Source organism: Lactuca virosa, chromosome 9 (genome assembly GCF_052849685.1).
Source record: "Lactuca virosa cultivar CGN04683 chromosome 9, Lactuca_virosa_CGN04683_v6, whole genome shotgun sequence".
NCBI lineage: Eukaryota > Viridiplantae > Streptophyta > Magnoliopsida > Asterales > Asteraceae > Lactuca > Lactuca virosa.
Window position 1 is genome coordinate 59,435,624 of NC_136434.1, and position 72,089 is coordinate 59,507,712.

The 72,089-nt window shown below is 36.9% G+C and overlaps 3 protein-coding genes across 3 annotated transcripts; 2 read left to right on the top strand and 1 right to left on the bottom strand.

The window, feature by feature from the left end:
• Positions 1-1,559: 1,559 nt before the first annotated feature.
• On the top strand, positions 1,560-7,216 carry LOC145136794 (putative disease resistance protein At4g27220). Its single transcript, XM_079070914.1, has 5 exons — positions 1,560-5,261; positions 5,381-6,064; positions 6,161-6,560; positions 6,648-6,712; positions 6,927-7,216. Exons 1-3 carry the CDS (start codon positions 1,701-1,703, stop codon positions 6,218-6,220), a joined length of 4,305 nt encoding a protein of 1,434 aa, XP_078927040.1. The 5' UTR covers positions 1,560-1,700; the 3' UTR covers positions 6,221-6,560; positions 6,648-6,712; positions 6,927-7,216.
• A 33,960-nt stretch (positions 7,217-41,176) lies between these two features.
• On the top strand, positions 41,177-43,165 carry LOC145139493 (thioredoxin F-type, chloroplastic-like). Its single transcript, XM_079073297.1, has 3 exons — positions 41,177-41,544; positions 42,605-42,704; positions 42,954-43,165. Exons 1-3 carry the CDS (start codon positions 41,237-41,239, stop codon positions 43,086-43,088), a joined length of 543 nt encoding a protein of 180 aa, XP_078929423.1. The 5' UTR covers positions 41,177-41,236; the 3' UTR covers positions 43,089-43,165.
• A 178-nt stretch (positions 43,166-43,343) lies between these two features.
• On the bottom strand, positions 43,344-44,320 carry LOC145139266 (protein MOTHER of FT and TFL1 homolog 1-like). Its single transcript, XM_079073153.1, has 3 exons — positions 44,064-44,320; positions 43,915-43,955; positions 43,344-43,570 (listed from the first exon to the last, which is right to left on the bottom strand). The coding sequence occupies exons 1-3, from the start codon at positions 44,318-44,320 to the stop codon at positions 43,344-43,346; spliced, it is 525 nt and encodes a 174-aa protein (XP_078929279.1).
• Positions 44,321-72,089: the final 27,769 nt, after the last annotated feature.

Below are 72,089 nucleotides of genomic sequence, written 5' to 3' on the forward strand. Positions count from 1 at the left end.
CCTAACACCCTATTTACAAGCTTTAGTTTCTTAGTCCCAAAGTAACTCCAAAACCCTGGATAAGCCTTATCCAATTTCTTCCCTTACCATATCTTTCAGGGATTCTAGAAATTTCAATTAATTAACTATTAATTAATTAACATTCAACTCCTTTGAATTAATTAATTCCAACTAATCCCAAAATAGTTTCTAATTAATTTATCAAGCCATGAAAAATTAACAAACTACTTTCTCCTAAATTATTTTTGCTTAAATGGGTCATGAGGGAAACCCAAAAGGAACATGCTATTATTAGAAATATTACCAATAATTAATGACCTTGGACACTCTTTCCAACAATGTAGCCTTCGACGATCTTCAATCGATCTTCTCTGGTGTGTGATTCCTCTTAATCAACACCAAGGGTTGGTTGCATGTGCTTTACCCCCACCTCCTCGATTCATAAGAATTTTAGTCTAAATTTTCTGAATCTGGTGTGTTCTTCCTCTTAATCTTCTTATCTTGTGTGTGCTTCCTATGAATTGATGTGCATGCATATGTGGGTTATGATGATAAATAAAGGACAAAAAGGGTGCAAGGAGTTCGTCAGTGGTCGGAGACTCATGACCTTAACTCCCGTCCACCCCTTTTCTGATGAGTTATGGCTCTTTTTTGTTGTTGAATCCAAAAGTGGCACACAAGCTGAGCTTCATATTCGATCTTGTAGATTTTTGTTGTAATCTTGATTTTTAGTATAAGATACATCCTTTTTATTCACCCTGTTAAACCTTATAACCAACTTCACCACCAAATTGTATTAGGTATGTTACTATAGTCGTATTTGGTTTCCTTTACCACCATATGATGAAGAAGTCATTTTTTTCATAGGATGATGATGAAATCAGACCCACGTGTGACGTTTTCTCATATAATGATATATGCTGTAAAATGGCTACATTTCGGGGCCCAAGAAGCCATTGGAGACTGGATAAAGGCATTTAAGGGATCTTATTTTATAACTCTTATAATCAAAGTTCATCAAATCAGATGAATGACTTGACATAATAACATCATTAACATGGAAAACCACAAACCTTGTGAATCCAAATACAAACCTTGTGAATCTAAATACAAATAAACGTGGTGGTATGGATCCTGGTAATTATGTATACATTAAATTTATAGCATCTAGTGGTAGTATGGATCTTGGTAATTATGTATACATTAAATGTATAGCATCTAGTGGTGGCGATAGGGGGAAGAGAACAAGGGGAAGAAATGACAAAGGTGAAGTGAGTAATAGGTATAAGTGTATATGGTAAAGGTATGACGAGCCATATTGCTCTAAGCCTTTAATATTTATATAAATCAAATATAAATAAAAGAAAAATATAAAAGATATTTAAAAGGGTATAAAGTTTTTCATATGGCTAAACCAATCATACTTGAAACTAAAACCATACCAAAACCATACCATTGTAACAAAAAAAAGTTAGGGACAAAAGCCAAAAGTCTAAAAAAAATAAGGACCATTTATGAAATTTTGTCTTAATTTACTTATCAAAAGTTAATAAACGGCAATTTCTTAGAAGAACCAAGAAGTCAATGTGTAGATTACTCTTCATCTTTGAATGGGGAACTGATTTTGCTGCTCCAAATATCTTGCTGATTTTTGCTTTTCATGTTCCGTTACCCTTCTGAAAGAACAACCAGTTTAAGAAATGACGGCTGTAGATATTGTTGTTTCTGTGCTCGCAAAGCTGCTTGAATATACGGCTCGTCCGATCGTACATCCATTTGATTACATTTTCCACCATAATACCAACATCAATGGTTTAAGAAACCAGATTTTGTTTCTGGAAAATACTCGATTTGGGGTTCAACAGCAGGTGAACATAGCTGAAAGGAATGGAGATATAATTCTCCCAATTGTTCAAGATTGGCTTGCCAAAGCAAACGGTTTAGCAACAGAATCTCAGAATTTTTTGAGTGGCGAGGTTGATAGAAATCACAGATGCTTCAGTGGGTCTTGCCCCGACTTGAAGTTGATTTACCGAAGTAGTAGAGAAGCCAAGAAGAAAAGAGCGGCTGTTGATGAGCTTGTTGAGAGGGGAAAGTTCGATTATGTTTCACAGCCTGCTCGTCGACCTCCCATATGGCCTAGTACTGGTGCTACTGCTACCGCATCCTTAGGAGATTTAGATGGTTTTGAATCAAGAAAAGCACAGCTAAGATTGATAATGGAGGCACTGGAAGATGATAATATCAACATCATTGGTGTATATGGTATGGGTGGTATAGGGAAGACTACTTTTGTGGAAGAAGTTGCCAGACAGGCTGATGCACTCCAGCTGTTCGATGAAATGGTCATGGTGGTGGTTTCCCACAAGCCTAACCTGAGAAAACTTCAAGGTGATCTTGCAGAGATGTTGGAACTGAATCTGAAGGAGGAAGGTGAGCTTCTGAGGACTGCACGTTTACGCGAAAGGCTGAATCAAGTAAAGAGGATCCTGATCATCATGGATGATGTATGGACACCACTTGATTTGAGGACTATTGGCATCCCACAGGGAAATCTTCATAAAGGGTGCAAGATTATCTTGACATCAAGAAGTCTAGACGTATGTAATGCTATGAATGCTCAAAGAAATTTCCATATGGATGTTTTATCTCAAGTGGAATCTTGGAATTTGTTTAGGAAAATGGCAGGCGATGCAGTTGATTCTACAGATCTTAATCCTATAGCCACTAAGATTGCTAAAAGATGCTCAGGTTTGCCTCTTGCAATTGTAACAGTTGCCCGAGCTTTAAGACACAGGAGTAAACATGCTTGGCGTGATGCACTTCGTCAGTTAAGGAGTAGTTCTACAACTAATGATGTTAAAGGATTGTATTCAAATATCTTTGCATCACTGGAGCTGAGCTTTAACTTTCTAAAAGATGAAGAATCAAAGTCTTGCTTCTTGATTTGCAGCTTGTTCAAAGAAGACCTTGACATTCCAATCGAATATTTGGTGAGATATGGAACAGGTTTAAGGGTGTTCCAAGATGTTCATACATTAGAAGAAGCAAGAGACAGGGTGCATACAATCATTGAGAATCTTAAAGCTTGTTGTTTGTTATTGGATAGTGATGTGGAAGACTGTTTCCGGATGCATGATGTTACTCGGGACTTTCTCCTCTCAGTAGCTTCCAAGGGTCTTTACGTCTTTTTGGAGAAGTTGATGCCTGGATATCTAGATTCACCTAATGAAAACAAGTTCAGTAATTCTTATGCGATATCAATGGTATTAAATGAACTTGAAGAATTTCCCATTGGCATAGACTTTCCAAAGCTTCAATTATGGCGAGTGGAAGGTTCTATGGGGTCAATGCAGTTTTCAGGTAATTTCTTTGATGGAATGAAAGAGCTCAAGGTTGTACTCATGCATCATGTGTCTATCCCATCTATACCATCATCATTTCTAGCTTTAAAAAAACTCCTAGCATTGTGCCTTGAGCATTGCAAGTTAGGAGATGTGTCACAAGTTAAAGAGCTGAAGAACCTAGAAATCCTTAGCTTTGTGCACTCAGATGTCGAAAAATTACCAAAGGAAATTGGAGAACTCTCGCGCTTGAGGCTTTTAGATTTGACAGATTGTAAGAATCTGACATCAATTCCATTTGGTGTGTTCTCAAATTTGTCCAACTTGGAATGCTTGTACATGATGAATAGCTTTGTCCAATGGGGGTTTGACTCTGAAGGTCAAAGTCAAGCAACCCTTGGTGAGCTGAAGCACTTGTTTCACTTGACCACTTTAGAAATGCATGTCCCAGATGTCAATCTTTTCCCTAAAGATCTACTGTTTGGAAACTTGGTAAGATTCAAAATCTTTGTAGGTATGGTTAGCCAGGTGATCAGTTACTCATACCCCAAAACCTTGACACTTGCACTCTATCATGGTCTTAGTTTACATAGTGGGATCTATAAGTTGCTGAAAGGAGCTCAACATCTAATCTTGGATTATTCAATTGTGAACTATCTAGAAGACTTGAATAGCATTGTCTATGACTTGAGAAAAGGTTTCAGACATTTGAAATGTTTGGAGGTGTATGGTTACACTGGGGTTGAGTCTTTGATTGACACAAACATCTTTCCAGTTTTGGAAAAGTTGAAGGTTGTTTCTGCAGCTGATCTTAAAACAATATGTTATGATCATCTCCCTGATCAATCCTTCTGTGAGTTACGTGAATTAATGTTGAGCATCTTACCAGAATTAACTTGTTTGTGGATGGATCCTCTGGGAAATGTATGCTTACGAAATCTAAGGACTCTATATGTATCTGATTGTCACAAACTCAAACACCTTCTTTCACAATCCACAGCTGGAGATCTTTCAGAGCTTCAAAAACTATATGTTTCCTCCTGTGAAGATTTGAAAGTAATACTATCAAAAGATCAAGCTGTTTCAGTTTCATCCAGTCGAATTGCCCTATCAAAGTTAAAGTCAATAAAGCTCGAGTTTTTGCCAAGTCTTGAGAGTTTCTGCCCTGAAGGAGATGCTAATTTAGCTTCACTACAAGAACCCCTTTTCAATTCAAAGGTTGACTTTCCTTCCCTTGAAGAGTTGACTCTTCGTGAATTGCATTCTGTCAATGAGATTTGGTCTTTCCAACTTTCTGCTGCAAACTTTTGCAGCATGAGGATCCTAATTGTATTCGGATGTGACAACCTACAGCTTGTTTTCCCTTCATATATGCAACACATGTTACCAAATCTTGAAATCCTCTCCATAGAGTGGTGTGATTTGGTACAAGAGGTCTGTGAACTTAACAATAACCTCCAAAATGATGATGCAAAATTAGCAACTTTGCCATCTGTTAGAGACCTAAACTTGGGAAAGTTACCATTACTGAAGCATCTATGGTGGAACATCGACCCTTATGCATATACAAGCTTAAGGAACTTGAATTCTCTACACATCTATGAATGTGATGGTTTGATCCATCTTTTCTCTGTTCATGCAATGAAGAATCTTGTTCAACTTCAACAACTGAAGGTACGTTCATGTAAGACAATGAAAACAATATTTGCCAATGAAGGAGAAGATGATGTTATTGTGCTGTCTGAATTATGTTCTGTTGACCTTGAAGATCTACCAGAACTCTCAAGTTTTTCCCAAGGGAGTAGTAGTTTATTGTTCCCATTGTTGGAGATGATTGAAATCAAGAGTTGCCCCAAAATGAAAGCATTTGTTGCTTCTCATGTGCATCAGGAGGAGAAATCCCTCTTCAGTGAAAAGGTATGTGTTATTGTGTTGTATTATACTCCTTAAATCCAAGACACATGAAACTATTTCAATTTTTGGGTTTCCTTGTTGAAAAAAGATTTAAATCCATATTTTGTAATCGGATTGTGTAGGTTTCATTGCCTAATTTGCAAACATTAAACTTGGATGGATTAAACAGCTTAAATGGCATATGGGAAACCCACCTTCAAGAAAAGAGCTTTACCAAACTTCAAATCCTGGAAGTCATCAACTGTGATCAACTACAAAACCTTTTTCCAATCAATCTGCTTCCAAGATTACAGATGTTGGAAGAAATTCATGTAACAAACTGCATTTCACTTGAAGAAATCTTTACCCTTAAAAACCCAAAACCCCACCAAAATCTTTCTTCCGTTTCACTAACCAGATTGGTTAGCTTAGTTTTAGAAAATCTACCAAATTTGAGACAACTATGGTGTCCAAACATGCCTCATAGGTTTCAAAGACTTACTTCCATTGAAGTTTCTAGATGTGATCACGTAGATTGCATCTTCACATCATCAGTAGCTAGAGGTGTACCCAGGCTCCAGAAACTGAAAGTAGATTCATGTATCTCAGTGGAAGTGATTATTGGAAATAATGAACGTGAATCAGAACCAGATGATTTAATTCTCCCTCAGATATGTCACATCGAGCTTGAAAATCTACCAAATTTGGTTAGTTTTTGTGCCAAGGCTTCTGCTTTAAAGTGGCTCTCTTTGAAAGAACTACGGATACTCAACTGTTCTAAAATGGTTGCAACTTCAAACTCCATTGAAGCGTACTTTGGTGAAAAGGTAACGTGCGCTGTTTTTTTTTTTTTTTTTTTTTTTTTTTTTTTTTTTTGGTACATAGTCTATGGAACTATGAAGTAAACGAATTGTGCAAAACAGGTTGTTTTTCCAAGCTTGGAGAACGTGCGGATTGATAGTGTTGGAAATTATATATACTGACAATAACCAAAGGATTAATAGTGCCCTGGTTTCTTTTATCCCGATCCGAGGAAGTTAAGTTTGTGAAGCTAACAGGAGATACCAGTTATTGGAACAATTTTGAATGCGATGGCAAGTTTGATTAAATGTTGAAAAGTTTGCCCACCAGCTGTTTGTTAAAAGTCCTCAATGAACTTTTTAAAGCTTATATGTTCTATCATCTATTGGTTTCTGACTGAAAGTGAAACTGGAATTGGGACTTGGTTTCTCTTCCGGATGATGGCAGATAGGAAGATGAAAGCTTGCAAGTATTGATAGTGGTATAACTTGGTTTGATACAGTTTAGGTTTATGGATCAAGGGTGAGTATAAATAAATTGCATATTATGATCGTACTTCTCTTGAAAAACTCTTTATCTAATTAAAGCCTCAATTTTATCTGTTTTCAGTTCTCATTTGGTGCCAAAACTTCTGAAACACTGCTGGGAAGGTAGTCTACAACATTTAAAGTGATGTAAGTGTTGCATACACAAAGTCTGATTCTTTTTTGGTCTAATGAACTGTCTAACTTGAGTAAAGTACCACTTTACCCTTCTTTATGGTGTAGAAGTGAATGGCCATTTTACCCCCACCCTTCTTTCTGATGTAGAAGTAAATGGCCATATTTTACTCCAAGTCTATTTATTATTGAAGTGAATATAATCTCATATTCGCTTTGGTTTTTATAGATTTATGAAGGAAAGGAAGCAAAAGCATCCGGAAGATGAGATAGGTGTTGCCACTAAATTTGCTGCATTGTGATAAGAAAAATGATATGTGTCCTTCTCAAATTGAGTTTGGAGAGGAAGCACATAGAAGACCACGTGAATGAAATTGCTCCTTATCTATTAAATTTATCCTTTTTCCCTGAATTTGTTTTTCTGCTTTGAGCTTGGGCAGGAAGAATATCCCTGTGATGGAATCCTTTTCTGAAAATCATTAGATTTACTAATGTGGTTAGGTCGCTTGGTCCGATTTACTAACCTTATGATCATAAGCGCTAACACAATGATCATGTAATTAACTAACCTTATTATCAGTCTTTAAGCTCATATCATACAATATTTAATCTATTGATCTCAATGGTCATTAGGCTGGAGGGTGTGGCTGCGGTCTAGGACCGCGGTTTGTGCCAGCTGGACCACGCACACCGTCCCAGACTGCCGGCTGGTGCGGTTTTGGCCGCACTACGGCTGGGGAGTACCGCGTCACGTGATTGGCTGGTGGAATAATTAACCGTTGAATGCTTTTGGGCGTTGCTTTTTTTTTTTTTTTTTCTTTTTTCCTTTCTTTCCTATATATACATATACAATTCATTTGTTTTTAACCATAATACAACCTCCTCTCTCTCAAAATTTAAAAAAAAAAATCACCACTCTCTCTCAAAAATGTCATGTTTTTTTTTTTTTTTTTTTTTTTTTTTTTTTTTTTTTTTTTTTTTGTGTGTGTAATGCGATGTAATGTTTTTTTTTTAATTTTCAAGTAATGAAAAATTATGTTTTTTATTAAAAAAGAAGTTTTAATTAAAATAGCTAAAAAAAACAAAAAAAAAGAAAATAAAAGTGTGGCACCACTCCCTTGGTGTGGCAAGAAACCACACTTGTGTGGTAAAAAGTGACGTGACGCTTATATGGCGGGGGAGGGAGTGCGGTTTCGGTGGCACCACTCCCTCCGGCCTTATAATCAGTCAACTACACTGGATGGTTATCACATGCAGTTGTTTATACACATTAAACTTAACTACTTTTATAACCTAACCTAGGATTTAGTTGGTTACTAGTCATATATGTCTAATGGTAAAAAAACAATTATGATTCAAGCAAATGTAATTGGAATGGTCATCTAAACTATATTAACTCAACAATAGGTCATAAAGAATCAAAGATAGAAACTTTAACACATGTATTTTTGATCTAACAAACAATGATAAAATAAATAACTACAAAAATATCCAAAGTATAGAAATCAAATCATAACATTAGGGTCTAAGTGAAAACAACTTTGTAGCTCATAATCATAAGTAAAAAACAAAATGAAATCATAGTATGAATGCTAATCATATCAAATAAGCAAATCGAATGAAGACCTAATGATTTTACTCTCGATCCTTCAAATCCTTGCTCCAAATCTTCTCTCCAGCATTGAAATCGCCATTCGAGTGCTTCTGGTCCTCAAAAGAGCCTAGGAACGGCTGCTCTCATTAAGTAAAAAATACGGCTTTATTTATAGTTTTCATAACCGACATAAAAACGTGTCGTGTTCTTCAACACTCTGCGATTTCTTATCCCTTAGTATCTTATCTTGGCACGTCACGTTCTCCATTCCTCATCATTATATTTCTACTTCTTTTGTTCCAGCAAAGTCTTTTAACTACAAAATTGAATTCAAACTTAATTAGTACCATTTATCTTATTTTTAACCAAAACAAAGCTCAAAACACCCGAATATCACGTGCAATACATATATAACAATAGTAAAAGCAGTACTCGTTACGGTAATGCTCACGAAGCACTCAAATCACTTTTCCAAGAAGATTGTGTCGAGGATTACATCTCCGAGTTTGAAGCACTTTCATCCCTCATATCCCGAATCAAATTGAAGAACATTAAATCAAATGGTTCTTAAGAGGATTGAAAACTGAGATCCATAATTAGGTTCACACCCTTAATCTATCAACCTCTGCTAAAGCAATTGAGTTTTCACATAACGTCGAAGCTGCCATAAGGCTCTACAACCCACAAAATTTTCACGTACCGTCAAAGCCGTTATAAGGCTCTACAACAGGAAGTAGGCCGCCAAACCTCGCTTTGGTCACACAATATTGTAACCCAAAACCAGGATTAATACCTGATTATCTTTCATCACATACTTTGTCACTAGTCAATTACAAATCTTAAAGCCTATCAATCTTTTCGGGCCTCCGACCTAAACCTAACCCCAGAAAAACTTAGGGTGCGTTTAGTTGCAGAAAAATGAGCCGTTTTCCGAAAAAAATTTCCAAAAAAAATGAGAATTTTGAAAACGCGTTAGCTCGTCTATTTTTCTAATTTTTTTTCACGGAAAATGAAAATTTTCTGTTTTCTAAAATTACAAAGAAGTTGAAATTTTTTGGAAAACTGATAATCATTGTTTTCCATATTTTTCTAAGGGAAATTGTCAGAAAAGTCCCAAAATTTTCAAGAAAGTTACACTTTAGTCCCAAGATTTTTTTTGAACATTTAAGTCCCGATTATTTGTAAAAACATGATAATATGTCATTTCTTATTAAAAGAAAAAAAAAAGGATTTTTTTTGTAAACTTGAGCCAAAATGAAATAATCGGGACTTTTATATTCAAATTTTTTTTTTTGGGACTAAAGTGTAATTTTCTTGAAAATATTAGGACTTTTCTAACAATTTCCCTTTTTCTAATTCCAAAATTTTTCTAAAATATAAACACCCACTCCCACCCCATTCCACCTCTACCTACCCTCACCTTAATACCCCCAACCCACCACACCCCTACCTACTTACACTTACTTCCATACCCACCCCCACCCCCACCCCCACAAACAAACACACACACACACACACACACCAACCCCCACAAACTAACACACACACATACACACACACACAAACACATACACACACACATGAACCCCCACAAACACACACACACACACCCACAAAGAAACACACACACCCACACCCACACCCACAAACACACACACACACATACACCCACAAACATACACACACCCCACAAACATACACACCCACAAACACACACACACACCCACACCCACCCCCACAAACACACACCTACACCCACCCCCACGCCCACAAACATACACCCACGCCCACCCCCACCCCCACCCCCACAAACACACACACACACACACAAACTCACACCCACACCCCCCACCCCATACCCCCCCCCACACACACACACACACACCCAACACCATTACTACAATTACCGTCCTACCATCACCATCACCACCACCACTACCCCATCACCACCACCACCACCGCCGCCATCACCACCACTGCCATAATTGCCGCCGCCACCACCACCGCCTGTCATCACCACCACTGTCGCCACCCCGCTGCCACCGCCACCACCACCACCACCATCGCCATCATCGACACCACCACTGCCCTCAGCCGCTGCTCTCACCACCGCCCCAGTCCCGACGCCCACCCTACCACTGCTAGCGTTTTCTAAAAATGAAAACCAATAGAAAAATACACATCTAAACACGTTTTCTAATTTTCTAAAACTGAAAATGAAAAATGAATAAGTTTTAACTAAACGCGTTTTCCAAATTTTCCAATGAAAACTGAAAATGGAAAATGAAAATTGAAAAGGGAAAACGAAAAACAAAAAACAAAAAATGAAAATTGTTTTTCCGTAACTAAACGCAACCTTAGGGTGTGTTTAGTTGCGAAAAAATGGGCCGTTTTCCAGAAAATTTTTCCAAGAAAAATGAGAATTTTGAAAGCGCGTTTAGTTCGTCTATTTTTTAAAATTTTTCACGGAAAATTAAAATTTTCCGTTTTCTAAAATTACAAAGAAGTTGGAAATTTTTTGGAAAACCAATAATTATTGTTTTCCACATTTTTCTAATTTTTTTCTAAAATATAAACACACACTCACTCCCACCTCTACCTAGCCTAGCCCCACCTTAACACCCTCAACACACCACACCCCTACCTACCCACACCCACCCACTCCCAAGCCCACCCCCAAAAAAAAACACACACACACACAAACACACACCTACCCCACCCCCCAAACACACACATAACCACAAACACACACACACACAAACACACATCCACACCCACACCCACCCCCACAAACACACACATACCCATAAACAAACACCCACCCCAACCCCACCCACCCCCACAAATACATTCCCACCCCAACCCCCACTCACACCTACTCCCCCACAAACACACACACACACACCCCCCACACACAAACACACACCCACCCCCCCCCCCCCCCCACACACACACACAAACATACACCCACACCCACCCCCATAAACACACACACACACAACACCACTACCACAATCATCGACCTACCATCACCATTGCCATCACCACCACCCCATCACCAGCATCACCACCATCGCCGCAATCACCACCATCGCTGCCGCCACCACCACTTCCTGTCATCACCATCACCATCGCCACCACCATCACCACCGTCACCATTATCGACACCACCAATGCCCCCTACCGCTACCCCCACCCCCACCCTACCACCGCTACCGTTTTCTAAAAATGAAAACCGGTAGAAATATACACAATACTAAACGCTTTTTCTAATTTTCTAAAACTGAAAATGAAAAATGAATAAGTTTTAACTAAACACATTTTTTTAAAATTTCCAATGAAAACTAAAACGGAAAACGAAAACTGAAAAGGAAAAACGTAAAACGAAAAATGAAAACTGTTTTTCCGTAACTAAACGCAACCTTAATTCTCCAATTCAGATGGCCTTGTAGTATTGATTGGTAAATTGGATGCATTGTGGAGAGATATGAAGAAGGTGAATCAAACGATCAATGCAATTCAGATTGGGTGTTATAGTTTTAATGGTCCTCATTTTGCAAAATATTGCATTTTAGATGAAAATAGGAACAAAAAGGCTCAAGTGTGTTACACATATAGAGATATGTATGATGATTGGAAGCCTCAGCAACAACAATTGGAAGCCTTACAACAAATATAAAAAAGAGACGTTGGTAAAGTACAAGCAAGGTAGACAAGGGTTATACCAAAACGAGCCAATGTTGGAGCAAGTTGTGTCGGTTCCATTGTTAAGGCTTCTTCGATTTTCGGGTAAGAACCGGACCTATTCGATATCCAAAGGTCAAAAGCATTATTTTAAAATTAAATATGGAATACTTACATTAGGCCACATGCATGATCTACCTGTTCCTTCCATACATAACAAAGAAAAAAAGATATTCTTTTCTCTTGCTTGGTGATCGACGACATGATCAAAAGCAATAGCGAAAAAAACTTCTTTGGTGATCGAGAGTAGCCACAAGAAAAAACCCTAGGTTCCTTTTTCTTCCGTTATCCTTTTCTCTTCTCCTTTATATAGCCACTCACAGTGATATCTACCGACTAGGTATGAGTGTGGGATGGAACCGGTACTGACCGTTCTTGATTTCTTGAAAACCGAATTTGATCGAAAGTCAATCCCGAGTATCGAACCAGATTAACATTACCGGTATCGGTACCGGGAATGCTACTGGTATTCAGTAGTAGTAGCGGTACAGATGGTACCGAATCCCGAATTTTGTGATTTTGGAGTATCGAGTACCGTCCTATATTTTTAAATTCTATAAGGTTCCATACCGGTTCCGGTATAATACCGGTACGGGATACGGATTTGGTACAAACTGCTCATCCCTAATAAACCCTCTAAATTCTCAACTCTCAAGTCCGATTTTTGTAGTGCTTCATCAACGACGAACGAAAATTGGGTTGACTCATCGATGGAAGATACTCAAGCTCAAGTAAGGTCAATTATTTTATGTTTTTGATGTTGTAAATGTTGATTATTCAATGTTAATCATGATTCTTGAACCATTCATGTTGTAAGTTTTATTGTTAGATGTCTATTGTTGAATGACATTCATTTTGTAAGTTTGATTGTTGAATGCCTTATGTTGAAAAGAGAATTATATGGTTATAACGAGACAATTAATAGATGATAATTAGGTAATGCATAAAAAGATTCTATACTTTAGACCCATAAATAGTCACGTTGGGGAAAAACATGGGTCGTTTAATATTGAATTGCATAAATAGGTGTGGGATAAAGAAATGTGATGACCATGACCGTCGACAATGCCTCTTGAAATGATAAATCATTAGAATTTTTGAGCAAAATCATGCCCAACATGTATAAAGGTGGAAAACATTTCCATGTTAGGTGCATGCGTAACACCCCATTTCTACCTTTGTTGTAGATTGTAATATAAGATGTTTATTATAAAATTTGAAGTAGATATATATTAATTTTAGCCTAAATAAACAACATAAACATGTAGTAGATGTCAATACTATTTCCGTAGATATACAGAACGCTTGAATCTGACTTCGTATGAAGAAGTTATAATTCTTCGAAGTTTTGCGTTCAGCCCTATACAACAAAGTGTGTCGTAAAAAGTAAACCGGATATATGTTGCTTATTAGCCTTAGTTTGAGTCTAGATTCACACGAATGTTCATCTAATTCTCTCAAACCAGGGCTCTGATACCAACTTATAACATCCCAAAAATCAGAGTAAAATTTTTATTTTTCAAGACCAATCCAATGACCATAATTGTGTACAAAACATTGTTCCAAAAGTAATAATCATAAATCAGAGTATCCTAATCTAATATCATAAAATCAGAAGGATGTACACGATTACGCATTTGCTTTCCCCCAAACATCTGAAGTACCTGAAACAATAAACTGAAACTTATAAGCCAAAGCTTAGTGAGTTCCCCCAAAGAACCATACACAACCATACTGATAACAACATGCATACATGAGCCTTCAGCCTGACTGGACCGCCTCTCAAGGCATGCAACCTATTTGGACCGCTCTCGGAGCCTTCGGCATGACTGGACCTCCTCATCGGGCCTACAGTCTATCTGGACCGCTCTTCGAGCCTTCAGCCTGACTGGACCACCTTGCAGGCCTTTAGTCTATCCGAACCGCCCTGGGTGTCTTGGCCTTCAACACAAGCTGGACCTCCTCAACCCAACAAACCAGAACACGTTGACATATACAATAACAATCAATAATCATCAAATACAGGTAGTCCTACATGTTAAATTGCATTATTAATTTTTATACATTGTATAGTGTAGGGTCCTCTTTGTAACTTTTGTACCTACATATAGAGATGAAATATACATAAACCCTAACGGGTATTTTCAGTAATTATCATGGTAGCACAACTGTTAATATCTCTATCATTTTCTTGGTCGTCGACTTCATCAAAGCCTCCTACCTTCTCTGATTTATTCAAGTTTTATTTTATTTTATTTTATATTTTTTTGCCGGCAATCATATCGTCGGTGTTTTCTAAAAGATAACCATCATCTTTATTGGTGGTCAACTTTGGTGGCTTTAAGGCTTTAGTGATACACGATCCTGCTTATTTTTAAGCATCTTCGCTGCTCTCTACAAGTCCTAGAATTACACTAGTTTTGATGCTACAATCCCTCTACCAAAGGTTAGTATCTTGACTTTTGTTTTGATCTTTTTTTCAAGTATTTTTTTTTCTCTGGGTTCATGTCGTCCCCCGCTCAAACCTACAACTCCATGCTGGCTGCCCATCAATTGGTTTATGCCGTCACTAACGTCTACCAACAGTTTAGCTTCAAACTTACCGTTGATGGCTTGAAGTACAAATTATGGCGTCACATTTTTTTGGATATTTTCAAAGGTGCTAACGTTAGTGGCCACATTACAGACAAATCTAAACCAAGCGGTGATAACGATGAAGATTGGGAGGCCATTGACTCACGGGTGAAATCTTGGTTCTACTCCACATGTGAACCGAACCTCCTTCAAATTGTCTCGCGTGATAATTGTACGACAAAGGATTTATGGGACAAATTAGATGAGTTTTTCTTGAATAACAAGATGCCTCGTATGTTGCAACTTCAATATCAATTTCGCAATACCAAAAAAGGTGCTTCTTCAATCACTAAATATTGACATGCTCTCAAAAATATTGTCGATGCTCTTGCCGATGTCGACTCCACAATTAATGAAATTGAACTTGTTATGCAAATCCTCCGTCAATTTCCACCATCATATCATAGCATCGTTGATGTAATTACTAACACAAAATCATTCCCTTCTTTTTTGGAAGATAAGAATATGCTCCTCTAACATGAATCCCGTGAAAAAAACACCGACTCTACACTTGACTCGGGAAATTCTACTACATCGGCTTTATATTCCGTCTCAACTCAACCCGGAAAACAGAAAAATAAGTGGAATAAAGGTCGAAATAATGGTCGAGGTACTTCCAAGGGGGGGGGGTAATTCTAGTTTTTCTACTAGTGCTAATTCTTTTACAGGTACAAACTCTCAACAACAAACACAGTTTGCAGGAATTTTGGGGTCCAATCCCACTGCCTACAATAATTTCCCACCTCAACAAATTCCCATTGGAGCATCACACGTGAACTATTCTTCCCAACAACAAGGATTGTCGCCGGCCCAACAACAACTTGGCTCAATTACTACTTTCAGCCCAACAGGCCCAATGCTCCCTTCATTTGGCACTACTTCATTTGGATTTCACCCATGAGCGAACCAACTTCCCCATATTGCACATCCTACTCAACAGCCCCAAGTGGGTTCTTTTTTAAATTTTTCGCAGATCAGGCCCCACGGCCAAAGTGGTCCACAACAGCAACACAATAATTTTGTTGGTGGATCTCTTCCGGCTAATCAACAAACACCTCAATTTACCTATCTTAACTCCGTTTTTCAAGCAATGTCTGTTTAAGCGCCACCGGATAACAACTATTACATGGACACTGGTGCAAGCTCTCATATGTCGTTTAACCAAGGTAATATGTGTTAGATTAGATGTCTAAGTCCATAACTATAATTGAGATGTACTTGATCTGATAGTAGCATGGTCCTTTTGGGCTGCTTTCACCATAGCAACTAGACAGAATGAGTTTTGGAGAAAGAGGTTGATAAATGATTTATTAATATATTATAAGAATAATATATTAATTGAGAAATCATATTATTTAATTAGTATTGATCAGAAAATTAATGGTGTGGCTGAGAGGCGCAATCGAACCTTGTTGGACATGGTTCGTTCCATGATGAGTCGAGCTTCGTTACCTATCTCATTTTGGGGGTATGCCTTAGATACTTCCACCCATATCCTTAATCTAGTCCCAACTAAGAAGGTTGCCAAAACACCTCGCGAGATGTGGACAGGGAAGGTTCCCTCGTTGGCACATATCAAGGTTTGGGGTTGTGAAGCTTTCGTAAGATGAGAGACTCACGAAAAGCTTGAACCTCGAAGTGAGCGATGTATTTTCATCGGCTACCCACAAAAATCTTTTGGATATCTTTTCTACAGACCTAGTGACAAAGTGGTCTTCGTAGCAAGGAAAGGGGTTTTCCGCAAGAGAGAGCTCATATGGAATCTCGCAGATGGAAGCTTTTCTAGATCCTTCACAGCGAAACACTTCCCAAGTAAGTAATCCGACTAAGTCCTATTAGTCTTCTATCCCTATTTCTCAAGATCCTTATTCCCAGAATATAAGCAACTTCCCCTAGATCATGCATAGCGAAACAATTCCCACGCCAGGACTTTACCTCCTGCAAGGTCAGGATGTCGTTTCCTATGAGCAGTATGTCATCAACATATAAAACTAGAAAGCTAACTATACTCCCACTAGCCTTGACATACACACAGGACTTAGTCGGGCTGGGTATTTACCCTAAATGGAGGAGAAGTTACTTGGAAAAGTTCCAAGCAGGAGACCGTGGTTGATTCAACGTGTGAATCAGAGTACATAGCAGCGAGCGAAGCGTCGAAGGAGGCAATATGGTTGAAGAACTTCATTGGAGACCTTGGAGTTGTACCAGCCATAAAGGAGCCCATGAATATTTTCTATGATAAAGAAGGGGCGGTTGCCTTAACTAAGGAACCAAGGGATCATGGCAGATCCTGACACATCGACATAAAATACCACTTCATCAGACATCAGGTAGAAGAAGGACTCCTCGTGGTTAAGAGGGTATTGTCAGAAGAGAATCCTGTAGATCCCCTCACAAAGGGTCTGAGTAGGGTTAAGCACGTTCAGCATACGAGGAGCATTGGTCTGAGGGACAATATTAGTTTTAGTGATTAGATAGATGTTTAGAAACTTGTAATAGATAAATGTAATTGACATTTGGTGATTAAGTAATGGAGATTTATTTATGAGTAAAGTTTACTATCTTGTGTCAATTGTTTACTATTGTTTCAATTTTGCATGTTTTACTTCCAGAATAATTAAACTGTTCAAATTATCCACAATCGATCATACTTTGGGAGTAAGTTATGAGGTTAGAGTGTCATGAATTGGTTTGTAGATTGTCTAATTGCTTAGACATAGCAAAGGTTTGCTGCGACGTTCATGAGTACTCTTGAAATAAGATTTGAGCATTGGATTAAACCCACGCTCATCTGAATCACTTCATGGAATTTATCACGAGTGATTGTGAGACGATAATATCGTATAATCTTTAAACCGAGATATATGAGTTGTTGTTTACAAGTTGGTTGTACATTGATGTGTGATTTATATATATATATATATATATATATATATATATATATATTTAATTGCTCAAGTTTTAAATTTATAAAACTGAATTTATCGCAACCAGACTAACACACACACACTAGGCAGTGGACCTAATCGTGTAATATTATAGTTGTGGTAAGAACAAGTGTAGAACACAAGGGGAACGGTAGTGAATTAATTTAGAATGTTTGATTATAGGTTACACAAAACACACAAAAGCAATAAAAAGATTTTTATTAAATATTTTAATACCACTTAACATCTAACATCCATAAACTGACTGAAAGACAAATCTCTTTAGGTACTTTGGTTTAGACAAATTACATCTTAAAATCATAGATAGTTGCACGCACAGATTTATTTATTCATGTTCACCGATTTCTAAAATGATTAGGTTCATGTTCACTATTACTAATCCTTTAGCAAACAAGTCAATTCAAACAGTGGCCAATTGATTAAACTAACAAGTTTCCTAGTGTTCATTTCGAATCAAGTAAGACTTGTAATATTAGTTAACTAGATTTGTCAATTCAATCAACTCATATGTGGTTGTTCATCACACATGCTCACACATTAACTTATTTATTTTCTAGTTAACCCTAGGTTCATGTTCACTAATACTAGGCATACAATCTTGTTTTCACAAAAATATATGATTCAAGCAATTAATAAGATATTCATACAACTCAATAAACTTGATTATTAACAGAAAATAATTATCATTAACACATAAGGATCTTTTAACAAGCTTAACAAGATTAATTAAACACGAATAAAACAATCCAAATAACAATTAATCCACAAATTCAAAGATTCATTCAATCATAAACACAAAGTAAAAAGTTTTTACACCTAAATTAGAAAGTAAACACATAATGGAATCACAATGGAATGCTAAACATGGTCACGATAACAAACCACATGATTATCGACATGAATCTGCTCTCCAATCCCTTAGATATTTTCTCCATATCAGCTTAACGGCCCTCTGGCCGCCTTCTAGACCCTCAAAACAGCAGCTATGAAGTTTTCTTGTCGTACAAGTCGAAGTGGAATATCATAGATGACGAAAATGGTGGAATGATATGGGGTATTTATAGTTGAATGGAGATGGAATTAATATGGAATATTAGGGTTGGATTGGAATAAAGAAACTAATGGTGGCTTAGGGATTAAGCAAATAAAAATAAGGTAAGTGGTGCTTGGGGAATAAGTAACTTGGAGGGAATTTCCGTCCAGCTTTTATGCTTCATCTTCAAGGCCGATTTTGGATATGATAAATGCCGAATTAGCAAAAAGGCCCTCTCACATAAGTAGTAGTAAATTTCGTCTAGTTTTCAGAACATTTTGAATTTTGGCAATCAGACTTATGAGTCATCAGATATACCCGAAACATTGAATAGGGGTCAATCTGCCAGCAATATCATTTTTGCATTTTTTTTTACCTCATTTCTCCTCCTTTTGCATTCCAGCTCCCATTTTAACTGTAAATGAATATTTCAATGCGTATTAAGTATATTTTAGTTCTAAATAACATAAAAACATAGTATAAAATAATAAGAAAATATCATAAATATATGCATAAAATAGACGTTATCAGTACCATATTAGTAATTAATTCTAGTTAAATATTCTGATTGGTCTACTTACGGGCAGTGTTGTAAAAATCTCGATTAGGTCCCGATTAATCTCCAATAGGCATTACCTAATCGAATAAGATATGCCTAACAATTAATCTCTGCCTACAAAATGAGTGAAGCAATAAAAAAAATGATGGAATTTTAACACTTTAAAGAAATTCTATCTCAATAGAAACTATCTGAGGAATGATTAAAGTTGTATTAATCATATTAACCTATTTTGTTATGATATTAGTGGTATTTTACAAACTCTCTTATTATATTATTCATATTTAATTTTTTAAAATTCAACGATTTAGTAAGTTATTGTCCCCGCTTAATCTCCCGATTAATCCCCGCATAGCCGATTAATCCCTTAAACACAATCCACAGACTAGCTAACGTCGAACATTTTTTACAACCTTGATTATGGGAGAGGTGTCTAGAATGGGAACGTTGACTTGGTTGTTGGATTTCAGAAAAGCTATATGTTGAAATGATCCTGCCTCCCAACTGTCCTGCCTAACTGATCCTTATTTGACAACCATGAAAGTATATTTTGGAATTAGTGAAAAATCTATCTTTTACCAGATTTCCATAAGAAATTAATAAATAACAATATTATAGGTTAATACATGTTAGATGCATTGCCCGTATCACCGGAGGGATAACTGCAAGTCGTCTGAGTAACTGTCAACGTGAGTTTTCTCACTATATTGTATACTCCAATATGTATCCTATGTATGTTAGGATGTAGTTGCCTTGTAGTATGCTATTAGGCAATTAGACTAGTTAGTTAGTTGCCTGCTATGTTGGACTGTTTGTCTTTTGTATGTGTGTTAATATATTATGTGGGAGTTGAGGGTGGACCAGTCTTGTGTTGAGGGCCAAAATACTAGGGCGGGCTAGCTTTATGTTGAATGCCAAAGGATCAAACCAACTATATGCTAAAGGCTAATAGGGTGGACCAGTTATATGTTGAAGGCCAAAGGGGCGGACCAACTTTATGTTGAAGGTCATTATATGTATGCATTGTATATATATATATTGGTATATGATATTTTGGGGGAATTCATTAAGTCTCAACTTATAGTTGTTGAATAACTATTTTTCAGGTTGTTCTTCCGATCGATGGATAACTCACGTATGACTGTACTTGCATCAAAGGCATTAATAATGTTTTCAGACTTCCGCTAAAACTCTATTTTATAAATAAATATATGAAAATGATATTTTAATGATAATGATAATGAGATGTTGAAGTTATGTTTTATATAATTTAAAAATGAAAAATTTGTGTTGAAAATTCGGGACGTTACAACATGAGTCATATTTTGAACCTAATAGTGAAAGATGGGCTAAAATATCACAACCACTATGTTCAATGTGTTCTAAAAGTTGTAATGTATATTAGACACTAAAACGGTAGAATTAGAAAGTTTAAAAAGTGTATGAAAGATTGTGGCCTAGAAGGGAAAAAAGTCTTGTGTGGAGAGTATCCAACGAGATGGAATTCAACATTTGAGTAGTTGAAGAGTGCATTGGACTTACAAGAGGTGTTTTCAAGTACAAATATTTTTTTGTGTGGAGAGTGTCCAATGAGATTATGTTGGGTAGTAAATTTAAATTGTCCTAATATTTTTTGTGTAATTTGTTAGAAGTTTTACATACTAACTATTTTTTGTTAATCATATATAGATTAAAGAGGCGATAGAAGCACAAGATGGTAAAGGAAATGGAAAGAAAATGGTTAGAAGTTTAAAATTTTCTTCTTGATGGATTGTTTCTTTCCGTATATTGGTATTTTGGTTATTTAGTACATTGCTATTTTGGTACAATGGCACTTTAGGATTTCACATTGGCATTTTGGTTTGTAAGTTGGAATTCTACATTGGTATTTTGGTTTGTAAGTTGGAATTTTAATTGGTATTTTGGAATTTTACAATCACAGTGGAATATTATCATAGCAAAAAGTCGTAAATAGAAAATAACTTGTTGGATAGATCTAGTTTTAAGTTTTGACATAATTCTTACTTGATAATCTTTTGCATTCATGTCATTTACATATCTTGTGGTCTTTAAGGTATCATTTGACTATGGGACAAGATTAGACTGGACTGGACCGAAGTGGATTGGACCGGACATAATTGGATTGGACCGGACAGTATAGAACCAAACAGATTGTTCAAATAGCATTTGGTATAACTATGACATAATAAACAAAATATTAAATTACCATATTGTCCTTAATATGAAATCATACAAAATAATAAACATGATTTTAAAGATAAATATTTCTTTTAACATATATTGATAAGACTATAATCCTTATTTTGATATGTTGGTTTGCAATTTCAATTTGATTGTTTCAATCAAACATAAAGAAAGCCGATGAAACCCATATTCCAACAAAATATATAGTTTAATACAAATTGTTTGGCTTAAACAATAAAATAAACAATGAGTAGTAAACCAAATACATATGAAGGAGTTGTTGGTGATTTGTTATTATCAATGTTATTTAAGTGTAATGGGATTACTCTGTTGACCAAAAGTGATATTGATAAATATTAAACAAGTAAGGAAGGTGTGGAGTACACACTTGTTTAAGTTTGATCAAGTTTCAAAGTACACTGTCATTTAGGGGCGACGCCCCTGAACGAACAGGGGTCCGAGGGCAGCGCCCCTGGGAGCGGGGTCCAAGGGGCAGAGCCCCTAGCTGGGGTCGAGCTGCCAGGTCAGCGCGTGATTTTTTTATATAGGGTATGTTAATATATTAAAAATGCATCAGAAAATTGGTTTTTCAGATAATTGACCATTGGTTTGACCCTTATCCATATATCTGTTTTTATGACAGTTTTTATGGTTTTATGACAATTTAAAACTGTCATATGACAGTTTTCAGACAAAGATCTTAAAGTTGGTTTTGGTCTCATTTCTGGTACATATGAAAATATCATTAAACATTTTCTGTTTTGGTCTCTCTGAGTCTTATCCAATTGAGGATTTGGGAGTACCATCCAAATACTTCGATTTGAAAGTGATAATCACAATTCTCAGAATTTCCAAGCCTTTCTATACCCAAATTTCTAACAAAAATCGAACTATTTTGTGATCATGGTAAGTGGCGATTCTGTGAAGGATATGACAAGCAAGTTTGACAAATTGAACAAGTTTGAAGGGAAAGATTTTCGTAGATGGCAGAAGAAGATGCACTTTCTCCTTACCACTCTGAAAGTGGTGTATGTTCTAAGTACACCCATGCCAGTCTTACCAGAATCTGTTGAAGATGAACCTTTGGAGGCAATAAGAAGGAGATCAAAGTGGGAAAATGATGATTACATATGTCGTGGTTATATTCTCAATGGTATGTATGACTTTCTTTTTTATATCTATCAAAATTTTGAATCTGCAAAAGAACTGTGGGATTCTCTTGAATCCAAATACATGGCTGGAGATGCTTCTAGCAAGAAGTTTTTTGTCAGTAACTTTATGGGTTACAAGATGATTGACTCCAGGCCTGTTATGGAACAATTCCATGAAATGTTAAGGATCCTAGGACAGTTTGCTCAACACAATCTAAAAATGGATGAAGCCATTTCTGTGGTTGTGATCATTGACAAACTGACCCCTTTCTGGAAAGATTTCAAACATAATCTGAAACATAACAAAGGGGAATTAACTTTGACTCAACTTAGAAGCCATTTACGGATTGAAGATTTCTTAAGGACTCAAGAACTTGATAACGATCCTAAAGGCAAGAACCAGGTTGGTTCCTCTTCTGTGAACATGATGGAAGGAGAAAGTTCAAAGAATCCCAAGAAGTCTTATGGAAAAAGGAAGTTTAAAGGAAAGGATGAAAATTCTTCCAACAAGAAGGCTAAGTTGGTTTGTTGGAATTGTAACAAACCGGGTCACTTCAAGAAAGATTGTCATCTTCGCAAAGTGAACAAGGATAGTGCTGGACCAAGTGGATCCAAGGATCCAGAAAAGCAACAAGGTCAGATTTCTGTTTCCATGCATAATTCTAAATATGTTCAGAATTATATTTCTGTGATTTCTGAAGCATTTTATGTGCAGGATGATGATGTTGCAAGGTGGGTTGATTCGAGAGCAACAAGCCATATATGTAAGGATCTTCATTGGTTCAAGGAATGTCCACCAATTGAAGATGGATCTGTGGTGAAAATGGGAAATGTTTCAACTGAACCAATCAAGGGTTTAGGACCTGTTTTACTTTACTTTACTTCTGGAAAGTGTTTGTGTCTAAACAATGTTTTATATGTACCGGGGATTCGAAAGAATCTTGTGTCAGAAATTGTTTTAAATAATTGTGGTTACAAACAAGTATTAGAAAGTGACAAGTATATCTTGTCAAAACATGGTTCTTTTATTGGATTTGTATATGTATGCAATGGAATGATTAGACTTAATATTAATTATCCTTTTATTGATAATTCTGTTTGCATGGCTTCTACTAGTACTAGCAATAATATTAATAAATCTGAATTATAGCATGCTAGACTAGGACACATTCATTACAATAGATTAAAAGACATGTCTAAAATGAGTTTAATTCCTGTTTTTGATATGCAAAATAATAGAAAATGTAAAACATGCATGCTAACTAAAATCATTAGACAACCTTTCAAAGACGTTGTTAGGGAAAGCAAGGTGTTGGATCTTATACATAGTGATTTATGTGATTTCCATGCAACACCTTCCCTTGGAAACAAAAAGTATGTTGTTACTTTTATTGATGATGCATCTAGATATTGCTATGTCTATTTGCTACATTCTAAGGATGAATCACTTGATAAATTTAAAATTTATAAATGTCACAACTAGCATTCTTAACTAGGAAATTCCGCTCTCATGTAAGCATCAATTATTGTAAGGCTTGTATCAACGCATTAAAGCTTACATTATGATTCCTAATGAGCCATGTATTGTTATAATGTAAATCTCTCCCAAATCTCTCTAAGTATCTCAAATCTCTCTCAAATCTCTCCAAGTATCTCAAATCTCTCCCAAATCTCTCCATGTATCTCAAATCTCTCTCAAATCTCTCATAAATCTCTCTAAGTATCTCAAATATCTCTAAGTATCCCAAATCTCTCCTAAATCTCTCTAAGTATCTCAAATCTCTCCCAAATCTCTCTAAGTGTCTCAAATCTCTCCCAAATCTCTCTAAGTATCTCAAATCTCTCTAAGTATCTCAAATCTCTCTAAGTATCTCAAATCTCTCCCAAGTCTCTCTATGTATCTCCCTTGGTCGAAAACAACTCAAAACGGAAGGAGAAAACTCAAAGGAACAAGCCCATTCCGGAATACACTATTCATTCTCTGAGCCTCTCTTCTTGGTCCAGAACCCTCTTGGCCCAGAACCCTCTTGGTCCGGAATACCTTCTAAGGAACCGGGAAGAATCGCATCTCGGAATTCCCCTGCTTCGGATCTCCTCGCGGCTCCGGAAGGTTTGGATCCGGAATGTATCGCGTGACCCGCTTCAGAATTTCTAGCCGACTTCGCTTCCCCGGTCCGGACCTGCTGGCTTCGCATATGACTTCGGAACCAAGGAATGCTCCAGATTTTTGGACCATTTCAGACCTTTCCTTAATTTTAGGAGATTTTACGTCGGGAATTCCTTCAAACTCGAAATTTTCATAACTTAGACCCCCTAAACCCCTATTTTATGTCAAATTTAATTATTTTAAACATAATTACATAAAATAACAATTAAATCTATAAAAGTATTATATTAAAAGTATAAAGAGATAAGGGGTTGACCTTATGATGGGATGTAATCTTCCATTTCCCATGCAATTCTCAGTAATCCATGCAAGAACCACCAAATAACAATGGATGACCCTTCAGACTTCCATGCACACTTTTCCCCCCTTTTTCCTTATCCTCTTAAAGCAACGACGGTGAGAGATTTTAAACTTCTCCACTTCTCCCACTTCCCTCATATTCTCTCAAATATTTCATTCAAGAGCAAAAGCAAGGATTTTGTTAAGGCTCAACTCTTCCAATGCTCCTTAAGGTGTTAGATAAGATATTCCATTAATCTAGTATTTTACATCTTTTGCAAGAAAAAGTCATATTGTTGTATTTATAATAATATGTGATAAAAACCCTTAGGACAACATTCCTTCCCAGGAAGTTCCTCAACTCATCCAAGAGCTTAGGCTTGAGATCTTCATCTCATCACTCCAACCAACTCATCAACCAACTCAAGGTGAGCTTCATACCCCTACTTTTTCGAGATTTTTATTGTTTTTGGGGGAGAATGCAAGTCAAAACCTTGTTTAAAACCTTGATTAAATTGCTTATTATGCTTGTATGCTAAGTATATGTACAAAAATTATAAAGACTCCTAAAACTCGAAAACTTGAGCAAGCCTCAAGAGTTTGAAGCTTATTTCACAACTTATGTATAAGAAATAAGAAATAGAAGGTTACAAAATACTAGTTACAAATTTTTATGACAAAAATCCTAAGTATTTACGTCAAAATTTGCTTAAACAAGTATTTTGGAGAAAATGGACCACTTTCAACAAATTACATAGATTCGAGCCCTTTTGACAAAAATGGGTATTATTTGTTAAATTATAAATTGAAAGACCATTTTGCCGACATCAAGAATATTAGGTCATTTTGACAAAACTGATTTACAAGGGAATATTTTCTATAAACAAAAACGAAATATCTAGTCAACAAGTACACCATTGTTATTTATGTAATAAATAATGGATTACAACGATTTACTCAAAAATCTGTTAGTATTCTAGTCAGATGAATCTTCACAGTACCTATATATATATATATATATATATATATATATATATATATATATAAATAATAGTGTACGCTTAAAGTCCTGTAAGAATTATAACCAGAGTCTTCTGGAGGGGGAGCGGAAATTTGTGTATAGATCTATACGGGGTTGACACCCCGCACCTTCGCTGTTCGCTACAGCTAGACCGGCCAGTCTAGGGTGACAAATGTCTTAAACGAAACTGACGCCTGAAGAACGTCAGAACATGCACTCCGTCATATTAGTATGGTTATAATGACTCACTAAGAATATAACAATATGTTTTAGAAAACTACCCAAGTTACACCTTTCGATTTTAGACAACGATTGTTTTGAGTACTATAACGAAGCTTTTATGACATCAGTCTTAGGGTTTTAAGACCACCACCTTACACATCAGAAAATATAGGATTTTCTGGGGAAAACAATTTTATACAATTTTGAAAAACGATAAACTAAAACACACATGCAACTATACCTGATTTGAATCGATACTTTACAACCTTATGATAAGAAAATATGAGATTTTTTGGTTTTACCAACTACCATAGATTTTTATACAAAATGCTTATGAACTCACCAACATATTTTATGTTGACGCTTTTCAAACGACTTGTATTCTCAGAAAATCAACAAGCAGGTTAATGGAACGTGGAACCAATTTTATTTTGATGTAGTTTGATATGTACTCAATATTGTCTCTTTTGTGTAATTCAAGAACATGAACAAGATGTAAAACAATGTAAGCTTGTTATATCAATGTATGATGTTTGGGTTTGCTATGTTCCAATTATATTCAATTGTTAGGATACTGCACAATGAAGTCACCCGCCTCCGGATGTTTCCGCCGTCTGGTCCGGGGGTGTGACAGATTGGTATCAGAGCATTGTTTATAGTGAACTAGTATATCTAGCCATACAAGATATACAACTATAAATACAATGGGACTAAAACACTCTGACTAAAAGTATACATACTTGCTAGGACTGTATCATAACAAGAACAAAACAAGATAACTTAAAGGTTGAACACTACAATCAAACCTGGGCAGTTATGTACTCATATATGGGATAAATATAGCACGATCAACTATATTTATTTGAGATATGACCAACATGTGTTCGGGAGTGGTAGTGGTGTTGCAACAAGTCTAAAGCTTCCCAACTTGTTACCCAAAAGTTTTAAGGACCAAACCTAAAATAATTAAAATACTATAAGAGTATTTTGGCATTCTATCTATTTTCTCGTACTCATATATTCTTGCACAGACGACATGGCAGGATTTCACCTCTCCGGAGACCCTTTTTCCCAATTAGGGGAATAGGGGTTGGATTGAGGAAGGCCCAAAAGAAGACCCCGAGGAACCCATGGAGGATCCCGAAGAACCGATGGAGTTTGAAGAAGAGGACGTCGATGAAAAAAATCGAGGAAGAGGACGATGAGGAAGTTGAAGAGGACGAGGAATCGGACGCAGAGTCTGAAGTTATCAACCCTCCCTACATGGCAAGGGTACCACCGCAGAGGATGGGCTACAATGACCCTACACCTCCTTGGGCTGACGATATTGAGAGATGGGGCCGACGCCAGGGTCAGCAACCGCCATTTGGGATAAACCGAGGTTACTACAACCTCCAGCATGGAGGACCATCGGATCGCGCACTCCCTGTCGCGGTCAGACGTATTAGGGACATCGGTGACCAGGCTCAAGTGACCGCCGACCGGGTAATGCAGATGCGGGCGGCTATGCAGGTTACGGATGCTCGCACGCGAGACCTAGAGCGAGACTTCTATCCAATGGAACGGCTCACAGAAGATCTTGCCACTGCACGAGCGGAGGTCAGAGAATACCAGGAGAGACACACCGCTCTGGAGGAGCGTGTACAGATCACCGAACGTAGGTTAGACGAACTCCAAGGCGCGTCTACCTCATCGTCAGCACCACCAGGCCCTACTCGTCGCGGCTAGTACCTGTTTATTTGCTACCGTATCGGTTTTCCTTTGTGCATTTCCCTATGTATTATCGATGACATGATTAAGTGATTACACTACTCGTGGAGTCGTTACTCTGTTAGATTTTATTTCACTTCAAGTATTGTACGCCTTATGAAGGCAATTTTCCATGTACTCAAAACATTATTATCAATGAAAAACGGATATATGTCTGCTCATGATGTGTTACCTGTTATGTGTTCTATTGCTATTATTACATGTTGATTTTATACACATACTTGCTTGTATGCAACCAAATCACCGATACTATTCTATAATCAAGAAAACGTGAAATAAAATACATTGAATACTTATTGTCCTTCTGATCCATGACAGAAAGATGACGATGAGACCAACCTGTAGGAATAACAACACAACGCCACCACCACCACCCCCGCCGGAAATGAACTCAACAGCCTTTCAAGCGGCAGTTTCAGCAGCAGTAACAGCATCGCTAGCCAACATTCAAAACGGAAATAATGGTGGTGGAAATGGTCAAGGGACGGGAAGTTCCCACCAAGGGATGAATCAAGGACCTGTAAAGGCCTGTACCTACAAGGACTTTTCCAATGCAAGACCCCGCACATTCAACGGGACTGGAGGAGTCATAACTCTGAAACGATGGATCGAGAAGGTGGAGTCGGTGTTCGAGATATGCGAATGTCCAAAAGGGAGTAAAGTCAAATTCGCGGCCTACACTTTCCTCGACCAGGCACTGTCATGGTGGAACGGTCACATCGAGGCCATGACACTTCCCGTTGTAAACGCCATGTCCTGGGAAGAGCTCAAGGAGATGCTAATCGCCGAGTGCTGTCCCCGAGGGGAGGTACAAAAACTCGAACAAGAAGTATGGAACCTTACGGTGCAGAACTCGGACATTGACGCATACATCTCAAAGGTTTAATGAACTAGCTCTATCGTGTCATGGTATGATTACGTCCGAGGGAAAGAAGGTCGAGCGATTCATCTGGGGGTTGACACCTCCCATTCAAGGTAACGTGATTGCCTCAAAACCCGAGACCTATGACAGTGCCAAGCGCCTAGCCAAGAAGCTTTATGATCACAGTGACAAGAAAAGTACCAAAGCAACCGAGGGAGAGAGCAAACAAGAAGGAGGGAACAAGAGGAACTGGGAGAACAAGCGTAAAGGACGACAGATTTCAGGACCATCCAAGAAACCACAGGCAGTAGCAGTCCATTCTGCTACCGCTCCAGCCACACCAGCCCCAACCGCCCCAGCCTCAACCACAACAGCGCCAACAAAGCCATACGCGGGATCCAATCCCAAGTGTGACAAGTGTAACTATCACCACTACAGGGCATGCAAGGATTTCCAATGCACCAACTTCAATCGAAAAGGACACACTGTCCGGTATTGCAAGATGCCCCCACAGTAAAACAAGCAGCCCAATGACAACAACGTCGAAGCCAGACGCGCATGTTACGGATGCGGGGAAACCGACAATTTTAAACGCAACTGCCCCAAGAACAACAATCAGAACGCAGGAAGGTCTTAACCATGGGGAAATGAGAGGCGATGCAAGATCCAACAGTGGTGACTGGTACGTTTCCCCTCAACAACTCTTATGCGTGCATTTTATTTGATAGTGGTGTTGAGCGAAGCTTCGTAAGTCACAGATTCAAACACCCACTCAATCAAAATCCTCACAAATTGAACGAAACTTATACGGTTGAAATGGCCAACGGTAAAACAGAATCAACCAACAATATCTACGTAGGGTGCACACTAACGTTAAATAATCACTCCTTCCCAATCCGTTTGATGCATGTTAATATTTGGAGCTTTGATGTGATTGTTGGCATGGATTGGTTAAGCCCCCATCATGCTGAAATTATGTGTCACGAGAAGGTCGTTCGCCTTCACCTACCCAACGGCGAAACCCTAATAGTTTATGGCGATAAACCCGGCTCAAACCTCCGACTCATTTCTTGCATCCAAGCGCAAAAGGGCTTGCATAAAAAGAATCACGCCTTTCTTACTCATGTCGTGGATATAACAAAGGAGGAGAAAAACATTAACGATATTCCTGAAGTACGTGATTTTCCTGAGGATTTGCTAGGAGTCCCTCCTGAGCGCCAGGTCGAGTTCCGAATCGATCTTGTACCTGGAGCCACCCCAATCGCCAAATCACCCTACAGGTTAGCTCCTGCCGAGATGCAAGAGTTATCTAGTCAACTAAGCGAACTCCTCGACAAGGGATTCATCAGGCCGAGCTTTTCACCTTGGGGAGCTCTGGTTCTGTTTGTCAAGAAGAAAGACGGATCTTTTAGAATGTGCATAGATTATCGAGAACTAAACAAGCTCACCGTCAAAAATCGATACCCACTCCCCCGAATCGATGATCTATTTGATCAACTCCAAGGAGCCATTTACTTTTCCAAGATAGATCTGAGGTCCGGATACCATCAACTAAGAGTCCGAGAGGAGGATATTCCAAAGACTGCTTTCTGAACCCGTTATGGGCATTTCGAATTCGTAGTCATGACTTTGGTCTCACAAATGCACCAGCAGCCTTTATGGACCTGATGAACCGAGTCTGTCGGCCGTTTCTCGACAATTTCGTGATCGTTTTCATCGATGATATACTCGTTTACTCTAAGAGTAAGGAGGAGCACAGCAGACACTTACGACAGATTTTGGGAACACTGAGAGCAGAGAAGCTTTACGTAAAGTTCTCCAAATGCGAATTCTGGATTTGTAGAGTAGAATTTTTGGGTCATGTAGTCAGCGAAGAGGGAATACATGTGGACCCTACCAAGATCAAATCCATTGAGGGCTGGGCAACCCCAAGAACCCCAACCGAAATCCGACAATTTTTAGGCCTCGCTGGTTATTACCGAAGGTTCATCCAAAATTTTTCCAAAATCGCCAAGCCTCTCATCACTCTTACCCAGAAGGGTGTACCTTTCCACTGGAATGACAAACAAGAAGCTGCCTTCCAAACCCTGAAACAATCCCTCTACAGCGCCCCAGTGCTGGCTTTGCCAGAAGGAACGGAGGACTTCGTGGTATACTGCGATGCTTCTAATCAAGGGTTGGGTTGTGTGCTTATACAACGAGGAAAGGTGATAGCTTACGCATCAAGGCAACTAAAGACCCACGAAGTAAACTACACCACCCACGATCTCGAGCTGGGAGTTGTGGTCTTCGCATTAAAGATTTGGAGGCACTACCTATATGGTACAAAGTGCACCATTTTCACAGACCACAAGAGCCTCCAGCACATTCTGAATCAAAAGGAATTGAACATGAGACAACAGAGATGGGTCGAACTATTGAACGACTATGAGTGCGAAATCAATTATCATCCGGGCAAAGCGAATGTGGTAGCCAATGCCTTAAGTCGAAAGGAATACTCGGGTCGCCGAGTAAAGACATTAACAATGACCGTCCATTCCCATCTATCCTCACAAATCAAAGAGGCTCAGCAGGAAGCATTGAAGCCAGAAAACGTCGCCAATGAGTTATTGCGCAGAATGGAAAAGAATCTGACGATCAAAGAAGACGGAGCCTATTATCTTACTGACCGAATCTGGACACCGAAGTTCGGCGGATTCCGGGACGTGATAATGAATGAGGCTCACAAAAAAAGGTACTCTATCCATCCGGGTTCCGACAAGATGTACCTGGATATCAAACAACATTATTGGTGACCGAATATGAAAGCAGAGATTGCCACTTACGTAGGCAAGTGTCTCACTTGCGCCAAGGTTAAAATGGAGTATCAGAAGCCCTCGGGTCTACTTCAACAACCCGAAATGCCCGAGTGAAATGGGAAAGGATCACAATGGATTTTATAACCAAATTACCCAAGACGACAGACGGTCTGGATGCCATCTGGGTGATCGTTGACCAATTAACAAAATCCGCCCATTTCCTACCAATAAAGGAGACATATAAAATGGAAAGGCTAACGCGGATATACCTGAAAGAGGTGGTGAGACTCCATGGAATCCCCATATCTATCATCTCGGATCGGGATAGCAAATTCACCTCTCGTTTTTTGCAGTCGCTCCAGAGAGCATTGGGAACCCGAATGGATATAAGCACTGCCTACCACCCTCAGACTGATGGCCAAAGCGAACGAACTATTCAGACTCTAGAAGACATGCTCCGAGCATGTGTAATAGATTTTGGCAAAGCCTGGGATACCCACATGCCCCTAGTTGAATTTTCATATAACAACAGCTACCACATGAGCATAGGAGTCGCTCCCTTTGAGGCCTTGTATGGCCGAAAGTGCAGATCACCCCTCTATTGGGCTGAAGTGGGTGACACACAGCTGGTAAAAGAGCAATCGCCAAACAGCACTCTCACAGGACTCGAAATCATACGAGAAACTACAGAAAAGATAATCCAAATCAAAGCCCGACTCCAAGCATCACGTGACCGACAAAAGAGTTACGCCGACAAACGACGAAAACCCCTGGAATTCCAAGTCGAGGATCGTGTGTTATTGAAGGTCTCTCCCTGGAAAGGGATGATCCGTTTTGGGAAACGGGGAAAATTAAACCCGCGATACATTGGACCGTTCGAGATTCTTGCCCGAATTGGTCCGGTGGCCTATAAGCTGCAGCTACCTTCGGAGCTCAGCAATGTATACCCCATGTTCCATGTATCAAATTTGAAAAAGTGTTTATCAGACGAAACCCTTGTCATTCCTTTAGAAGAAATTGAGATAAACGAGAACCTCCTGTTCGTCGAAGAACCGGTCGGGATAATGGATAGGGAAGTGAAACACACGAAACAGAGTCGCATTCCTATTGTGAAGGTTCGATGGAACGCAAAACGCAGACCAGAATTCACTTGGGAACACGAAGACCAGATGAAGCAGAAGTACCCTCACTTATTCTCTCGTGTATGACCCTACCTTTCAAAAGAATTTTGGGACGAAATTCCCTCTAACGGGGGGATGATGTCACAACTATCATTTTTAGTTAGGAAATTCCGCTCTCATATAAGCATCAATTATTGTAAGGTTTGTATCAACGCATTAAAGCTTACATTATGATTCCTAATGAGCCATGTATTGTTATAATGTAAATCTCTCCCAAATCTCTCTAAGTATCTCAAGTCTCTCTCAAATCTCTCCAAGTATCTCAAATCTCTCCCAAATCTCTCTATGTATCTCAAATCTCTATCAAATCTCTCTAATTATCTCAAATCTCTCCCAAATCTCTCTAAGTGTCTCAAATCTCTCTAAGTATCTCAAATCTCTCCCAAATCTCTCCCAAATCTCTCTAAGTATCTCAAATCTCTCTAAGCATCTCAAATCTCTCTCAAATCTCTCTAAGTATCTCAAATCTCTCCCAAATCTCTCTAAGTATCTCAAATCTCTCCAAGTATCTCAAATTTCTCCCAAATCTCTCTAAGTATCTTAAATCTCTCCCAAGTCTCTCTATGTATCTCCCTTGGTCGAAAACAACTCAAAACGGAAGGAGAAAACTCAAAGGAACAAGCCCAGTCCGGAATACACTATTCATTCTCGGGGCCTCTCTTCTTAGTCCGGAACCCTCTTGGCCCGAAATACCTTCTAAGGAACCGGGAAGAATCGCATCTCGGAACTCCCCTACTTCGGATCTCCTCGCGGCTCCGGAAGGCGTGACTCCGGAAGGTTTGGATCCAGAATGTATCGCGTGACCCGCTTCAGAATTTCTAGCCGACTTCGCTTCTCCGGTCCAGACCTGCTGGCTTCGCATCTGACTTCGGAACCAAGGAATGCTACGGATTTTTGGACCATTTCGGACCTTTCCTTCATTTTAGGAGATTTTACGTTGGGAATTCCTTCAAACTCGAAATTTTCATAACTTAGACCCCCTAAACCCTTATTTTATGTCAAATTTAATTATTTTAAACATAATTACATAAAATAATAATTAATATCTATAAAAGTATTATATTAAAAGTATAAAGAGATAAGGGGTTGATCTTATGATGGGATGTAATCTTCCATTTCCCATGCAATTCCCAGTAATCCATGCAAGAACCACCAAATAACAATGCATGACCCTTCAGACTTCCATGCACACTTCCCCCCTACCCTTTTTTCCTTATCCTCTTAAAACAACGACAGTGGGCGATTTTAAACTTCTCCACTTCTCCCATTTCCCTCATATTCTCTTAAATATTTCATTCAAGAGCAAAAGCAAGGATTTTGTTAAGGATCAACTCTTCCAGTGCTCCATAAGGTGTTAGGTAAGATATTCCATTAATCTAGTATTTTACATCTTTTGCAAGAAAAAGTAATATTGTTTTATTCATAATAATATGTGATAAAAACCCTTAGGACAACATTCCTTCACAGGAAGTTCCTCAACTCATCCAAGAGCTTAGGCTTGAGATCTTCATCTCATCACTCCAACCAACTCAAGGTGAGCTTCATACCCCTACTTTTTCGAGATTTTTATTGTTTTTTGGGGGAGAATGCAAGTCAAAACCTTGATTAAATTGCTTATTATGCTTGTATGCTAAGTATATGTACAAAAATTATGAAGACTTCTAAAACTCGAAAACTTGAGCAAGCCTCAAGAGTTTGAAGCTTATTTCACAACTTATGTATAAGAATAAGAAATAGAAGGTTACATAATACTAGTTACAAATTTTTATGACAAAAATCCTAAGTATTTACGTCAAAATTTGCTTAAACAAGTATTTTGGATAAAATGGACCACTTTCAACAAATCACATAGATTCGAGCCCTTTTGACAAAAATGGGGTATTATTTGTTAAATTATAAATTGAAAGACCATTTTGCCGACATCAAGAATATTGGGTCATTTTGACATACCTGAGTTACAAGGGAATATTTTCTATAAACAAAAATGAAATATCTAGTCAACAAGTACACCATTGTTATTTATGTAATAAATAATGGATTACAATGATTTACTCAAAAATCTGTTAGTATTCTAGTCAGACGAATCTTCACAGTACCTATATATATATATATATATATATATATATATATATATATATATATATATATAATAGTGTACGCTTAAAGTCCTGTAAGAATTATAACCATAGTCTCCTAGAGGGGGAGCGGGAATTTGTGTATAGATCTCTACGGGGTTGACACCCCGCACCTTCGATGTTCGCTACAGCTAGACCGGCCAGTCTAGGGTGACAAATGTCTTAAACGAAACCGACACCTGAAGAACATCAGAACAGACACTCCGTCATATTAGTATGGTTATAATGAGTCACTAAGAATATAACAGTATGTTTTAGAAAACTACCCAAGTTACACCTTTCGATTTTAGACAACGCTTGTTTTGAGTACTATAACGAAGCTTTTATGACACCAGTCTTAGGGTTTTAAGACCACCACCTTACACACCATTTTGCTTCGGCTCCTCCTCCTCTCGAACCAGACTTCGAGAATTTACTCTTCTTACCGGACCTCGAGGATCCGTCAAATTTCCTTTTCTCACCAACCTCGGCCCTCTCCAGACCCCTTTCCTTCTGCTGGGTTTCCACATTCTTAGCTGCTCGAACAGCTGATTTTAGAGTGGTTGCCATCTTGACTGTTGGGCCAAAGTCGGCTGACAGTCCATTTGCGAACCTCTCAATTTTGGAGAGTTCGGTTGGCACTAGGTATTGAAACAACTTCATCTTCTCCGTGAATGCAGTAGCGTAGTCGTCGATGCTCATCCTTCCCTTCTTCAAGTTTTGGAACTCATTATTCAAATCAATCAGATCTATCTCTGAACAGTACTGCATCTTCAGTTGTTCCAAGAACTCTTCCCATGACATTTTCAGGGCTTCTCCTCGCGGCATTGTATCCGCCAATAGCTTCCACCAGCTCAAGACTCCAGCTTTCAGTTGCCTAACTGCAAAGGAAGTCTTCTGTTTCTCGCTACAGTTGCAGCTCTCGAACACCATCTCCATTTCGGAGATCCAATCCATAATCTCAACAGGCTTTGGGCTTCCTGAGAGACTTGGTGGCTTGGCACCCAAGAAATTCTTATACATCCGTCCATCCTTGTCGTTTCCCCTCTCCGGGTCATTCCTTCGTTCTCCTTGAGTCCCAACTTGACTCACATGGCGGCTATAGTTCCCTTCCTCCGATTGCTCGGGACTCAGCTCGGGTTGCTCAACGGGCATGGTAGGTTCGTCCCTATTCAACATCTGCCTCATTTCTTCCCTTTGTTCCGCTAACATAGCCCGAATCATGGCTTGTACTCCAGCCATGGTGATTGGCTCGGGTGCAACTTCTACTACCACAGGGATTTGTTGAATCACTGGGGGTTGATTCCTATTCCCATTTGCATTCCCAGCTCCACTGCGGGTTCTTGCCATTTTGATCTATACACCGAATAAGGTGAATTTAGATCTTTATTTAGGATAGACGTTTAAATCATCCTTATCTCTCCGAAACGTTTACATGTTAGTTCTAATATCGTAGTCGTACGTTTAGAATCCTAAACACATAAGGTTTCCATATCCGGTCGGCAACAGACCATAGATCCGAACAAATAACAACATATAAGGCATAAAGCATTTAGCACATAAGGCATATTAGGTATACTTCCTAAATAAGCTAGTGCTCACATCTCACAATCATTGCTTAGCATTTCAAGTTTAAGTCTAGAAATCCTACAAATTCCTAGTTCGCTTAAACTAATGCTCTGATACCAACTATGACATCCCCATTTTCACGGCCAGAAAAGACCAATTTTGTTTATGCTTGTTTGAAAATCAGAGTAACATTTTAAATAAAAGTGTCGCGGAATTTGTCCCAAAACAAAATATGATAAAGATTTATCAAAAGCATTTCCAAAGAAATGTATTTCATTAAAAGACTCGGGATGTCATGTTCGATACAGATCAAAAGCATAAACAGTACAATATAAGCCTTACTACATTATTTCATATCTACAGGCCTATATCCGTAATCCCTCATCCAAAACATCACATCTATGCTCGAACGCCACTACCTGTAATACATGAAACTAAGTGGGTCAGGCTTGGGAGCCTGGTGAGCACATAGGGTTTTCAACCCACAATAAATAAGTTTATTAATTTCATCAATCAATAATAACTTGATTACCCGTTCCCGTTATCCTCACTTTACGTCCCTAAACACCTATCATAAGGGACCTAGCCTAAGGATCATCATCGGGATGGACACTACTGCCAAGGGGGTTCCTCGGCAATAAATGTCCTAAAGGCAACCATGAGGGGGATGGAGTACACCGGTGAACACATCGTTTACAAACACCTACAGGTTGCGAGCCTGCTAGCGTTCCACCGGACTGTCTAGAAGAGTCCGTGGTTGTCATCCATACTCCGCTAGATGACAGAATCAACAACCACAACATCGAGGCCTCTCATCATTTTATCACACATCGTCTAATACATCTACCCATGTTATACCCCAACATTTTTGTAGATATAAAATACATATACCGTTTAAATCATTTAAACATGTATAAAAATCTTTCATCAGCATAGACAACAAGTATTCAGACAATATGCACACATAGCACGTAATTTATATTAACTACTTCATATCTATGTGTAAGATGAAAGTGACTATGCACTCACCTGGAAAGGTGGTGACTGGATACTCGGACAACACTTCGTTATCTCAAAACAATTTTTCCTTGACCAAAACCTAGTATCAATACCACTAGAGTTTAGTTTTAACGTTAACCGCGACTAATTAATAGTCTAGCTATTATTATTATTATATAAGCGTTAAATAACACTCAATATAACTCATAATAATAGCCCAAATAATTATTTTAAGGACCTAATAACATTACTATATTAAAACATAAGCTATACTAAAGATAGGTTAGACGTAGCTCACTTACAGCGGGTTTTTCTCAAAACCGGGCTTCGCTGGAGCAGCGTTTCCGAGCCGAAAGGCTCTTTTCTCGGGACTTCGGGAGCCTCGGGGCTTCCTTCGGGTGCTAGGGGGTTTACCTAGACTTTAGGGGGGCTTAGGGAGCTTAGAGAGAGAGTGTAGAGAGAGAAAGTTGAAGGGTGAGGTGTGAGGAAGTTGGAATGCCCGGCACCTCTATTTATAGTGAAAATATCTGATGGACTCGCCGAGTCTTGACTCAGACTCGCCGAGTCTTGACTCAGACTCGCCGAGTTGGTGCATGTGGCAGCCTTCTGGTGGTGCCACGTGTCCAATTCTGGTGGTGCCACGTCACCAAATATCGTGTATCAGCCTCCCGACTTAGAAAAATCATAACTCTCGCATACGAGCTCCGTTTTGACGTTCTTTTTTTAAACGCATAGGTAAAAACAAGATCTACAACTTTCATTTAGACCCCGTCGGCTAATTCTCGACCGATCTTAAATTTAACAGTAGGAGGAGATTAGACTGTTAAATGACCGCGAAGAATTCGTAACTCCTTCATACGGACTCCGTTTTCATCTGTCTTTTTACCGTTGAGTTCCTATTAATGAGATCTTCAACTCTCATTTAGGTTGTGTAAGCCAAAAACCGCTCGAACTAAAATTCGAGTTTCGGGTCGTGCACTGCTAAGCCAAATCTTAGAAAATTCATAACTTCCTCATACGAAGTCAGATTTGGGCGTTCTTTTTATGGATGTTCTCGGTTTAACATTTTCTACGACTTTCGTTTAGATTACTAAGGCCAAAAAGTCTTCTATCGTAAATTCACTATTTACGCTTCCCGGTGTCGTGCCGGTTCCGTCGCGAAACTTCGACGGGTCATAACTTCTTCGTTATAACTCGGATTTCGGCGTTCTTTATATCCCCAGAATCCTTTTTTCAACCACTACAACTTTATGTAAAGATATCGGGCTTATCTCACACTTTAATTTTGACACTTATTTTTATTCTTTATTTATTACACATTTATAAATAAGTAAAAATCATATAAATTCACATAATTCGCATAATACTCAAATATTTCATCTTTATTATCTCAAAAAGTGTTACAATAGTTGACATAGACTATTACATCGTCTAAAAATGCTTAGCCCCGAAACGCGGGCGTTACATAACTGCATGTTACATCTTGAACAGAACTCCAAATAAAAGGAGTACGAATACTCCTTATGAACTTTGGTGTAAAATGGTACCAAATTTGAGTTATCTCAAAGTTTGGGGTTGTAGAGCAGTTGTAAGGCTCACTGAACCCAAAAGGAAAACATTGGGTGAAAGAGGTATAAATTGTATCTTTATTGGATATGCTGAGCATTCCAAAGCTTATAGATTCTATGTTTTAGAATCTAATGACTCCGTGTCTGTGAAAACTGTTATAGAGTCAAGAGATGCTATCTTTGATGAAGAAAGATTTACATCTATACCTAGACCAATGGACATGATTCAACAATCTTTCAGCAAGAACACAACTCAAGCTGGAGATGATTCTGGTGGTACAAGTTATGTACCTGAACTTAGAAAGAGTACTAGAGCTAGAAAAGCTAAGTCTTTTGGATCTGATTTTCAACTTTATCTAGTTGAAGGAACGAGGAATGAGACTATATGTCAACATCAATATTTTTTTAATATTGAGGAGGATCCAAAGACTTTTAGTGAAGCTATGGCATCTAGGGATGTTCATTTCTGGAAAGAAGAAATTCAGGATGAGATTGATTATATCATGCATAACAATACTTGGGTATTGTCAGATTTACCTCCTGGTTGCAAGGCATTGAGAAGTAAGTGGATCCTCAAAAGGAAAATGAAGGTGGATGACACAATTGATAAGTATAAAGCCAAATTGGTTATCCAAGGCTTTAGGCAAAAAGAAGGCATTGACTTCTTTGATACTTATGCTCCTGTTTAAAACTTTATATCATTACTGAACTATGTTTACTTAATGGAAAATTAAGTAATGTGACCACAATTTGATGTGTATTTGAAGAAAATAACCAAAAAATTTGTTTTTTAGTAGAAATAACCCCTTGGTCCGGAATGGGCATTCCGGACCAAAAAAACATTTTTTTGACAAAAAATTCCGGAAGTCCGAGCCAACATTCTGGATTCCGGATAAGAAACCTCAAAAGAGATTGTAATTGAATTGATTAATAAAATTGTGTTTATAATGGAGAGATAAGAACTATATAATTGACATAGTTACACAATGGTCCTTTGACTATAAAAGATTTGCTAAATGGTTTTAATATCGGACTGAAATTTTGGATTTCGAAAAAAAAGAAGTTTGAAATTTCAAGAAGAAGTCTGAAATCCGACGAACAGTTCTAGAATTTCGAGAAAAAATTGGTTTTTTTTTACTTAAATAGAACAAAAAATTAAACAATATAGTAAATGTGAACTATATATGATATTATTCATAAAATCAGACATTTTGTTTAAAACAGTGTAATTAAACACTTTGATATAGATATTTCGGATATTAGTAGAATTATATTTTTTTTTCAAAAAAAATTGGAAAAAACCAAAAAATAACTTCAAAATTTGAAGATCAAATCCAGAATTGAGTATTCGGGAGTAAGTGTTCATTTAAACACCTCAAAATAGATATTTCAGATATAATTATGAAGATTTATTTGATAAAAAATAACTCTGAAAATATAAACAATATGAGGACAATCGGAAGAAAGTGGTTATTATTATTATTATTTTTTTTGAAAAAACTCATTTATAAATATTAGATTATTTAATTTTTCTTATTTAGTTAATACGATAATTAGCAATATTTTTAGTTTGATTGGTAATAAAATTATTGACTTTCCGTGGTATTTATGTATCAACACCGTTTTGTAGAGAAATTAAATATTCTTCTATTTTTTTTTCTATCATCTTCCTATAAAACTTAAAATTGTGCTACTTAGTCATATTTAAATAAAATTAATAAATTTTTATTATACTTGTTATCATCTAAAAATAATAAAAAAATGGTTAGAAAGAAAAAATAGAAAGAATATTTAATATTTAATTTCATATATATTTTTATTATGGTATTTATGTATCAACTGTTCTTATAACTGATTTCATAGGAGTTACCGTCTAATACTTTGATTATTCAATAATTCAATAATCAATAATCACTATTTATTTTGACTAAAAAGTCTCCTTGCTCCATGATAGCCATAAGAAATTAACTACCGAAACTACCCTCGGATATTCGAATCAAATCCATCGAACTCAAGGGCAACTCCGTACTTTTACACAAGATATCGTACCATCAAGCTTTCTCCATCACATCTCCTTCCAAGCATTCAGATACTCCGAGATAACCGCCCTCCATAGCTACAATGGCGTTACAAATTCATCATGTTTGCCGGCCGATTCCGCCGCCGCCGTCAACTGGATCACGGTCGTCATGGCCGACTAAACAGTTTACCATCGGCAGAGACGTTCACCGATCCGTTGCTTCAACCAAGTCGATCGCTAGTAAAACCAGAAAAAACGTGAGGTCTTCGGTGAGGGTGAGATCGAGCTTGGAGATGTCCGGTCCAACAGTGGTTGTAGGTCAGGTTACCGAGGTTGATAAGGATACATTTTGGCCAATCGTTAATGCCGCTGGTGATAAGACCGTTGTTCTGGATATGTACACTCAATGGTAATTAATTAGCTCATATATATCTCCTGCATTTGCTGTTATTTAATTCCGTGATTGATTTTGTGAAGAGGTCAAATAGGATATACTTCTCTTTTGTGAAATCGAAACCCTAGACTTGGCTCCGTGGAGTGTTTGTTTATGGAATAAATCATCAGAATCAACAATTTACAAGTATCACAAAGGAAATTGGAAGTTAATGTGTTAATGAAGTTTTCATGTATGGAGGGCAGGGGTTAAGGGATAAATGTGTTAAAAATATTCTTGTTTCCTAATGATTCTGAATATGGAAATAGGAAACAAATGTGATTCCTAGGTGAGTTCAAGATGATTTCATATACCTTCTTTCAAACAGTAGGTTATGTTAAACTTCACTGCTAAGGTTCCATAGTCTACATATTTGTGCGAATAGCTGAATAGTGCTGATTATACATGCTGTATGGTTAGAGATCATTAAATACTCCCTCAATTGAATTCCTAAGTACTTGAGAAGCTTATGAACTCTTTCCTAGATTTTCCTTCTGTGTGTTGAGGTTTACTTTGCTCCATGGATCTTGTATCACTTTCTTGTAATTAAACCGTTTGCAATTCAGCTGGATTTTTAGTTTGTACTTATAAACATAATCGAAATACTTAAAGGCCAACAAATCTAAAAACATCGATTAATACTTGTTCATTGAAGTTCATTCAAGTGTCAAGCATGTTCCCTATCAAAAGCTTACATTCTACAAGATCTCTGTAGAACATTGAGTGTCTCTCAGTTCATGTGCACATTCTAAGGTACTCCCTTCACCCAAAAAAAAAAGTCAACCTTTGACTTCTGAATATATATATTGAGTTGGATCTAACATTGAAAATTGACAAACTGGGAAAATCTTTATATGCCATCTTCTATTTAACATAGAATCTGTGCTTACTTTTCTTAAGAAAAATTAAACTTTGGTACACCCAAGTTATTGTTTTTGTTACCAACTTGAATATTTTAAACTCCTTGCTTGTTAACAATTTCATGTAAAAGTATCTATTTGTTTATTGATATTGTTATAACATATTCTTGTAATAGGTGTGGTCCTTGCAAAATTATAGCTCCAAAATTCCAAGAATTAGCTGAGAAGTATCTTGATGTTGTCTTTCTAAAGCTTGACTGCAATCAAGAAAATAAGGTATATATGCTTATCATTTTTAATTATATCTGGATGTTTAATTTGTTAATCTTTTTATTCACGAAACATCTTTGCATAATAGGCAAGCGGAACTGATTTTTTTTTTGCTTTTCCCAAACTTTACATTCAAACAATAAGATCACAAGCTTGAATTTTTATAATCATACCAATTACATTAAATTTATCTAATTATGTTGGTTAATTTGATTAAAATTGGACAAAAAAGTTGAAAATTTGAAATTTTGGCAGCCATTGGCAAAGGAGCTAGGCATAAAGGTGGTACCTACCTTCAAGATTCTTAAACATGGTAAGATTCTAAAAGAAGTCACTGGAGCTAAGTTTGATAGTGTAGTTGCTGCAATGGAGGATGTTAGATCCAGTTAAACCCCGTGTGTATAGTGTATACCTTAAGCGTTCATATGTTTAAAATTAATCTAAACCCTAAACTCATTTTCCTTCTAGGTCCTTTTCTATTAATCATTGATTATCGACAACCAAACATAACACTTTTTTATTTAATACGGAAATATTATCATCACATATGCATAATAACCGACATAACATAGCAACAACAATTCAACAACAACCGAAAGGACACTTCAAACATAAAATAACATAGAATGAAATAAGACGAATTAATCATGCATTTGCATTCCTTCCATTAGCTTGCCTCCGAACATTAAAATAGGACAATCCTACCGGGTTTCCCATGTTGTGCCTGTTGGCAAAACCCTCAACATTGAAGTGAAAACGAGATTCAATTGCGTCTATATCATCGAGTCGAGCCTGTTGTTGGTATAAAAAAAGTATGTAACGGTGAACACCAATTTGAGGGTTGGGTCCCACATATGATGCAATTTCAGTACCTATTACATACACAATTTATTGTAAGCGGCAACAACATCAATGCCACAAATCTAATCAACCAACCCATACCCTAGGGTATGTAGAGAGACTGCTTCTATATATGACCTCTAACGTAAAAAGAAAATATTGTAGTTGCCTAAGTGTATCTACTACACATGAAACTTCAGTCCACAATGAAATATAAATTGTGGTTTGATTAAAAAAAAGAGAAAAAAATTGATATAAACACCAAAGTTGCAAGTAAAGAGGAGCGAGACTAAAAAACGATAGAAAGAAATATATGATGGACACTACGAAAAATGCATAAACATGAAGAAAATTCATTTCGGAACAACTTGTTTACCTTGCGCACATGACGCCCCACCAGGAATGTTGGTCACAATCCTAAAACAGAAACCACGTGTCAGGAAACATAAAATGAAACACAGCAACATTAAAAAAAAATCATAGTTTGACCAAAGAAAAAGGGCAAAAAAATGAAAAACATCTAACCATGATACGAGTTGGCTAAGGTGTGGCGCATTTGGGTTTGGCACATCTGGATCGATCATAACCAAGGTGTAGAGCTCATTAGGTTGACCACCAATGACAACTCTTGGAGCATTTTGAACAACTAAGGTCTTGAGCTCACAACTATTGATCAACGCATCGGCTCCAAAGTACACCGCCATAGGGATTGAAGGTATAAATGGTTCCATCACATCTTTAAGAGCATTTCTGAGAGCATCAAGATATGCGATTGCATTCATTTTTTGGTTTTGTTTGTACTTTGTATGTCTAATATGCTCTTAACGAGTCTCGTTATATAGAGATGCTAAGGCAATGAAGATGGCAACTCATGTGAGTAATCATCACATGAAAATGTACAAAAAAACATTGCAAGTCACACCTTATAAACCTTGTAAAATCAAGTCTTAACGCAACAAGAAAAGCATTAAGTTGCCCCTTTATAGACAAGGGAACCATGTAATACACATTGCATTAGCTATTTTTAGATATGTGATCATGTTGTTTATGCCACATTTTTGTGGATGTATATTGGTTGATAATAGTGATCTCGGAAAAAAGTTCTAACTTTAACTTTTGAATTCAAAAGTACTTTTTGATTTTTATGTCTAAACTTGTATCTATAACGGTAATTGTTGAAACTAACTTCATAAATAAGATAGGTTGTTACTAGAAAATTATAATGTATATGATAAAAGAGTTCTAGAAAATTAATAATTTAAAGTAACAAGCTACCTATAATTTTTATTAACATTAGTATAAAGTAACGAGACAATAGTACTTACAGGGGTGGACAAACATATAATACTAAATAAGATGAAGAAAATATATATTAAGACATTTATGGTTCCAAAATGTATAAGGAGTTGTATTGTAGTAGTTGAGTTCGATATAAAAGAGAACGCAAAAATATATATGAAAAACGGACGTAATGAATTATAAAGTAATGTAAAAGATGTAAATATTAGTTCCATCTTTCATTTATATATATTTTCTATAATCATTATTCTTATAGAACGATAGACTATCTAAAATTAAATATATGATATTCGAATCTAGCATAACTCATTTTGGAGTGCTTAATTTTCCAAGTGAGCATCCTAAATACTGGTTTATGATTTTTCAATGGTTAATAATAGTTAGCTTAATATATATATATATATATATATATATATATATATATATATATATATATATATATATATATATATATATATATATATATATATATATCATTTGAAACCCACATGATTATTAATTTCTTAATTTAAATATAATATTAAATTTCAAACATAAATCAAAATTTCAAATAAATCTAAAAAAATATATATCTAAAGATTATGATTTAAAATAGTTAAATTTTTTAAATATAATGTTAAAAATAAAACCTAAATCATTAACAAAAATGTTAATCAATATTTATTTTTATAATAATAAATTATTTCAAATATTAAACATAAGTGGAAATGTTATTTTCACACACGCAATCTACGAATAGATAACACTGAAGTGATATGATTATAAAAGATGTCTATTTTAACTCATTAACAATTTATAGTTAAAAATAGGGAAAAAATATAGAAAAACATAACTATTTATCTACCAACATTCAAATAATCCTTATATTTTGTTTATATACGGAAAAACCGTTATATTTTCAGTTACCTTTCAGATTTACCCAAATGTCTATTTTTTGAAAAGAATTACCGATTGTTTTGTGAAATGATATTTATCTTGTTCGGTTTTAGGTTGACATGGAAAAAAAATGATGTCACTTATATTTGCTTGAGTAAATGGTCGTTGAGTAAATGATACATTTCTCCTGTTTTAAGTTAGATAAGAGGTAACATCACTTATTTTTGTTTTCATGTTACATAAAAACGAAAAAAATAAATGTAATATCACAAAAGAACCAGTAATTTCTATAAAAACGTGATATTTAGGTTAATGTGAAAGGTAATTATAAATGTAAGGTTTTTCTATATATAAATAAAATATAAGGGATTTTCTGAATACTCATAGACAAATGGTTGTGTTTTTTCTGCATTTTGCCCTTAAAAATAACCATATATAAAAAATACTTTCCAAAAAACTATATATTAAAAAGTAAATTTATTTTTATTTCCATATGCAACCCATAATGTATGATATTGAAATGATACGGTTTTAATATATATATATATATATCTTATCATATATTTAAAGTAATTAGAATGTTTTTTAATAAATAGTGTAAGAATCATTAATTCAAAGTTAATAAGGGATATAGTTATTTTAATAACATATATTTGGAAATATTTTAATTACATTGTTTATTTTTCGCAACACACATCGTTCACCTTGTTAATATCCATATAATTATATAATTACAGAAGGACACCTTATCTCATGCTTTCAACCATAACATCTAGCATTTAAGAATAATAATCTTTGAAAATTAGGAATAAGAGAAAAACAAAATTAGAAATAAGAGAAAGGGAACCAAAGTGTCTTTATTGGATTGGTGCCCTCAGCCAAATGTAGCAAAATGTTGAGGGTTGAAGCCTCGTTGAAAAAGTGTGTAGATTTATGAGTTGAGTAAGAGGTATGTGAGTTTCTTGTTAGAAAAAATTGAACAAAGAATGAGAGAAAAAATTATTTGTGACACAAACTTTAAATGCGTTTAGAGAAACCCTAGCCCTCTCTAATTAAACCACATGTGTGTATCTTAACTATTCATATATTTTAAATTACTCTAAACCCTGAACTCATTTTCTCATAAGTTTTCTATTAAATATTGATTCTAGACAACCAAACAAAAAGAACTGTATTTAATACATAAATATTATCATTAAACCACATAATAACTGATAAACCATAACAATAAACGGAATTAGACTTGGTATATAAAATAAAATAGAATAAAATACGATGAATTAATCATTCTCTAGTATTCCCTTCGATTAGCTTGGCTTCGAACATTAAAATAAGCAATCCCAACCAAGTTTCCTAAGTTGCGCTTGTTTGCAAAACCATCAACGTTGAACCAAATACGAGAATGTCAAATTTGGATAGGAGCTTCTATGAAAACGTCATATTTGGCTTGGATCTTTGCGAAAAATGTCATATTTTAGTAGTAATCCTTGCAAAAATGTCACTTTTGGCAAGAGCTTTTACGAAAATATCACATTTTGGCAGGCGCTCCTGCCAAACCGTCAAATTTTTTGTAAGAGTTCTTACACAAATTTGATTTTCTTATTCAAAAACTTGCAAAAATCATGCATTTTCTCAACAATATCTTGTGTTAAATGTACCAAATAAGAACATCTTTTATCCTATAAGCAAAAACGGTATATTTTATCCTTCCACCATTCCTTTCAGAGAGAATTTTGGAGGTACTTCAAAGCTGCAACATGAAAAATAAGTAGTTTGTTTTTTGGGTTTAAGTACTTGGGTCACCAGGTGCGTCCTATTTCATAGGGAAATGGCCAAACACATACATAGGAATGCATGCAAAAATACAGTCTATTTTTATCATGTTTTCAGTTATTACTATTAACATTTTAAAAACGGAATACAATACAGTTAGGAATAAGAGAGATGAAAGATATCTATGATGGAAACCCTAAGTGTGTTTAGAGAAACTGTAGCTCTCCACTAACGAATACAAAAAAAAAAAAAAAAAAACCGAATAAAATTTTCATCTCTCATTAAAAACCTACCATGCATGTAAAAAGAATAGATCAATTATTGGTATTCTTTTAAATTGCTCGGTTATAATTCTTTATAAGAAATAGTAATATGCAACTAAAAATAATATTTTGTTCTATCATGTTATTTTTAATATGGTCGCATTTAGTTTACATATTATTTTGGAAGGATTAGAATCTTTCAAATGATAAGAAAGTTTTTTTTAGATAGTTGCATATTATAAAAAAAATAGCAAAACTCGCAAAGTTACAAAGAAGAAATATATATGATGAAATTCTTTAACCACCCCACCCAACTAATACACCATTCAGTTTTCCTATTTGTAACCCAGAAAAAAAAATGAGAAACTACAAAACGATAGATAGTCGATACCAAATAGTTTTTTTTTTTTTTTTAATTTATTTTTTAAGTAAGGGGGCCTTTAGTTTTTACATATTGTTTTGCGGTCGTAAGCCAAACACTTTTGTGCCAGATACGACATCTTTAGAGACGAGAGTCAATCTGTCCAATATGTAAAGGAAGAGAAACGTGAAGATCATATTCATTCCGGTACCGTAGTAGGTAACAGTTCCTTTTCCTTATCTCAGAAGAGAAGGAAATTGGCATATCCACATCCCACCATCCAACACAAAGACTCCAAAGTTCAACCGCCATGGAACAATTGAAAATTTGATTTGAAAGATTGGTTTACAAAAAAATGAAATAAAATTTAATCCCATTCTTTTGCATAAATTTGTTTGAGTAGTAATTCTGTCAAGAAATTTGGAATGTTCATATTAACAAATAACAAATATCGTTTATTAACTTTTCATTCAAAAAACATTTTAAATATATAAAATCGTATTTAAATTTTCTAATAATAACATTATCACATTATTTTTTGTAACCACTTTAAATATAAAGATAAATTATGCATATGATATCAATTCTTGGGCTTTAGCTTAAAATCAGACATGACTTAAACATGAAGACTATTTATTAAGACTAAAGAAACTATGACTTTATTTTGGTAATTAAGATTGTAAAAATTTGAAGAAACTATTGCTTATTTGTACTTATAAACATAATTGAAATGCCTTAAGACCAACAAATCGAAAAACATCGATCAGTACTTGTTTATTGCAGTTAATTTGAGTGTCTCTCACTTCGTGTACACATTCTAAGGTACCCCCTTCACCCGAAAAAAGAGTTAATCTTTGACTTCTGAATATCATTGGAGTAGGATCCAACATTGAAATTTGACAAATTGGGAAAATCTTTACATGCCATCTTCCATTTGACATAGAATCCGTGCTTACCTTTTTCTTAAGAAAAAGTCAACTATGGTACAGCTGAGTTATTGTTTGTTACCAACTTGAATGTTGAATATTTTAAACTCCGTGCTTGTTAACGGTTTCAGTTAAAAGTATTTATTTTATTGATATTGTTATAACATATTGTTGTAATAGGTGTGGTCCTTGCAAGATTATAGCTCCAAAATTCCAAGAATTGGCTGAGAAGTATCTTGATGTTGTCTTTCTAAAGCTCGATTACAATCAAGAAAATAAGGTATATATGCTTATTATTTTTAAATATATATGGATGTTTAATTTGTTAACCTTTTTAGTCATGAAACATCTTTGCATAATAGCCAATAAAAACTGTTTTTTTTTTCCAACTATACATTCAAACAATAAGATCACAAGCTTGAATTCTTATATCAAATTACATTCAAACTATCTAAAACAAATCATCAACAATCATTGAGACCATTAACATTCTTTTTATCAAACTGTTCAACATTCTGTTTTATTATGTTGGTTAATTAGATTAAAATTGAACAAAAATGTTAAAATTTGAAATTTTGGCAGCCATTGGAAAAGGAGCTAGGCATAAAGATGGAACCTACCTTCAAGATTCTTAAACATGGTAAGATTCTAAAAGAAGTCACTGGAGCTAAGTTTGATAGTGTAGTTGCTGCAATGGAGGATGTTAGATCCAGTTAAACCCGTGTGTATAGTGTATACCTTAAGCGTTCATATGTTTAAAATTAATCTAAACCCAAAACTCATTTTCCTTCTAGGCCCTTTTCTATTAATCATTGATTATCGACAACCAAACATAACACTTTTTTATTTAATACGGAAAATCATCATTACATATGCATAATAACCGACATAACATAGCAACAACAATTCAACAACAACCGAAAGGATACTTCAAACATAAAATAACATAGAATGAAATAAGACGAATTAATCATGCAATTGCATTCCTTCCATTAGCTTGCCTTCGAACATTAAAATATGACAACCCTACAGGGTTTCCCAAGTTGTGCATGTTGGCAAAACCATTAACATTGAAGAAAAATCGAGACTCAATTGCGTCTATATCATCTAGTCGCGCCTGCTGTTGGTATAAAATAAGTATGTATCGATGGACACCAATTTGAGGGTTGGGTCCCACATATGACACAATTTCAGTTCCTGTTACATATATAAACAATTTATTGTAAGCGTCAACAACATGAATGCGATAAGAGGGATGTAAAATGTATTCAACCAACAAATATCCTATGGTATGTAGAGAGACTATTTCTAAATAGGACCTCCAATAAAAAAGAAAATATTGTAGTTGCCTAAGTGTAGTATCTACTACACATGAAACATGAGTCCACAATGAAATATAAAGTGTGGCGTCTGAATAAAAAAAAAAAAAAAAAAAAAAAAAAAAAAAAAAAAACTGATATAAACACCAAAGTTGCATGTAAAGAGGAGCAAGACTAAAAACGATAGAAAGAAATATATGATGGACACTACGAAAAATGCATAAACATGAAGAAAAATTCATTTCGGAGCAACATTTTTACCTTGCGCACATGATGCCCCACCAGGAATGTTGGTCACAATGCTAAAACACAAACCACGTGTCAGGAAACATTCCGGGAAACATAAAATGAAACATTGGAAAAAAAAATCATAGTTTGACCGAAGAAAAATGGCAAAAAAATGAAAAACATCTAACCATGATACGAGTTGGCTGAGGTGTGGCGCATTTGGGTTTGGCACATCTGGATCGATCATAACCAAGGTGTAGAGCTCATTAGGTTGACCACCAATGACAACTCTTGGAGCATTTTGAACAACTAAGGTCTTGAGCTCACAACTATTGATCAACCCATCGGCTCCAAAGTACACCGCCATAGGGATTGTAGGTATAAATGGTTCCATCACATCTTTAAGAGCATTTATGAGAGCATCAAGATATGCGGTTGCATTCATTTTTTGGTTTTGTTTGTACTTTGTATGTCTGATATGCTCTTAACGAGTCTCGTTATATAGAGATGCTAGGGCAATGAAGATGACAACTCATGTGAGTAATCATCACATGAAAATGTACAAAAAGACATTACAAGTCACACCTTGTAAACCTTGTAAAATCAAGTCTTAACGCAACAAGAAAAACATTAAGTTGTCCCTTTGTAGGCAAGGGAACCATGTAATACACATTGCATTAGCTATTTTTAGATATGTGATCATGTTGTTTATGCCACATTTTTGTGGATGTATATTGGTTGATAATAGTGATCTCGGAAAAAAGTTCTAACTTTAACTTGTGAATTCAAAAGTACTTTTTGATTTTTATGTCTAAACTTGTATCTATAATGGTAATTGTTGAAACTAACTTCAGACATAAGATATGTTATTACTAGAAAGTTATAATGTATATCTTAAAAGAGTTCTAGAAAATTAATAATTTTAAAGTAACAATGTACCTTATAATTTTTATTAACATTAGTATAAAGTAACGAGACAATAATATTTACTGGGATAGAAAAACATATAATACTAAATAAGATGAAGAAAATATATATTAAGACATTTATGGTTCCAAAGTGTATAAAGAGTTGTATTGTAGTAGTTGAGTTCGATATAAAAGAGAATGCCAAAATATATATGAAAACGGAAATGAATTATAAAGTAATGTAAAAAGATGTAAATATTATTTCAATCTTTGATTTATAATTTTTTTATAATCATTAGGGAAATCTGCAGAAAAGTTCTAAAATTTTACCCTAATTTACGAAAAAGTCCCAAACTAAATTTTGTTTACGAAAAAGCATGAATTACCGGTAAAAATGACGATTTGACCTTTTTTTTCCGGTTTACCGGTTTTATTATTTACCTGTTTCACTAAAGTCTCATTATTTACCCTAATTTGCGAATAAGTCCCAAAATAAAATTTACTGATGATTTGACCATTTTCTCTGTGTAACATACATTTTACCGGTTTCATTGTTGACCCAGACGCCTAGTCATTAAATGAGATGATGAGATGGATATGTTAAGTTATATAATGTTATGTTTAGCATAAAACTTGATATCCAGGTGTATTGTGTATTTTTTTTGGAACATAAAATGCATTCAACGAAGACTACAATAACTACATAAACTAACAACAACTGCGTTATTTTTTACGTTTATAAGAAATATCAAATTGTTTATCTAATCTTATGTAACCCAATATATCCATCTCATCAAACATCAACTCATTTTCTGTCATTTTTTCTTTGAAACACACATTTTATTGGTTTCATTGCTGACGTAGATACATAGTCATAAATGAGCCGATAAGATGTATATCAAATTTTACAGTAAATGTAGCATTATATAATTCATCGTATCCATCTTATCAACTAATTTAATGACTAAGTGGTTAAGTCATCAATGAAACCGATAAAATGTATGTTACATGAAGAAAATGATCAAATCATTAGTAAATTTTATTTTGGGACTTATTCGCAAATTAGGGTAAAATAATGAGACTTTAGTGAAACAGGTAAGTAATAAAACCGGTAAACCGGAAAAAAAAAATGGTCAAATCGCGATTTTTACCGGTAATTCATGCTTTTTCGTGAACAAAATTTAGTTTGAGACTTTTTCGTAAATTAGGGTAAAATTTTAGGACTTTTCTGGAGATATCCCTAATATTATTCTTATAGAACGACAAATTATCTAAAGTTGAAATAGATGATATTTGAATCGAGCATAACTTCTTTTGGAGTGCTTAATTTTCCAAGTGAGCATATATATATATATATATATATATATATATATATATATATATATATATATATATATATACATATATATACATATATATATATATATATATATATATATATATATATCATTTGAAACCCTCACTTTATGATTATTAATTTGTTAATTTAAATATAATATAAATTTCAAACATAAATCAAACTTCAAATAAATTAAATATATATATATATATATATATATATATATATATATATATATATATATATATCATTTGAAACCCTCACTTTATGATTATTAATTTGTTAATTTAAATATAATATAAATTTCAAACATAAATCAAACTTCAAATAAATTAAATATATATATATATATATATATATATATATATATAATTAAAATAAAATCTAAATCATTAACAAAAATGTTAATCAAGATTGTTTTTTATAATAATAAATACTTTCAAATATTAAACAAAATGTTAAATTCACACGCTACCACGAATAGATAACACAGAAGTGATATGATTATAAAAGATGTCTATTTTAAATGATTAAAAGTTTATAGTTAAAAATAGGGCAAAATATAGAAAAACATAACCATTTATCTACCAACATTGAGATAACCCTTACATTTTGTTTATATACGTAAAAACCGTTATATTTTTAGTTATCTTTCAGATTTATCCAAATGTCTATTTTTTTAAAGAATTACTGATTTTTTTGTGAAATGATATTTATCTTGTTCGTTTTTAGGTTGACATGGAAAAAAAGCGATGTCACTTATATTTGCATGAGTAATTGGCCGTTGAGTAAATGATCTATTTCGCATGTTTTAACTTAGATAAGAGGCAACGTCATTTATTGTTGTTTCATGTTAACATAAAAACGGAAAAGATATATCTAATATCACAAAAGACCCGGTAATTTCTATAAAAACATGATATTTAGGTTAATGTGAAAGGTAATTATAAATGTAAGCTTTTTCTATATATATATATATATATATATATATATATATATATATATATATATATATATATATATATATATATATATAATATAATGATTTTTCTGAATGCTGATAGATAAATGGTTGTGTTTTTTCTGCATTTTGCCCTTAAAAATAACCATAGAGAAAAAATACTTTCCAAAAAACTATATATTAAAAAGTAAATTAATTTTTATTTCCATATGCAACCTATAATATATGATATTGAAATGATATGGTTTTAATATATATCTATCTTATCATATATTTAAAGTAATTAGAATGTTTTTTAATAAATAATATAAGAATTGTTAATTTAAAGTTAATAAAAAGTTAATAAGGGATATAGTTATTTTAATAACATATATTTGGAAATATTTTAATCACATTGTTTTATTTTTTGCAACACACAAGATTCACCTAGTTAATATCCATATAATTATATAATTACAGAAGGATACCTTATCTCATGCTTTACACTATAAATGTAGAATTTAAAAATAACAATCTCTGAAAATTAGGAATAAGAGAAATTTTTTTTAGGAATGAGAGAAGGGGAACCAAAGTGTTTTTATTGGATTGGTGCCCTCAGCAAAATGTAGTAAAATGTTGAGGGTTGAAGCCTAATTGAAAAAGTGTGTAGATTTATGAAAAAAGTGTGTAGATTTATGAGTTGAGTAAGAGGTATGTTGTAACATCCCAAATTTCAAGCCCAAAAATTTCATTTTTAATTAAGTAATTCACAACATAGTTTACCAAAACATTTCCCATGCCATATCATTTGTAAAAAGAAACTTAACAATGTGTCTGAAAATCATATCGTCAAAAGTAAAATAAATCAGAGTACATTCCCAGAAAACTCCATGCGGAAACCATGTGTGTGTGTGTGTGATGCGCTGCTACACCGCCGACTCCTTCCCCTTAGACGAAGAGGTACCTGAAACCAAAACTAAAACTGTAAGCACAAAGCTTAGTGAGTTCCCCCATCATACCACATATCATACAATCACATAGCATACATACTGCCGGGCAATTCTGGGGCGCCCGTCCTACCCATGTCAAGCCTTTCTGGGGGTGCTGACCTACCCATGTCAAGCCTTTCTGGGGGTGCTGACCTACCCATGTCAAGCCATTCTGGGGTGCTGATCTACCCATGTCGAGCCATTCTGGGGTGCTGACCTACCCATGTCAAGCTATTCTGGGGTGCTGACCTACCCTCCGGTCTATCTCAACCGAACTCGGGGACTATTTCACCCCTACTACTAACACATAATATCATATCATAATCATGTTGTCAGACATATCTGGGGTGTCCGACCTACCCATTGGTCCTAGCGACCGAATCGGGGACTAGTCCCCTTCTACCGATACTATCTCACATAACATAGTAACTAGCAAACTAGCATACTCACATATCTAACAAACTAGCATACTCACATATCCAACAATAACAGACCAGACAATTATCACAGAGATAATCGTCCCAACTATCATTCACTAGTGGGTCGGCCTTGGTGCCTTAGACCCACTTCTATTGGAAGGTAACTCCCCTCGATGTCGCGTAGTGTCTGAACTGTCCTTGGCATGAAGGTCGGCTCTCCTCGACTCCTCAATCCCTACACGACAACCCTCAAGTCATCAAACAGAACATACAACCCTAACCCGAGTCAATACCAAAACCAGGCAAAGTCAACATTGGTCAAAGTCAACACCCAGTTGACCTGACTCGCCGAGTTGTCCTACCAACTCGTCGAGTCCATGCTCCACTAACCCGATCCAACCCTTCCTCCACTCGTCGAGTCTAGCAAGGACTCGACGGGTTCTCCTTCATTCAAAACATCAGGACCATCTTCATCCGACTTGTCGGGTTCCTCCTTGAACTCGGCGAGTTCATCTCCCTCAAAAGAATGTGTCCGGTCTACGACTCGCCGAGTTGTATGAACAACTCGTCGAGTCCATCTTCAAAGATTGGGAGATTGCCTTGGACTCGTCGAGCCTGCTCATGCACTCGTCGAGGCCCATGATTCCTAGGTCCCTTTTCGCGTCTAAACATCTACGGGACTTTCCTCCCTAACAACTGGTCCATCCACAAAAAGGATTTGGTGGTCAATACACCGCGACTCGTCGAGTCCCAAGAACAACTCGTCGAGTCCATCCTTGAGCAATACTATACAGTCGATTTCAATGGGCCTTAACACCTCAAAACCATAGATCTGGCCCCCTAATGTCCATTTCATACGTAAAGTTCCAAACTTGGTACACATGCAAGGGGTCTTTGGCCCAAAAAGCCATAAAAGATGGCCTCCATGGTGCATGGGGTGTTCATGGCAACAAAATAGGCACCTTTGTGCCATAAAACCCCCCAATAGACCTGGATCTAAAGCATACACTGACTTCCAACACTAAATCCCGAATACCACCTCTCTAGGGCTTAGAAAGATGAAGGAAAAGGCCCAAAAATCAAGATCTATAGACAAAGGTTCAACTTCATACCTCCAATAAGCTGAAAATGAGCTCCAAACTCTGGATCTTCTTGTTTCCCCTTGGTCTCACAAGCTCCTTTCCTCTTCTCAAGCTTCACAACCCACCAAAAAGCACTAAAATGGCCTTAGAACACACAAAAACGGCTAGGGTTTCGTTACACAGCTTTCTGGGAGTGATAAGGGCGATGGAGGCTGAGATAAGGTGTTTAAATAGGGTGAAAACCCTCAGATTTAGGGTTTCACTCAAACAGCACCTACTCGCCGAGTCAGTCTCCGACTCGTCGAGTAGTTCACTTAAACTGTCTGCGGGTCTCGACTCTACTCGACAAGTTGGGCCTCCAACTCGTCGAGTCCCAGATAAAAACACAAGAAATGCTTGAATTAACTGCGTACCAGGAATCAGGTGTTACAAATCTCCCCCACTTATCTTAGAATTCGTCCTCGAAGTCTGCCGCTGAATCCGGAAAAAGCTCGGGGTAATGCTCCCTCATCTCGTCCTCCGGCTCCCAGGTCCATTCTGAGCCCTTGCGGTGCTGCCACTGCACCTTAACCAGCTCCACCCTCTTGTTCCTCAGATCCATTGACTTCCTGTCAAGGATTGCCACTGGCCGCTCGATGTAGTTCAGGCTATCATCCACCTGAATATCCTCCAAAGGTACCACCGCCGAATCGTCCACCAGACACTTCCGCAACTGGGAGACGTGAAAAGTGTTATGAATCTGACTGAGTTCGACTGGCAGATCCAGCCTATATGCCACCTTGCCCACCCGGGCTACAACCCTGAAGGGTCCAATATACCTGGGGCCCAACTTGCCCCGTTTCCTGAATCGAATGACGGCCTTCCAAGGCGACACCTTCAGGAGCACCATATCCCCGACCTGGAACTCCAGATCCGATCGACGCTTGTCGGCATAACTTTTGTGCCGACTCTGAGCTGAAGCCTGCTCCGAACCTGCTGGATCCTCTCCGTAGTCTTGAGTACCACTTCGGTACTCCCCATAACTCTCTGTCCAACCTCTCCCCAGCATATCGGGGTCCTGCACTTCCTCCCATACAACATCTCAAAAGTAGGACGGTCGATGCTCGCATGATAGCTATTATTATAAGAGAACTCCACCAACGGTAGGTAAGTATCCCAACTACCGCCGAAATCTAAAACACACGCCCGCAGCATATCCTCCAGAGTCTAGATGGTCCGCTCACTCTGACCATCCGTCTGCGGGTGAATGGCGGTGCTAAAGTGCAGACGAGTACCCAGCTCGTCATGAACTTCTTCCAAAACCTGGAAGTGAACCGCACGTCCCTGTCAGAAATCACTGAAACTGGCACCCCGTGCCGCGCCACTACCTCTCTGATGTAGATGTCAGCCAACTTCTTAGCCGAAATACTCTCCTGAATCAGAATAAAATGGGCGCTCTTGGTCAATCGATCAATGATGACCCAAATCGAATCCACTCCTCGCGCGGTTCTGGGAAGCTTCGTAATTAAGTCCATAGTAATATCCTCCCACTTCCACAGCGGGATATCCAACGGCTGGACTTTGCCATGAGGTCTCTGGTGCTCAGCCTTGACCTTCCTGCAGGTCAGACACATCTCCACAACCCAAGCTATGTCCCTCTTCATACAGGGCCAACAATAATCGAGACGAAGATCCATGTACATCTTCGTCGCCCCGGGATGGATAGAGAATCTGGATTTGTGCGCCTCTGCCATCAATACCTGGAGCACACCCCCATGATAAGGGACCCACACCCTACGGTGAAGAGTCAACAATCCCCAGCTATCATAGTCGAGTCAGTCTCCGATTCGTCGAGTAGGTCACCTACTCGCCGAGTCAGTCTCCGACTCGTCGAGTAGGTCACTTAAACTGTTTGCGGGTCTCGACTCTACTCGACGATTTGGGCCTCCAACTCGTCGAGTCCCAGAGAAAAACACAAGAAATGCTTGAATTAACTGTGTACCAGGAATCGGGTGTTACATATGTGCGTTAGTTGTTAGAAAAAATTGAACAAAGAAGGAGAGAATAAATTCGATGCGACACAAACTTTAAATGCATTTAGAGAAACCCTAGCCCTCTCTAATTAAACCATGTGTTTGTATACCTTAACTATTCATATATTTTAAATTACTCTAAACCCTAAACTCATTTTCTCATAAGTTTTCTATTAAATAGTGATTCTCAAAACCAAAACAAAAAGAACTGTATTTAATACATAGATATTATCATTAAACCACATAATAACTTATATACCATAACAACTTACGAAATCAGGCTTGGTATATAAAATAAAAATAGAATAAATTATGACGAATTGATCATTCTCTAGCATTCCCTTCGATTATCTTGGTTTCTAACATTAAAATAAGCAATCTCAATCAAGTTTCCTAGGTTGTGCTTGTTTGCAAAAGCATCAACGTTAAAGCTAATACGAGAATGACAAATTTGGATAGGAGCTTCTGTGAAAATGTCACATTTGGCTTGGATCTTTGCGAAAAAATGTCATATTTTAGCAGGAATCATTGCGAAAATGTTACTTTTTGACGAGAGCTTCTACGAAAATATCACATTTTGGCAGGAGCTACTGCCAGACCGTCAAATTTTTGGTAAGAGTTCTTACACAAATTTGATTTGCTTGCTCAAAAACTTGCAAAAATCATGCATTTTCTCAACAATATCTTGTGTTAAATGTACCAAATAAGAACATCTTTTATCCTATAAGCAAAAACATTATTTTTTATCCTTCCGCCATTTCTTTCGGAGAGAATTTTGGAGGTACTTAAAAGCTGAAACATGAAAAATAAGTAGTTTGTTTTTTGGGTTTAGGTACTTGGGTCACCGGGCCTGTCCTATTTCATAGGGAAATGGCCAGACACATAGGAATGCCTGCAAAAATGCAGTCTATTTTCATCATGTTTTTAGTTATTACTTTTAACATTTTAAGAACATAATATAATGCAATTAGGAATAAGAGAGATGGAAGATCTCTACGATGCAAACCCTAAGTGTGTTTAGAGAATCTGTAGCTCTCCACAAACGAATACAAAAAAAATACCACAAAACCAAATAAAATTTTAGTCTCTCATTAAAAACCTACCAATCATGAAAAAAGAATATAGCAATTATTGGTATTCTTTTAAATTGCCCAGTTATAATTCTTTCTAAGAAATAGTAATATGCAACTAAAAATAATATTTTGTTCTATCTTGTTTTTTTTAATATGGTGGCATTTAGTTTACATATTATTTTGGAAGGATTAGAATCTTTCAAATGATAAAAAAGTTTTTTATTATAAGAAAAAAACAAAACTCGCAAAGTTACAAAGAAGAAATAGATATGGTAGAATTTTGTAACCACCCCACCCAACTAATACACCATTAACTCTTCCTGTTTATGGAGTGAATATGTCGATTTTTTCTTCCTTTACATATTGGACAGATTGACTCTCATCTCAAAGGATGTCGTTGTTGGATTTGGTGCCTAAGCACATAACTATAATTGGTATATACTTGAATTGATAGTAGCACAGTCCTTTTGGGTTGCCTCAAGACTAGCAACTAGACATGATGATTTTGGAGAAGGAGGTTGATTTATTATTTGATTAATAAATTGGAATAAGTAATTTGTTAATATATTATGAGAATAATATATTAATTAGAAATAATAATATTTAATTAATAGTTAATCAGAAATTAATTGGATTAATTTTGGGATTAAAGGAATTAATTAAAAGTACAGGGACTGAATTGTAACTGTTCAATAGTTGAGCAAGAGGCAATCTAGAACCCTCCATAGAGTATGGACGGTTTCTTAGAGGCGAAGGGGTTCTAGAATAATCCCTGGTGGATAATCAGGAAAGTGGATAATTTCCTGGTTTAAGATAATCTTGGATTTGGGTTTATCTAGGGTTTCCTGACTGCACTATATATAGGGCTTAAACCCTATGAATTTCGGCCACTACTTTTAGAAGAGATCTAACCGAAATTTTGAATCCTTCTCCTCCTTCTCTAGCATTCTTCCTTGCTAGTGTTGGGTGTGAACCACTAGAGGCGTGCCAATTGTGACGTTTGCTCTCAAGCCTTCAACAACACCAGGATTTGGATTGCTATTGCTATATAGTGATCAAGGTATGATTATTCTAACCCTATTTGTGAATTTCGAAATATGTAGTAGCATGCTAGGGTTTTCTATTTGTTGTTCAAGTTGTATGTTCAATTAGAGAAAACATAGATCAAATTATTTAGGGTTGCATGCACACATAGGATTTATATGTTTTGCATAATTCCCATCATTTGTTTCCAGCACAAAAGTGTTTGGCTTACGATGTAACATCTAAGATTTACCAGGTTGGTTTTTAAACCCTTGAATTTTGATTTTATTGCACTTTTGGTCCCCAAGATTAAAATCTTGATTTTAAGCCTTGTTCTAGTACGCGAGGCGTACCTCTTGGTACGCTTAGCATATTAGTCTCCGTGTGAGTACGTTGTGCGTACTTGTAACACTCCAAATCAGGTACACCTTGAAACCCTTGAAAAAATAAATTAATTGGCAAAATAGTCCCTATCGTACGATGGGCGTACGTAAGAGTACGCTTAGCGTACTATGTGAGAAGAATCGCGAAGGAGCCTTGCATACGTGGGGCGTACGCAACAGAGGGCCAAAACCCTAATATCCGGACTTGTGACCTATATAAACACCTTTAACTCTTTTCAGCCACACCCTTAACAGCCTCCTTCACCTTCAAACGTTCCTGGAAGCACTATTAACCTTTGTGAGTGCTTTTTGAGCCTTAAGAGTGCATTGTTGTGACATTCCCATTTTCACGGCCAGAAAAGACCGATTTTGTTTATGCTTTATAAAAATCAGAGTACTTCTTTTAATAAAAATCTTGCGGAATTTGTTCCCAGAAAAACATGATAAATACGTTATCAAAGCATTTCCGAAGAAATGTATTTTTATTCATTTTAAAACATTTGGGATGTCATCGTCAATACAGAAACATAAGCATAAACAAAACTTACATTCATTTACACTAGTGATCTACATCTCTTTTAAATCTCTCAGTGTAAAGTAACTTCACATCGACACCTGTGATACAAATAAACTGAGTGGGTCAGGTTGGGAAACCTGGTGCGTACATAGGGTTTTCAACCCACAATAATATAATTATTATGTTTAATCATCAAATAATTAACCCAATTACCCATCCCCATTATCTTCTTTACTCTTAAGGATCTACCCTAAGAATTAACTATTCCTTGTTCATTCATTCCTAAGGAATCAGCACGAAGTCCATCGTCACCGGGGTTTAGGCACTAAGTCTGCATAGTCGCCAGGATTTATACAACATGCACTAAGTCCGCATAGTCGCCAGAGTTTATACAACAGGCACTAAGTCTGCATAGTCGCCAGGGTTTTGGCACCAAGTTTGCATGATCGTCAGGGTTTATACAACAGGCACTAAGTCCGCATAGTCGCCAGGGTTTTGGCACCAAGTTTGCATGATCGCCAAGGTTTAGGCACCAAGTCTGCATGATCGCCAAGGTTTAGGCACCAAGTCTGCATGATCGCCAGGGTTTAGAGTACACCGGGTGAACACATCGTTCACAACACCTACAGGTTGCGAGCCTGCTAGTGTTCCACTGGACTGTCTAGAATAGTCTGTGGTTGTCATCCATACTCTGCTGAATGACGGGGCCATCGTTTGGGAAAAAGGCTTCTCACATCGTCCACCTCTCACCCTTATCTTATGGTCTATATCACCTCTCAACTCATCATCCAACTCATACTTCATCTACCCATGTTTTACCCAACATATTATGTAGATATAATTACCTATACAGTTTACATCATATAAAACTTGTATAAAATCGTTCATCCATCATAGATAGCAAGTATACCGATAATATGCACACATAGCACGTAATTTATATAAAATACTTCATATCAATGTGTAAGATGAAAGTAATTATGCACTCACCTGATTAGGTGGTGACTTGGCACTTGAATAGCACTTCGTTATCTCAAAACAATTTTTCCTCGACCAAAACCTAGTATAAATACCACTAGGGTTTAGTTTTAACGTTAACCGCGACTAATTAATAGTCTAGCTATTATTATTATTATTATTATTATTATTATATAAGCGTTAAATAACACTCAATATAACTCATAATAATAGCCCAAGTAATTATTTTAAGGACCCAATAACATTACTATAATTATTTAAAAGTTATATTAAAAAGTGCGTAGGCGTAGCTCACTTACAGCGAATTTTAAAGAAAACAGGGCTTTGCTCGGAGTAGCGTTTCCGAACCGAAAGACCCTTTTCCTTGGGACTCCGGGAGCCTCAGGGCTTCCTTTAGGGGCTAGGGATTTTTCCTAGGGCTTAGGGGTGGTTTGGGGAGCTAGAGAGAGAAAGAAACTAGAGAGAGAATGAGAATTGGAGTGAAAAATCCGGAAACCCTCGCCCCCTTTTATAGCATGCGAGGCCTCGGACTACGCTGGGCGTAATCCTTGGATACGCGGCGCGTATCTTCGGATGAGGCTGCCAGCGAGCCTCCAGCTGTCTTGCACTCGGAACGGATAAGAGCCGGAGTACGCGGGGCGTACCCAACTTTGGACGCGGGGCGTAACGGCGAGGCGACGTATCCGAATCCGAAGACCAGACCGTGATCAGCAAGCGACGGCCCTGATTGAGCCACGTCGTCACCCCCCTCGCAGTTTTGCATTTTTCTTTCCCAACTTCTAAAAATCATAACTTTCGCATACCAGCTCCGTTTTCGACGTTCTTTATATCCACGCATAGGCAGGAACGTACTCTACAACTTTCGTTTAGACTCCGTCGGCTAATTTTGACTTTATTTTAAAAGTTATATTTTTAACAGGCCTGGACAGGATTGGTCCGTTAAAAATTCATAACTTCTTCATCCGACGTCCGTTTTCGTCTGTCTTTTTATCGTTATGCTACTATTAACGAGATCTTCGATTCTAGTTTAGGTTGTGTCGGCTAAAAACCTCTCGATCTAATATTCGAACTTCGGGCTGTACACCGCTAAGTCGAAACTTCGAAAAATCAGAACTTCCTCATACGAAGTCAGATTTGGGCGTTCTTTTTATGGACGCTCTCGGTTTAACGTATTCTACGACTTTCGTTTAAATCGCTAAGGCTAAAACTCGCTCTATCCTAAATTCACTATTTACGCTTCCCGGTGTCGTGCCGGTTTTGCCGTAAAACTTCGACGGGTCATAACTTCTTCGTTATAACTCGGATTTCGGCGTTCTTTATATGTACGGAACCCTTGAGACATATTCTACAACTTGGGTAAGATTATTTATTCTAAATAATCTTTTGTAGAAAAGTCGTTTTCGACCCCTATTATCTCTAAATTGAGTAGCCCGGATCTACGGGCGTTATAATTGTGGTCCTTTTTAGTGTTCATTCCAAGAAGAGGAAGTGGCCAAGCAAGCTTGGGACAAGTTGGTGCTTCAAGGATCTGAATCTTGGTCATCTTTCAAAGCTTCTAGAGGTAAAAAGTTTGCATATTTCCACTTAAATCTCTAGATCTAGCTAGGGTTTCCTACTTTGTCCTTTTTGATTGATTTTGGACCTCCATTAGTGAGTTAAGCAACTCAAGAAGATGGGAATGACAGATCTGAGGTCCATTGGTCCTTTAGTAGCATAAAAATGGAGTCTTGGTGGAAGTATTGGCCTCATGCATGTGTTAAAGACCTTGAAAAGGTCTTAATGGAGGTGTTGGGTGTATATGAGCCATGAAAAGGCATAAAGTTGCCAACTTTATGCCTTGGGACGTCTTAACAAACTTAGATCTGGCTTTTGGACGTAAAGGAATCGGGTATTAAGCACTTAATGGAGAAAGTGCTTAGTCTGGTAGTATGCTGGGCATACCCAGTGTACGCTACGCGTAGTTCCAAGACCCCAGTACGCTGCACGTACCAGGATGATACGTTGATCGTACGCATCACAGTTGGGCCGAATCTGTTTTGGGCCTTTGAGCCATTGGGCCTCATTTGGTTATTGGACTCGGTTGCATTCTGTGAATTATGGGCCATTTCATTTGTTATGGGCCATAAATATATTGGTTGGGCCTTATTGGGCCAAGAGGCCCATTAATGATTTTGGACTTCGACTTTGGGTCCATTAGCATGGGAAGGATAATTGGGCCTCATGGAAGGGTTTGGAGTTTGGGTTTCTTTTGATTAAGTAAGGTTCTGACATTAATTAATATTATTATTCAGCACGGGAGGTTACAGACTGTTAGGAGAGCATCTTTTGTATTCAGCAGACAGAGGTGAGTCTTCTCACCATACCCATGGGTCTAAGGCACCAAGGTCGGCCCATTATGTGATTATGATATATGTATTAGTCATTCTGTGATTTGATATGTTATGTGATTGCATGATTTGCATGGAAGACTTCGGGGGGAGCCTGTGACATTAGATATAAGACCATGTGGGGTAGCCCATGGCATTCCTAGGTAAAGATCATGTGGGGTAGCCCATGACATTGGATGTAAGACCATGTGAGGTAGCCTATGGCAGTCCTAGGTAAAGACCATGTGGGGTAGCCCATGACATTATTACAGGTTTTATGTATGCATGGCTTATGTGATATGTATATCTGTTATAGCTAGTATGATATGTTGTATGTGGTTTGTGTGTGGTATGCTCTGGGGAACTCCTTAAGCATTAGTTTATAGTTTGTGGATTTGTTTCAGGTACATCTGAGCCCAAGGGCAAGGGCAAGGCTTGATGGCGCGGCGTGCACTCTCACTTAGATATTTTATGGGACACTCTGATAGTTTGGAAATAAAGTTGTAATGGATATGTTTTGAAAACAATTGTAACTGGTTTTATGGATGATAAAAATGCAACTTGGATAATTAAAAATGAAAATTTTGTTTTGAAAATTCGGTCGTTACAGTACTTCAGTACACTAGGCGTACGTGGCTCTGACCAAAACCCTAATAATTAGTTTTTGTGCACTATTTAAACCTCATTATTGTTGGATAAGGTGTCTAAGTCCATAACTATATTTGGTATATAATTGACCCGATTTAGCATGGTCCATTTGGGTTGCATGGCATCATAACAATTGGATAGACAAAATGAGAAAAAGAGCACTTATGATTTGTTAATATATTATAAGCTCTAATATATTAATATGAAATCATATTATTTAATTAGTATTGATCAAGAATTAATTTGGAATTAATTTTGTGATCAAAAGAGACTAATTAAATATATGGGGATTGATTTGGTAAATCATCTATTCTTATATAGTGGGTTTATGATCCATGAGTCATTGGATCGGGCTGAAACCCATAGGATGCTCCATGGAGGTTAAAACCCATGGATCATGGAGGAAATGAAAAGTCATGCACATTAGGGTTTACATGGTGTAACCCTACATGTGGTACACTATATAAAGAGCCCCATGGCAAGCAAAATCGGCACTAAGACATAAGAGTGAGGGCTAGCCGAATTTTGTGCACAAGTGTTCTTCTATCAATTTATTCCAAGAGTAGTGGTGTTGTGTGAAGCATTTGAGGCATCACATTTGGGGTGCTAGGCTCACAAGGTCTTAAGGAATTCAAGCTACAAGAAAGGTATGTCATTCTACTAGTTTTATATTACATATACCCCAATTGTATGCTAGTTAGGATGAAACCTTGGAAAAATCAAAGTCTGCATGTATAATAGAGAAAACATAGATCCAAGGTTTCTAGGGTTGCATGTACACCATAGGATTGTTATAATGCTCAAAACCCATCAGTGGTATTAGAGCCTAGACTTGTTTTCAATTATACTTGATGCTACATGTTTTTCCAAAGAAGAAATTCTGCCATTTTTGCATCTGACTACTCACCACTACGTGGCAGTCTTTACCACGACGTGGTGATGCACTTGTGTGCAGAATTTCGGGGTTTTGATTGCTATTAGATGAGGATCATTACTCTAAACTGTTTTTGAACCTAGAAAACTGTTTTTCAAGAGGGTAATGTTCTTGCTTGTCCGTTTGAAAGGTGATTGTCAAAATTTCATACTTTGTTTTAGTTTATATGATTAATCTAAATTACATGGAATTTGTTTGATTTGAATTACCTTAATCATATAAGTTTAAGAAGGAACTTGAACATTCTTGTTAGTTGAATTGTTGTTCTTGATGATTTTAATGGACTCCATAACTTGTCCTCAAGTTATGGAATTCCAAAGGTTTTCTTTTAAATGGATCATTAAAAGTCATGGGTTATAAAAAATGAAGAGTCTCATTTTCAAGAACCATTAAACTCATATGTTATGAAGTTGAAAGGTTTTGAAAAGTTTCAAAACTTTCCCTCAAGTTTTGGAATTTGTAAAGTCACTTTAGAAAACTTTAATTCCAATCCCTAGAATTTTAAAAGTTTAAAATTCAACCCTTATACTTTATAGTATTATAAGTTAATAATATATATATATATATATATATATATATATATATATATATATATATATGTATATATATAAGATCAAGTCAGTCTTACTGTTAGTAGGCCTCATTCACGAAGCTGGTCTATAAGGGGGTATAAGGTTGTTGCCTATAAAATGGCAGCTTAATGGGTGTCCACTCTCACCCACCGCTTCCTTGACTGGTGGAGGGTCGTTAGCCGAACGGGTAGGACAAAGACTATAATTCTCATTAAAAGTATAATGATAAATATAAAGTAACTAAACCTTTTATAAATTCCCAATCTTAGTTACTTTAGGAAAATGTGAAATTGATGCTAACCCATGAAATTACACTTTGCACCTTGCTAAAGTCGTTAGTGGAGCGTGTGTGGTTAACCGGCACACTAACTTGGACTTAACAAGGGTGGCTTAAGGTTTATCATAGATCGGTGGAGCGTGTGTGGTTAACCGGCACATCGATTAGGGGATAAAATTAAGAGTACCAAGTTAATTTGCATGGTTATTCACACCTTGTTTGTGATCCTCGGTATCCCAGTAACAAACTTGAAGGGCATAATCGAGATTTAAACATGCCATTGAATTGTTCAATGAATATCAAAAGATCTAGGAGTTTCAATCCAATTAAAGCATAATAATCTATTTCATTTTTCATGGTGGAAATTGGTAAATCGTCATTTACCTACCTTCAAATATTTTGTAGCTTGGATTACGGCATCCCTCTTCCAAGTTATAAAATATTGTGTTGGGTCCTAGCCTTAAGATTTCATTTGGGTGTCTTATTAAGGACTCTTTATATAATCTAAACTTGTCTTTCTTCCTTTTCAAATGTCTTCCAGCAATGCTTCTGGCTCAAACCCTTCTGGCTCCTTCTCTCTCATGAACCTTTGTGGGAGAGTCATCTTTGATGGTTCCAACTTCAATGATTGGATTAGGAACATCAGGATGGTCACTCGATATGAGGACAAGGAATATGTCCTAGACAAGGAGCTGAAGGAAATCGATGAGTCGTCTGCTACTCCAGAGGAGATTGCTGAGTACACTAGACATGAGAAGGATGCCACTAAGGTGTCTTGTATCACGTTGGCTACCATGACAGCAGAACTCCAGAAATCCTATGAAGATTTCTACCCTTATGAGATGCACGAGGACCTGATGGAAAGATACCATCAGAGTGCTCGTCAAGAGAGGTATGAAATCATATCTTCCATGATAACAACCAGGATGAAGGATGGTGAACCCATCACGGGCCACTTGCAGAAGATGCAAAGGTTTGTGGACCGATTGCTTAAGTTAAATGTGAACTTCCCTGAGGAGCTGGCTATTGATATCATACTGCACTCCTTACCTCCATGTTATGATCAGTTCCGTATGAACTATCATATGAACAAGGAGGAGGTCACACTTAGTAAACTTCAAGGACTTTTGAGGACAGCTGAAACTGGTCTCAAAGGTAAATCGGTTGTATCTACTCCTACCACAGCCCCTGTTCTGGAAATCGGGCAAGGTAAAGGGAAAAATAGGAAGGCCTCTTCGAATGGTACCAAGGGAAAGTCTATTGATGGCTCCTCTTCGAGTAGAACCAAAGGAGGTTCTGCTACTCCGTCTTCCAACCCGAAGGATGCATAATGCTTCTACTGTCAGGAAAAGGGGCACTGGAAGCGAAGCTGCCCCAAGTACTTGCAAGATGTTAAGGATGGGAAAGTGAAACCCACCCATGCAGGTATTTACACTATATTGTCTAATAACTCACCACATACTAATTCTTGGGTATTTGATACAGGGTGTGGAATTCACATATGTTCTGATTTGCAGGGCCTAAAAAGAAGTGAGGATGTGGAGCACGGGAAGATAAACGTGATCATGGGGAATAAGAGAGCTTCACCTGTCACCAAGATTAAAGTTTATTCTTTATTGCTTAGTAGTGGGTTAATTTTAGATTTGAATAAATGTTGTTACTCGTCTGAAATGGCGAGAAATATTATTTCCTTTCATGGTTTGTACAAACAAGGATTTACTTTTTCATTTGATAATGAATGTGGTGGTATTAATGCTTTTTATAATGGTGTTCTTTATTTTAAATCATTACCTTGTGATGGTGTATATGAAACTGTGTCGGTTGTAGACAACTTAGGAAATAATGTTTTGCATATTGATTCTTCCACTAGTTTAAATAAGGCATCCTTGTGGCATTGTCGTCTTGGACATGTCAACAAGAAGCACATAGGCCAACTCCAAAAAGCTGGAGTCTTGGAGTCATTTGACTTGAGGTCAGATAATAGTTGTGAATCTTGTTTACTTGGAAAAATGACTAAGTCACCCTTCACTGGTACTTGTGCTAGGGGTGAGGGTTTGTTGGATCTCATACACACCGATGTATGTGGGCCCTTCAGAACCGCCACAAGGGATGCTAACCGCTTCTTTGTGACTTTTACTGATGATTACAGTAGGTATGGCTATATCTACTTAATCAAGCATAAGTCAGAAACCTTTGAGAAATTCAAAGAGTTTAAACAAGAAGTGGAGAATCAGTTGGGCAGGAAGATAAAGATGCTCTGATCCGATCGAGGTGGTGAGTATCGTAGTCTCGAGTTCCTTGACTATCTTAAGGAATGTGGAATTGTTTCACAATTGACACCTCCTAGGACACCACATCTAAATGGTGTGGCTGAGAGGCGCAATCGAACCTTGTTGGACATGGTTCGTTCCATGATGAGTCGAGCTTCGTTACCAATCTCATTCTGGGGGTATGCCTTAGAGACTGCCGCCCATATCCTTAATCTAGTCCCTACCAAAAAGGTTGCCAAAACACCTCACAAGATGTGGACTGGGAAAGTTCCCACTTTGGACCACATCAAGATTTGGGGTTGCGAGGCTTTCGTGAGGCGTGAGACTCACGACAAGCTCGAACTTGGTGTATTTTCATCGGCTACCCACATAAATCCTTTGGTTATCTCTTCTACAGACCGAGTGACAATTTTGTCTTCATGGCGAGGAGAGGAGTCTTTCGTGAGAGAGAATTCATAAGCCAAGGAAACAGTGGGAGGCAGGTTGACCTTGAAGAACTTCAAGAGTCAAGCGGTGAAGGAACCTCAAACACTAGCGATCAACCTGAGGAGGAAACTCTTGTTGAGCAAATTGATGAGTCTGTACCTCTCAGGCGTTCCAACATAGTTAGGAATCCACCTGAGCATTACCATGGCTTCCATATTACTGCGGAAGGTGATGCATTTATCAGTGATAGTACACTAGTAAATTTGGATGAGCCTAACAACTTTAAGGAAGCCATGGCAGGCCCTGAGTCCGCCAAATGGAAAGAGGCTATGGACAGCTAGATTCAGTCCATGTATGACAATCAAGTTTGGAACTTGGTTGACAATGTACCGGGTCGTAAGACAGTCGGTGCAAATGGATCTTCAAGAAGAAGACCGACATGGATGGTAATGTACACACTTATAAGGCGCGACTGGTTGCGAAAGGTTTTACTCAAACTTCGCGAGTTGATTATGATGAAACCTTCTCACTAGTAGCGAAGATTAAGTCTATTAGGGTTATGCTAGCCATAGCTGCATTTCATGATTATGAAATATGGCAAATGGATGTCAAAACCGCTTTCCTTAATGGAAAGTTGGCTGAGGATGTTTACATGAGTCAGCCAGAGGGTTTTGTTGATGCAAATTACCCTAATAGAGTGTGTTAGCTTGAGAAATCCATCTATGGATTAAAACAAGCATCTCGCAGATGGAATCTTTGTTTCGATGAGAAAGTCAAAGAGTTTGGTTTTTCGAGGAGCGAGGATGAGTCCTGTGTATATGTTAAGGCTAGTGGGAGTATAGTTAGCTTTTTGGTACTGTATGTGGATGACATACTACTCATAGGAAATAACATCCCAACCTTGCAGGAGGTTAAATCCTGGCTTGGGAAGTGTTTCACTATGAAGGACCTTGGAGAAGCTGCCTATATCCTAGGGATAAGGATATTGAGAGACAGGAGTAAGGACTAATTGGACTTAGTCAAAGTACCTACTTGGATAAGGTGCTGAAAATATTCAGCATGCAGGATTCCAAGAAAGGTGACTTATCTATCCAGAGTAACGCCTAACTGAGTAAGACTCAGAGCCCGAGTACAGAGGCTGAGATAGCTGAGATGAGTACCGTATGCTTCCGCTGTAGGCCCGATCATGTATGCTATGACTTGTATTCGCCCTGATGTGGCCTTTGCTTTGATCATGGTCAGCAGATATCAAGGGAATCCGGGCAAGGCTCACTGGACTGCTGTGAAGAACATTCTCAAGTACCTGCGGAGGACTAAGGACTGGGTCCTTACCCTTGGTGGGAGTGATGACTTAAGAGTAGTGGGGTATAGTGACGCTAGTTTTCAGACTGATAGGGATAATTTTTGCTCTCAGTCGGGCTGGGTCCTTACCCTAAATGGAGGAGCAATTACTTCGAAAAGTTCCAAGCAGGAGACAGTAGCTGATTCAACTTGCGAATCAGAGTACATAGCAGCAATCGAGGCGGCGAATGAGGCGATATGGTTGAAGAACTTCATTGGAGACTTTAGAGTTGTACCAGCTATAAAGGAGCCTATGGATATTTTCTGTGATAACGAGAGTGCAGTTGCCTTAGCCAAGGAACCAAGGGATCATGGCAGATCCAGGCACATCGACAGAAAATACCACTTCATTAGACATCGAATAGAAGAAGGACTCCTCGTGGAAAAGAGGGTATCATCGAATGAGAACCCAGCAGATCCCCTCACGAAGGGACTATGTAGGGTTAAGAATTTACAGCATGCGAGGCGCATTGGGCTGAAGGATGATATTAGTTTTAGTAATTAGATAGCTTTCGAAACTTGTAATAGTTGAAATGCAATTGCCATTTGATGTTTAAATAAAATGTGTCTTTATTTACTAGTATGATACTGTCTTGTGTCAATCATTTACTATTGTTTCATTTTGCATGTTTTGACTTCCAGAATAATTATGTTATGGTATATCATATTGTTCAAACTATCTACAGTCGATCATACTTTGGAAGTAGGTATTGAAATAAGACTGTCATGAATTGGGTTTGTAGATTTGTCTGAATTGTATTAGACATAACAATTGTTGTTGCAACATTCATGAGTGCTCATAAGTTCTGAGTATTGGATTCAACCCACGCTCACTTGCATCACTTCATCGAATTTATCTCGAGTGATCGTGAGACGGTAATATCATATAAGTCTTGAAGCCAAGAGATATGAGTTGTTGACTATGAGTTGGTTGTACATTGATAGTACGAAAACGCATCAGTAACTTGATGTTATAAAACATGTTGTTGTGTATAATTTAATGATTAGT

Coding starts and splice junctions, on each gene's coding strand:
- LOC145136794 (XM_079070914.1), top strand. CDS start 1,701: ATGACGGCTGTAGATATTGTTGTTTCTGTGCTCGCAAAGCTGCTTGAA. Junction 5,262..5,380: donor AATCCCTCTTCAGTGAAAAG/GTATGTGTTATT, acceptor CGGATTGTGTAG/GTTTCATTGCCTAATTTGCA. Junction 6,065..6,160: donor AAGCGTACTTTGGTGAAAAG/GTAACGTGCGCT, acceptor TGTGCAAAACAG/GTTGTTTTTCCAAGCTTGGA.
- LOC145139493 (XM_079073297.1), top strand. CDS start 41,237: ATGGCGTTACAAATTCATCATGTTTGCCGGCCGATTCCGCCGCCGCCG. Junction 41,545..42,604: donor CTGGATATGTACACTCAATG/GTAATTAATTAG, acceptor TTCTTGTAATAG/GTGTGGTCCTTGCAAAATTA. Junction 42,705..42,953: donor ACTGCAATCAAGAAAATAAG/GTATATATGCTT, acceptor AAATTTTGGCAG/CCATTGGCAAAGGAGCTAGG.
- LOC145139266 (XM_079073153.1), bottom strand. CDS start 44,320: ATGAATGCAATCGCATATCTTGATGCTCTCAGAAATGCTCTTAAAGAT. Junction 43,956..44,063: donor CTTAGCCAACTCGTATCATG/GTTAGATGTTTT, acceptor TTTCTGTTTTAG/GATTGTGACCAACATTCCTG. Junction 43,571..43,914: donor TGGGGCGTCATGTGCGCAAG/GTAAACAAGTTG, acceptor TGTATGTAATAG/GTACTGAAATTGCATCATAT.